Source organism: Hippichthys cyanospilos, chromosome 7 (genome assembly GCF_059441005.1).
Source record: "Hippichthys cyanospilos isolate Australia breed blue-spotted pipefish chromosome 7, RoL_Hcya_1.0, whole genome shotgun sequence".
NCBI classification, from domain to species: Eukaryota; Metazoa; Chordata; class Actinopteri; order Syngnathiformes; family Syngnathidae; genus Hippichthys; species Hippichthys cyanospilos.
In genome coordinates this window covers 8,303,312-8,358,471 of record NC_142375.1, presented here as the reverse complement: position 1 = coordinate 8,358,471, position 55,160 = coordinate 8,303,312, and the positions used below count along the sequence as shown (strand labels likewise).

Below are 55,160 nucleotides of genomic sequence, written 5' to 3'. Positions count from 1 at the left end.
CAAGTAGGAGTCTGACCAGATCTCTTTTTTTTTGGATTTGATTTCCAGTTTTACTGCTCATATGTGTGTGCATACCATTTGAATGAGAAAAAAACAAACTATTTTAAATCCACTGCAGTCTTGCTTCTCGTCAGGTGAGGTCACTATAAGTGAATTGTCCGGTATTTCACCCTGTTCGGATAAACTACGGAAAGTCGGTTGGTGCTTCACAAAAGCCTCACTGTCCGTCACTAGTGCAATGAAAAACAAATTTGCAATCCATATCCATTACAACCGTAAAGGATTCTACCTTTCGTATAGCACGTTTGACCGTAATAGTCAACGTAAATCATAAAGTGTTCGCTGTATAAGTGCAGTTGAGTTTTATTGGTCACTCGGGGCGGCGTTCCTTTAAAATAAACAGCGCCGTATATAAAAAGCCTGGCCAATTTATTCTGCAGGGGGGCGTTTTGCACCCCGGCCTCCGTGACCATAAAAAGCGCCACGAATTCAACTCGGCACCATGGACAGCGCTGTGAATGTCACGTGACCCTCTTCAGCCAATCGGCATCCGTAGCTCCGAGACGTGAATAAGGCGACTCAAAGCTGAACAACATTACAGTAGTTTAGCAAATGCTATTTCGGGGTTATCATAACATTCAATTTAGGCAATAGAGCCCAGCGTAATCTGTACACCTTCCTTGTTTTGCATGTTACTTTATGCATTGTACAAGTAAGAGTACCCTGAGAGTAGCCTATCCTTGTTTTGGCATGTCATAGTCAAAAGACTTCAAACTTTTCTTCTATCGAAAACTATCAAGGCTGGAATGTTTTTATGGATTCAGGCATCAAGAGGTCACAGGACTATAGTCTTTTCTTCCTCAAAGCCTCAAAGACTCACAGGACTCAAACCTTATTCTGCCTTTGGTATCACTGGCATAAGTCTATGGCCTCACTTTGAACTTTAGTGTTTTGGTCACGGGCCGGAATTTCAGCCACCTTATCACTTCACATTAGTTCTACTAATGGATAATTCTTTCTTTTTTTTTTTTTTTACCTGGACTAGAGCATGCTTGTGCATCAGAAAACTCACTCGTGACTGTTTGTTTACTCCAGGGGTTTGTTTCTCTGCTACAAATTTGATGTTTTTGCCACACAGACAACAAAAGTCTGCTGAAGACATGACAGCAACTCCACAGAATGTGTAACACACCTGACAGAGATCAAATCAGCAAGGCCACATTAGGTGTGAATGGTATATTTTTTCCCCTTGATATTTATTTATAAGGGCCTTAAAACCAACAAACTAAAGTATGTAGGTACTAATGACCACGAGTTGGCCCTCCATCCTGTCCCACGTGAGCTTATTTTTACCACCGTCTTTTATAGTGTAGCTACTAGTACAGTATATATATATATATATATATATATATATATATATATATATATATATATATATATATATATATATATATATATATATATATATATATATATATATATATATATATATATATAAAACCCTAACCCTATAACTTTGTTTAACAATTTCAACTTTTTAACATTAAATGAACATACACATGTAAAAAACATGTTAGCATAGCACAGTGTAATACCAGAAATGTAAGAGACAAGTCTGCATAGTGTGCATAGAAGAATAAGAGATATCTTTAAAATAATAATGATATAATAAATTCTTTAATAATAATAACAATATAAATACTAATAGAAAGCAAAACTATATAAAAAAAAACTGGGGGTAGGAGTTATTAAGGTTGGGGTCATGTATTAACTTACACATTTTTACTGCATTTTTTTTCTTCCTACAGTTCAAGGATGAAAAATAATTACATAATTCTTTTTGAAAAACAGTGAATTATGTCTGGACTTGGATGTATATAATGTAATTATTAATATATATAATGCATGCCCGAGTTAATTTAATGCACGTCCTTTCTAATCAACAGGTTTAGAGTGAAGTGACTATACTGCTCTTTTATAACATTAAAACGTACCAAAGCGTACTAAGAGCTGGCCCATCACCACCTCCATTGAGGATCTGGTTTCAGGCTATTTCTGGTCCAATGGCGTCTCTTGTTGGCCTGGCGCATTTCCGTTGTAAGAATCACAATTTACACGCTGCCATATTTGGAGTTGTTTTTCACTTGGTGTGTGTTTCTGTTTTTGTAAATGTTCTGAGATGAATAATTTTGCAAAATTATTAATCATGAGATGTTTTTTCGTTCGTTTGTTTGTTTCCTTCAGTTTTGTTCATTTTCTGACATTTGCAGCGCGTTTACCCCAGTCGGCCACCGTAGTCATCCAATGAAGTTCCAATAGTCTGAGGAGTACAGTACTTTTGGTGGGGAGGAGTGCACTAGTGATGGGATTTTCGGCTCTTTAAGGTGATCCGGTTCATTTGGACCGGCTCAGTGAAAAGAGACGGCTCTTTTTGGCTCTCAAACGGCTCTTTTAACTTTAGTTTTTCTTTCAAATATTTATGACCTAACCTTTCTCTCCCCGTCTCCCTCAGGTCTCATCGTTCACTTCAAAGAGCCGGCTCTTTGTACCGGCCAGTTCACGACCGGCACATCACTAGATTTCACCGGCTTCATTAGCCAACGATTATTGCTATGTTGTTATTATTATATGATTCTTGTTGCTCTCTCGTTCAGATGACGAATGAGCTTTCAAGACAGTTTGGTAGACCTTGCTGAGTATGTGGAAGCACGGTCTGCAGAAAAGGATTATATGCAATGTTAAACGGAGGAGTTTATTGACGATGTATTTCTGCACTTTAAGCAGGCTAATGTTGGATTGGATATGCATTAGTCCACGACATTTATTTTACTTTTGTCAAATTGCAATACATTAAATTGTTTTTGGATGACATTATAGTACATTTTGTCTTCGTTCAGGTTTTTTTTAATCTACATAATGGTATTGCATATTCAGTAATGTTTAATCATTTTGACTATTAGTGCTGTATTCTGAGTGCTTAACGTTAAAATGAGTTTGTGAAAGGAAATTAGTCCCGTATGCAGGGCAATAATTCTGGGTTTATCCTGACTGGCGTAATGGCTGCATAGTAACCTATTTCCAGAGCCTTTTTCCGTGTGTGTTTAAGGGAGTAGCATCGAAAAGATGCAGGATAGAGGCCCTCGGGGACTAGAGTTTGACACCTGTGCTTTATCGTGTCTTTTTACATAACGCTTTTCTGAGTTACATTCATACAAACCCACACACAGTCACGTAACTATGCTGCCGGTCTTTAAAAAAAAAAAAAGAAAAAAAGAGAAAAAAAGCCTAATGTTGGGTATAGATTCACAGTAAGGAGCAACTTTTTTTTTCTCCCAAACCTCGTCAATTACAGGCCACATCAATCAAGCTTTCTCGGAGGATGCTGTAACTGGTCCTTCTTTATTGAACAAATGTTCGTTAGAATATCAGGCTCTTCAAGTGCTTTCGAACAAATGAATACCTGAAAAAATAGATCATTTAGATGTAAACTTCATTTGTCAACATTGAAGTAAGGAAACAATCTTTTTTCAGTGTTGAGGACAACACAAAGGGATGGGAGCCTTAACAAGAAAAACACACTTCTTGAGGTACTCAGGAAAGGAACATCCCTCAGTTTTTTTTTTTTTTGAGCAACCGTATGAAAAAAAAAGATATGCTGCTTGCCTCCATAACATTCAGGGACATGGACAAAGGTCAGTTCATGCATGGGCTCAAAAAGAACAGCAACAATCCATATGGTTGGACAAAAGTGCTTTATTAATATTATTATTTTTTAATGCAAGTGAAACTTAACTATTAAAAACTGTAAAAATAGAGCATTTGTTTCTTGAAACAGATAAAAATAAATAATTGCCGTAATTGTGACAGTAAACAAGCTTAACAGTGCCACTAAAACCCATTAAATAACGAGGGAAAAACAGGGATGGCCCCACATCAGGAGTGTCAATAGCTTGACAGGAATTGATATTACTCCCAGTTATGCTCATTCAGCATTTAGTTTGCTGTTCCAATTATAGTTATAAATGACACCCCCCCCCCCCCCACACACACACACACACACCTCACCAACCAACTCTACTCAACAAACCAACCACCCACTCCCTATTTATCTGTCATTCCAACCTTTAGCCCCAGTGAAAAAGAGGGATTTGATCAGTAATCTGTAGTAGTCTACATTAGTCTGCCATAAAATTATTACGTTTGTCAACGATTATCTTTTCATTACTTAATTTCAATAAAAATGATCCTCATTATGAATGATAGTGAGTTCATTAATTTAGTTTTGTTTTATTTTTATCCCATAATTCCTTTAAATTATTTGCTCTTAGAAACTGTCGTAGTAGATTTCTTTGTACAACTCAATTATTATTTTCTAATAAAGTGTTTATCAAAAAGGAGAAGCAAACAACGCAATGCATGTTTATTTTTGGGGGGACAGAGTATATTTGTATTTGAAATGCCTAACATATGTACTCGGTGTTAAAATCCAAATACTGTCTGTCAATATATTAAAGGTGCATATATATATATATATATATATATATATATATATATATATATATATATATATATATATATATATATATATATACATATATATATATATATATATATATATATATATATATATATATATATATATATATATAAATACACTCACAGTTCAATACTTAGATTGGCATAATGAACATTGAAGTCTTAAGTATTTATTCAGATCTATTTTTAGACATTGCAACTTATACTACAAACAATACTACAGGCAAATATTCAAAACAAAATTTTAAAAAGTAAATGAATACTCATACTAAAGTGGCTTAGCAATGAGTAAATAACCAAAATGAGGTAATCCGAGGAGAAAAAAGTTTGTGAGCAGCAAGTTCATTTTGCTTGCTTGTGTTTTCTTGTGTTTTTGACAAAACCAATCTGCATGGAGCGTTTGACCTAAGTATTTGAGCACAGTCGTTCCTCTCCATGTTAATTTATCTATTTCGCATAATCCCCTTGCATGTCTCAACAGCCATACGACATACGTCACAGAGCAACACTTGCATAGGGTTCTGTTCCACTTGTTACAGAATGAAAGGATGGGCACAATCAATGTTGTAAGGTATAGCAAGAAGAATTACAATAGCATTAACAGTGTGCAGTCCCCATTCATTTTAACAATGACAACTTGGTCAGCGAGACATCATCCTCACAAACTCTGTGGGAAAAAAAAAGAACATATTCTGATTAAAGGTTAGTGCGCCTTTAATGTAAACTCAAACTGATTTTTAAGATGAATATTTAGAAGGACATGTATTAAGTCCATTTCCTGACCATACAAATACTATTTTCACCTGAACATTACAGGGAATCCAGGAAATCATGGGATTTATGAGAAAGAGTTGTGTAAGGATATTCATGCCATTACGCACAAATAGAATTATTCATCATAAATTGCCTTGATTTAAGAAAAACAAAACAAAACAAATCTTTTATCACGGCATTATGGGAAAAATTACATTCAGCTCCAACACAGCTCCACCACAGACTTCACTAGTAGACTTCACTCTTAATATTGAAGTCTGCGTTTGAACGTGTTTGTATATTTTCCCCCCATCAATGTTTACTTCACATTGAGATCATCACAATTCCATAGAAAAATCATTCGAATGTGTTGTTGAGCAATTCTGCATTGGCCATGATAATTATGTGTCACTTGTTGAGAGTACAAAAAGACAGTATTAGAAGCAAGAAAGGAAGAAAAAATGAAATTCTAAAAAGGTCGCAAGAATGGTGTGAATTATCCCTACAAAAAACGTTTTTTTTTTTAAATCTGCCCCACCTATATCTACCTAGAGCATGCAACAATCCTAATTATGACACCGCTAACACCATCACAGTACCATATCACTTATTTCACATATGGTATTTCTATTTTATTACAATTTTATTTAGGACACATGCATTATGCCATTTTGAATTGGTTCAAATACTTTTAAACAGGAAACAATAAATAGCTTTTTTGAACACGGCTAATTTACAAATGAACACTCATTTTCTCAAGGAAGGATCCAATACGTTTTTAAGCAATTATATCTTATAGTTTGGGCATCCATACACTCACCCTCAAAGTCCACCTCTCCGTCCCCATTGAGGTCGACGTCACGCAGGATCTCATCGATCTCGCGATGGTTCAGCTGTTCTCCCATTAATTTCTTCATGGCTTCTCTTAGCTCCCCGAGACTGATCTGACCATCTCCATCAGAGTCAAACTGGAAAAATGTGAGGTAAAAAAAGAAAAATACAAAGGAGTCCATGTATATATTATTATTATTATTATTATTATTATTATTATTATTATTATGCTTGCCTCTTTAAAGGCATCCCTCAGCTCTTTGACTCCGATCATGTCTGCCGTCTCAGCAAGCATTTTTGGACCCATCAACTCCACAAAGTCTTCAAAGTCTACTCTGCCGCCACCTAAAGGCCACAAACACAAAACGTAAGAGAAACTACAGGACAGATATCTTGTTAAGTCTTTAACAGTTAACCCATAAAAAAATTGCCCAGTCTGCGAGGGTACAACTACTTGATTATACAACTTTCTTAAAATAATTATTTAACACCGCTACCTAGTTTTACCTTGACACATAGAGGCAAACCAATTGGATCCTATACATTTGGGAAAAAGACGAAACAGTTATGCAATATTTTCATGTAATCCGCAATATTTCTAACCATGAAAAATTAACAAGATACAAAAAAAAAAGGAAAAAAAGTAGGAAATCAAGGTGCTCAAACTTTTCAGTAACTTAAACCTTTCAGTAACAAAATGTAACTTTTCTTCCAGTCTTTTATGACTATGCTCACTTTACACAATTAAGTGGTATCTTGATCGCTCGCAAATGATAACATTACAGCCATCAGTGGTCTTGTATAAAATGGCCTATGGACTATCTATCACATTTAATCAATCAGATCAATGTAAAGGCAAATATTTTATCCCCCTATATAACTCCTGTAGGGGGGATAAGGACGTGGGTGGTTGTTGAATCTGAGTTTCAGTTTTTCAATGAACAGTTTGTTTTGGACTTACAGATCTGCTGACTGAGTTCTATCAGTTCCATTTCTGTTGGCATATATCCCATTGTCCTCATGCACTCGCCAAGGTCCTTACAGCTGATAAAGCCATCTTTGTCCTTGTCAAACTCTCTGAAAGCCTCGCGCAGCTCTGTAAGAAGATTTTTTGTGCTTTCAGTGCTTACAGTGGTGCTAATAAGTATTTGTGCCACTCTTAAATGTGATGGTAGATAGGTGCAAATGCACTGCAACCAGCAGAATGCTATAAACACAGGAATATTTTATGGAACTGGTTATTTCACAGATGTGATATGGTAAGAAGAATGAACATAGGCTTGAGCTTCCCCTTCAATTTTTAGGAATCTCTTTAAAGTGTACCCTTATTTTTCGTGGTTAATGGGGACCGAAACCCGTCCTAAAAAAATGAAATGTGAAGTAGGACACCCCTCCCCTGCAAGTATTTCTATTTTACATATTTGAGACAAAGATTACTGCATTACACACATTTTAAAAACTTATACAGTCACTGTACCGTTATCCCTTCCCATTTTCCTCCCTTGGCCGCAGTCGGGGAGCATGGAGGGTCGGAGTTGCCCTCGGAAAAACTGCCCTCAGACGTTGAACTAGAATGGAGCCTGTAGCTGACCAAACATGATAACAGGGAAGTAGCATTTACACTCAAAATTGCAATTTATTACAACAGCCTTTGTAACATCTTCCCAGTGCTCTTTCATCCTCATCCTATTTGCCGTGAAAGAGATGCCGTGCGTAGTCACTCACGTGTGAGATTCACTCTGGGATACCCACTGGAGGTACTAGAGTCAACAGTCAACAGGTTGGACAAGACTAGCAAGGCAATCAGTCAATTAGCTCTCAGGCACCGCTTTAAGATGATTGGCTCCCCGGCGTGACATCGATCAGATTGGAACTGTTTTCATGTTTGGTCAGCTATGGGCTCCATTCTAAGTCGACATTGGAGGAGTGCCCGTGACATGTGCGATTATAGTCGACTTGTCTGTTTGGCATGCAAGAAACGTTCAAAGCGCGACACTTTCATTTCTTTTTCTCGTTTTAGGTTTGAAACCATGTTTTTTGTGATTTCATCATGACCTGAAAGAGCGGAGTCGCGCCAGACCATCTCACTACCACCACGATTTGCAGATAATCATCTTGATTCCCTCGAGTCCTAAAGCTTTAGGGGTGATTTGGAAAGCCTTTCCAGATTTACAGATGTCAAATATAATATTTCAAGGGGACAATTATGCAAAGAAAAATAACTTGAGAAGGGGGTAAATGCTTTTTCATGGCACTATAGGAACCCAATTGCCACTGCGCCAATAGCATGCACCTGTAATTGCATATTTATATCTTAAAAATCATTACAGTTGAGCTGACATACACTGTATGTCATACAGTGATTAGCATTTGAACCTGAAAACAATCCCAGGGAAAAGGCAAATCTACCCATCTTTTACACATTTGTATTTTCTATAAAATTATTTATTATTAAAATGACCATAATACTGTCACAGTTAGATATCTTAACATAAAAATCACATATCATTTCAGCGCTTATTGAGAGACACACATTTCATAAAAACTGTCAAGGAGAGGGCAAAGTTAGAAAAGCTTTCCTTGTACCAATCAATTGATGAGATCAGACTGAATGACAGGGTAAGGGAAAAGATGCAATAATTTTTACCAGAGCAATCATACCTTCCATTTCTTCAGGCCGGAGGTCTCTGTCCTGCCGGGTGTAGATTGAGATGAAAAGAGCATGAAAAGAAGAGGAGAGCCAAGAGGGCAAAATAGCAGTTAGACTATCTACACATTATATGGAAGATACTGACAACAAACAACACACTGTATCCCCTTTGGTATAAAAAAACAATAAATAAATAAAAAAGGGTTAGTAATCTTTCATGTGTCTACTGTACTCGTCAGAAAAATATGTGCTGTCGCGTTTTTGATACACACAAGCAAACGTTTGCATTTCTGCGTACATACACAAATGTACCATGACCTGGGTGAACTTGCAACAACTCTAATTAGAAACTAATATTAGAGACCATATGAGGCAGAAAGCACAACATATAAGATAACAACAAATACACAGCGGAAATCATCATTCCGTTTTCAACATTTTACACTTAATTAACAAAACACAATTGAAATATTGTTTGAAAACAACACACCAGGGGACTGACACACATTGGGTTGCAGATTATTCTGCATGCGCTATTTAGGTTCATTCAGGTAAATAGTCAATGTGAGTTGCAGAGGATATACTGTATTTCTTCCTAATAGTCAACTATTAGGTTAAAGAGTCATCATGATCAAAACCCCAATGAGGGTGTTCCTGTCAATCTGTCTGCCAAATGAAATAATGTTAAATAAAACATATTTAACAATGGCACTCCTCTTTGATACCTGTTTAACATGTGCAGGAAGGTCTGTGTTTATGTTTGGAAGTTTCCTTTTAAAGATGTACTATAGGTTCTCAATAGGGTTGAGATCAGGGGACAATGCCGGGTGCACAATTATGTTTTTGTTTTTCTCCTTTCATGCCCATTGCAGCTAAAGTCTCAGTTTTTGTTCTTTAAGCAGAATGCATTGGCATAAGAACTATTTTAATTTGGAATTTGTTTTACACTTGTACCGTGCCAGAAATCCCATCTATTTTGCAAAGGTCATTCTGACACCCTCTGTCACTGACTGTCAAATTCTGGAATTTTCAATATTACCATGTATAAGACGCACCAACAATTTGTAAAAACTATGGCAAAACAAAATTAATATCTTTTGTAAGCTCTTTATAGTTTCTTGTGTTCATCGGCGTAAACTGACTATTTGTTCCGTGTTGTTAAGTGTGTTTCAGATTTCCCACGTTGTGAGTGCTCAGTGAATGCCTTGCCAGCTTTGGCTTTTGCTTTTCCTTTTCCTCGCAACGCGGTTTCAGTTCATTTTACCATAAATAACTGAAGTTGAGCAGCATCTGTGTTTCACCAAGTTTATGATTGTGGGTATATGCCGAAAGACCGCAATTAATTATCGAGGCAAATAGATTATCTTTCCTCGTTTTTAAACTGGTGCACTCTTAATTGAATCAGTTGGAAACCGCCCATGTAAAATTTAATGATAACTAGACCTAGGATTATATTTAAAACATACTGTTGGTCATTAAGAAGAGATCCATTTGCAAGTTTTTGAAATGTACCAGTATATAATGAATTACTTTTTAATGAAAAATGGTCTGAATCTTACAGAGTGTCCCTTTAGATCTGCCTGCTTCATTTATTTTAAATAATGCCTTAGCAAACTCTGCTAACACGAGCTGTTAGCTGTTACAGGCACTTGCTAACAGCCAACTGACATTCCCCTCCTTTAGCTCGTCCCATTACGATAACTATCGTAAGTAAGAATACGGCTGGTTTAAAAATGTACATCTGTGCGTCAAAACCCGGCTTATGTGGCTAACATAACACTCTTCCTCGAATGGTGTCGAGCCATTTAGAGGGAAATTTAGAGAATTTAGAGGGAAAAGAGGCAGTTGGATATTACTGAGAGGTGCGCATCGGTGGAGGTTAGAAGTGGGTATATGCAATGCTTACCCTAAACAAAGTGGGTATACGACGTATACTCTGCACGACACCACTGCCTGTGACTGCAAACAATGTATAGTTTTAGTATTTAAATTAGAGAGGGCAGTCAAGCGCAAATTGTGCTCAGTCTGCTTCTCAAGAAGAAGCAAAAGCAGCAAAAGAAGAAGACTAAGAGGAAGTTATTGACATTGTAGCTAACAGAGTTAGCTCCACTTTCAGGGTTTACTCACAAAGTATTGTTGAAGCATCCTTTGTAGCTTTAATGACACTATTACTATATATGTGAAATGCACACGGGAACTGAAAGGTAGTTATTGTTTGTTGATAGTGTAATTGCTAGCGCCCTAATGCTAATTGCGATTGCTACCAAATTTTGTTGGTGTGTAAGAATTCAAATGTGTAGAAGATAAACAATGCGTATTTATATCCACTCACTTCAACTCATGTTCAACCTGAGTAATAATGAAAAAAAAAAAACAACTAAAAAGAAATAAAATGACATATTTTTTTGGGAGGTGGGGTGATTCCCAAGTTATTCGATGTAAAATCAATAATCCGTTTTAAAAAAGATTTGATATTGACAACTCTCTTATTATGACATATTCAACTAAATGAATAATTCAGTTTTTTATCATCGAAAAAAATTGCACAAACATTTGTAACAGTGTTGAGGTAACACAAAGACACATCTGGGCACGGTATGTTTTGCAGCATCATCTGCAGGAATAATACAGGGTTGGATTAGAGGTTGCTGAGGGGCCAACACAAGGAGATTACGGCCTAAAATTGCATTACAAATCACGAAAGCTTATCGGGTTTTCATTTTTCCACCCAAAACCAATTTTGCCAGTTGCAACGGGCATCAAGTCACCTGCAAACACTGTACATATTCACATGTAAGATTCTTGATTGGAATTGTAATGAATTGTAACAGATATGAATATTGACAAAAAGTCGACATATTTTGGCCTGTTTCGACGATTTTAGTTCTTCTACACTTTGTTTTCTGCACTACAAATCTTGGTTATTCCAAACATTAAACGAAACAAGGCCACTTTGGAAAGACAATACATATGGTATTACAGGCTGTCCTGCAAAGTCATGGAGCATGAATACTTATAATTTTCACTTATCTTTGTTCGATTAATTATATTACAGGACAACTTTACATTTTCTGCCGCAACATTTTCAAAATAAAACTACACTTACACAATTCTCTTTAACATTTTTGTTGCTCAAGATGTTACTCAAAAATAAAGATGAAATAATGCATGGACTGCTGCAAAGCAGAACAATTGTAATGCCATTCTCGTGCAAGACCCCAAAATTTGAAGTACCGATAAACTAAAAGAAAAGTAAGAATAAAGACTGACTTTCAAACAAAAAATGCTCTCACTATGTAAGTCAATTGTACGTTAATTACCGGTTCTTTAATGCTTAAGTAGTACGTTCCCATCAAATACTTAAGAGACTTTTACTCAAATCTTATCGTACCTCGTGACTTTAACTTCTATTAAAGCTAATTTCTATTAAAATACTTTGACCCAAGTAATGCTTTGATGACCTCATTGCAGCATTAAGACATCTGGTAAAAACAAACAACCAAAAAAAATGTTGGTGACGTATTCTAAAGGAAATCATCTTCCCTTGTTTCTTTTCCCTCATTAAAAAGCAACAAATTATTGCAAGGACAAACTTTGCGATATTTCAATAGATTAATTCATTTCTCATTGATTCAAACATTAATCTAGAGTTGGGATGTTTCCCCCCTAGATCTTTCTGATGGGCAATTTCTGATTTTTGCTTATTTTTTGTTCCCTTTTTTGCTTGCAAATTTGTGGGAATGGTTAGAGGAATACTTCCCTATTCCAACATTGTTTTGCACAAGGTTCATAGGTTCAAAATTGACTATAAATTAATTTTTTATCACTTTGGTCAGACTGCATGGTCACAAATCTACAACTGCTTCAATTAGTTTTGAGAGAGACAGAGGGATTAAAGTCTTGCATGAACTTTTGGTATTCCCATCCACATCATCCCGAATATCAAAATAAAATTGGTGGTTCAAATGCTTACTTTGTTTATGCTTGTGTGCTTGCATATGTGTGCGCGAATATTAGCATCCTCCCACATTTAAAACCATACACGTTTTCTTTATTCAAGTCTCTAAATTGCTTTTGGGTGTGAGTGAGAATTTTTGTTTCAATGATGTAACCTGGTACATGCTCACCTGCGACCCCGCTGAGGATAAATGGTGAATAATATAGATTAGCTAAGGATCATATGAAAAGTAACATCACCTATCTGTATCGGACTCTGAAAAATCAGTTCATGCATTTATATTCACTGGTGTAGATTACTGAGCCTTTTTTCTGGTTTAACAAATTAAGCACGTAAAAAACCTTAACTTATTCAAATTGCTGCGTCTAGATTTTTGTAGAAAACAACCAGGTAAGAGAACATTACACCAGTTTTAAAGTCTCTTAAAAGGCTTTACATGTTGTTTGTAAATGCACTGCCCCGCCTTTTGTTTCCAACATGCTCAGTTACTACTGTATACATTAAAAGGACAACTTTGATCCGCATAAATATTTCCTCAGTATACCACATACAGTATTCATTCCAAATCAGCTGAAAGGGCTTTAGTTCTTATGGCATTATAGAACCGTTTGGCTTTGAAACTCCGCTCATCTCCAACAATATCTTCTTTCAAATGTAGTCTTAAAACATATATGTTTTCACTAGCTTTTAATTAGCTTTGCTTAGTTGTTTGTTTTAAATGTGCAATTTTAATGCAGCACCCATCTTTATCCTACTTTTTACTTTTCAGCAGAACCATTAATACTGTCCCACTATTTGGAAATTGTCTCCACAGTAATTGTGAACCTGCCACAAGTAACATAATGTGAAATCATTTACATGGTAAAATATTGCCAAGCTATTGTATTTAAGTCCAGTCGTAAAATGTCTCCTCTACGTTCAAGGTTATCCCATATCCCTACGGACTTTAACTCAGTAAATCAGCCATAATCTGTGACTACTTTCTCTCTTAATGCCCCTTTTCAATTAGTGCTTCTCGCCCGTTATGGATCTCAATATATTACAATTGCATGTCATAAATCTGAAAGAGAAGATCATTTTCATGTCTCCAGAATAGTGAATGTTTCTATCTTTCTTCTGAGTGTGCATGCAGCAGTCATACATACGAGCTGGCTCTGTGCGAAGCCCTGTTTGAGGAAGACGCACGCAGGCCCCACTATGTTGTGCAACATGTTGCAGTTCTTAACCAGAGCGCAGAGTGGCTCATCAAACTCCGGCTCGCTCCCTCTTTCCTCATCTTCTTCTGTGTCCACTTCCACAGCATCTCTCAGGCTCCCCAGCATGGCTGTAGCCAGTGGGGACCCACTTTGCTCTACAGGAGACTCCCCCTTAGAAAAGGGGATTCAAATAAAATGATCAATGGCAGCAGCGACACAAATTCATTCCTACTTTACTCACTTAACTCATTTAAATGATTAAATTAATTTAACTCCACAGTGTAATGTAATTTCTAGTGTCTAATATGTAACGCTCGCACGTGCTTGACATTTATTTTTGAATAAAACGTAAACGCATTTGAGATTGCTCGATCGATAACCCTGACGGCTTTTATCATTTCCTAGCGAACAGTCACAAACATCCTTACCTTACTCTTTGTACTGTTTTTTCTAGATGTCTTGTTGATATTTCCCATTACCAGACTTTCTTTCCCCGGTTTGCCCTCTCAACACTGCTCCTGTGTCCCACTTCTGCTCGTTCTCACATTAAAGTCCGAAATCCAATCACGTTTGACATCCTGCGCATATCAAGAAAACTTTCTTCTTGCGTAAACAAGGTACCATCCAAATGCCTAGTGGTCCAGATAGAGCCAATGTGTCCACATGGTGCAGCGTCCTATCCTAAACTCCAATAGGGCATTGGAGCCTGCTAAAAGAGTTTTAAGACATGGAGGGTAATTTTATGAACAGTTGCTGAAGCATAATAGGTCAAGTGTTGCACAGCCTGGTCATATCCGGGCTGAAACAACCGCAATCTCTGATTGCATGACTTGAATATTCTCTCTCTCTCTCTCTCTCTCTCTCTCTCTCTCTCTCTCTCTCTCTCTCTCTCTCTCTCTCTCTCTCTCTCTCTCTCTCTCTCTTTCTCTCTCTCTCTCTCTCTCTCTCTCTCTCTCTTTCTCTCTCTCTCTCGCTCACACACACACACACACACACACACATACACACACACACATCCACACACACTCCCTCGCTATCTCTAACACTCTCTATCACCCTGGTCGAGAGCAAGCAATCGTTTGAATTTGGACCAACTTAATCTAATCCATCCCACCTACTTTTCTCTCTCTGCCCCCCGAACATCATGTTTATGGTCTCAAAATGACTAGCCTGGCACAACTCCACATGAGCGCATGGAAGGGGGAGGTGTATGGGCAGAATTACGGATGGGGAGTTGGCTGTGTGTTTAATCCCTGGCATTTCAGATTAGAGGAACGGGTTATGTTGGACATGAGCGTAAAGGCTTGAATTGAGTTCCTCTCATAAGCAAGGGACATGCAATTGTAAGACTCAGACATTTACTTTAGTAAATTTGTACTGTTAAAGATTGTTTCAAAACAAGTCATATGTATGGGATAGGTATTCCCATGTGTATATAATTATGTTATTAAGTATGTCATAAATATAGGGCACTTCCTTGCTCAGTGACAAAAAATGAATAGCAATTCTCTCATCTTAAAGCAAGACATAGAGACCATTCAAAATCTGCAGATGATTCATTGACTATATTTGCCATTAAGGCCTTCTCAGCTGGCCTAAACACACTCAGAAAAACACATATAGTCATAATTTTTTTTTATTCTTCCTGGCCTGTTCTCCATTTGACAAATTATATTCAGTTTTTTGCAGTGCTTCCAGTGCTATACCTGTATATTATGCTAATACATTTCATTAAGAATGATGTCTGAGTATAAGTAAATTGTGTAACAATAATAATATGTAACGCATGATTGGATTGTCATGGTTCGGCATGATGGTGCGCCTAAGGCAGTGAAGCGGGAAGCGAGATGAACTCCAAAAAAGGTATTTAAAAAAAAAAAAGAGGACCAAATCTTAGTGCTGTGAGGCAACTTGGGCATGAACTCCGACCAGTTGCAAAACGACAATGTGACAAAGACAATGACTCGACACGATCTGAATGCAAACTCTGACTTAAATAGACTAGAGACTTGACAAGGAAACGTGAACCGGCTGGGGAGGAACAAAAGGCAGAGGAAGTTGATTGGATGACAAGGAGGGCAGGTACACAGTCAGGTGAAAACAATTCATGGTAGTGAGGATCGACGCAAGGGAAACCAAATGAGAGCGAGACACAAGAACTAAAAAAAAACCCACAACTTGAAAATACCCAAATCCCCCAAAAAAGAAAATCCAACCTGAAACCACAACAGAAAATGACATGGATGGCTTTGTTGTTGGCTTTGTCGTTAAATCATTTAAAGCCACTGCAAGGTTAAAATAAATGTCTTATACGAGAGGGCAAAAAAGGGTGTGGTTGACACTTCTGCCAAATTTCCATTCTAAAAATACAATGGATCATTATGTATATCGAGTCTGCCTTCAGAATCTTGCAAAATGTATGTCCATCTTGTGCTCTTATTGTCTATATTCAACCGGTCATTTTCTGCTGCCACATTAATCTCTGTTGTTGCTAACAACATCAAATCAATATTTTCCCCTGACTATTCTCCTCCAATGTTCTCGCAGTGTTCGTGGGGAATTTGGCCCGGAAAAAAACACCACTTTCGGGCTAAAAATGCATTGTAATGTATTACATTACTCTCATTTGTAACAATATTACACTACCACGTTAAAGCAAAAAGTAATGCATTACAGCAATTACATTACTCTCAACACAGTGGTTGCCGGAAAATTGCAGGGCGCACCGAGACAACCAACCACTCACAGTCACAATTTGGAGTGTCCAATGTACCTACCATGCATGTTTTTGAAACGTGGGAGGAGACCTTGAGACCCTGGTGAACAAGGGACAACATGCTAACTCCACACAGGAAGGCCAGGCCATGCTGGAATTGAAACCGGGACCTCTGAACTGTAAGGCAGACGTGCTAAGCAGTCTTCCTCCATGCCACTGCTTTCGGTACAATTCAACTTAATTAAAATTATAAAGACTTATAATATATCCTTATATATTATAAGGATATATATCATATGATAGATATGTCATCATATCATAAGATACGTCATCATATATATTATAAGTATATATATCATAAGGATAACTACAAATGCACGTTTAGAATTTACCACAATGTAAAAATGATTTGAGCATTGCAAGGTGTTTGCATGTAGTTGGATACAGTGCAAAGCTGCAACAAATCAATAGTACCAAGCAAAGCAATTTTGTAGGCCAATAAAAATAAAACGGAATATTTTTTATTTTTTACATCATGGGAGAACTGGTAGTAAAATGGTCTATTGCCTTTAAGGGCAAGTGCAGAGTCAACAAACCGCACCAGAGATTATTAGCGAGAGCCAAGACGTGCAGAGAGAACGGCTTTCACATATGCTGCATTATCGAAACGTCGCCAACAGATTGCAGCAGAGTTTATCTTTTTGGCCTTTCGAGAGCTAAAGCTGCACTCAAACTGCAATACGTAATGGCCAACAGTAGAGGTCCTTCACAGAAAGATGCAGCACAAAACAGCATGCTGACGGAAGATTAAATCCTTTTATTTTTTTCCAACACCTAAACTGTATTTGACTTCCAACCACGGGTCCTCAAACCGCACTGATTTTCCTGCTCTTGACCTTGAAACTGGATGCACATTGTACAATTCAAATTTTGTTGTAAAAGGAGACAGCATGACTTATCCACAATGTCTCAGTTATATAATAGTATGTGTCTTATAGCTCACTGATCCATCTGGACCACCATCAGATTAACAAGCCTCATCCCTGTAGTGGGCTTCCCCCGCATTGTACATTTTCACACAAAGTCACATGATGATTCGTAGTAAAGAGAGCAGTGACCCCCGTGTACAGTAATATTCATGCAAACTATATATTTTGAAAAGCAATAGTGTCTAATCAAAATAACGGACAGAAATAAATGACATATTTCAAACACTATTGGTGGTTTTAAGGAATGTCAGTGACAAAATTCCAGATATTTGTACATAAGTATTCCCTCGACAGCTGCAAGCACAGAAGTTGGGTCGGAAAATCCAGTGTTGGGGCAGTAAAAAACAAGATGGATGAGTCCAAAATTTGGGAATTTGGACTTCTGAAATTTGATGTGAGCCATGTGATCCTAAAAAAGGTAGTGGTGTGCTGACCTATATACTAACTTTTAAACACTAATATAGGCGCAGAATACTCCAAAATGTGTCATAAACTGCATGAGCATTTTGTTTAAAATCCAGCTACCATTACCTTAACTCCTTATCCTCACGAAGGTTGTGGACATGCTGGAGTCCATCCCAGCAGTCTTCGGACAGGGTACACCCTAAACCCTGAGTATGGTTTGGGGGCCTCAGTATAGCATCTCTGTTTTTTGTAGATTATGTTTTTGTTGTTGTTGTCGCTTCTTTATCTAGCCGTGATTTTTAATGATCACTGAAGTGAATCACATTCGAGTGGGAAGCAATTAGGATGAGGATCAATAGTCCATATACAATGGTCCTCAGTTGAAAAAAAAAAGGAAGTGTATGCTTCCCAGATGAGGGATGAGATCTCGTCTAGTGTGAAGAAGTTCAAGTAACCTGGGATGGTCACTCCTGGAGAATGGGGGATCAACTGGCGGCTTGATATTTTATTTTCTTTCATGCGGACAGTGTTTAATTCAAAAGATTTAGCGGTCGATGCATAACTGAAAAACACATATAAAAATGTCTCTGTGGATTTTTTTTTTTTTTTTTTTTTTACGAGCCACCAGGGGCCAATTTCCTGGTAAACAAAAGGAGACCGAAGAAGAGACGATTGAAGTATTGATTTTGTATTTGAACTGCCATTATACTTGCCAGTAGGGATCACTCCCCGCTAGTAAACACAATCAGGTGTGTAACTGTTGTGTTGGTGCAATATTCTAACAATCTGAGTGTGTGGGTATTTTGTTGAAAGCATGTTTTGCTGTTGTGGCTTATTATCCGGTGTGGCTTGTGGTCCAAAAATACGGTATACTAAAAATATAATAGTCAATAGAGGAGTTCCATTTTGCCTGCATGAGTGCATCATTAAACCACCTCAATATCACAATCAGAGGTTTAGGGGATGATGAAATAAATAAGTATATTTCAAAGAATATTCAACAGGTGGTTAGAGGGAAGTACGTCTGTACTGGCAAACAAAAAAGTTTGGTTTCGTAACGGTCTGGGACATCCACTGGATGAGTTATTTTCTACGTTGATAGGATAACACATATACATGACAAATAGCACAGGCTAGAACTGTGTGTTCTTGATCTTTATCCCATGGGAGAGGACACAACTGTTGCCACAGTAAAAGCCACTTCAGTAAAGCTGTAAACTACTTTCATAAGATGGACATGATGTTAGAATAAAGTTCTCATCATTAAAATGCATTTACTGTATCTCATAATTTACTGTGAATTACAGATTATGTCATAAATAACAGAGAAAAAAATCCATCAAAATAAGTATATTTAAAGATGATTGATTATCAGATGTTATCATCGCAAATGATTTTCACTTGCCTGGATTGACTGTCGGCATCAGTGTGTTGTAAATGCTTTATAATCATTTCAGATGGGAGGGGATCTAGCTCCATGAGGTACAGTATAGAAAATAAATGGACAAACGGATGTGCAAATATTTAATAAATATTCTTGTGGTGGAAATTAGTGGTTCACACAAATACATTTAATGCAGATGAAAGTGGCTAAATTCACAGGCATTGCTCAATTTAATCACCAGGCTATCCCCAGTGACTGACTGGTCATCAGTGATGGTGTAATCTTCTAGAGGTCAGATAGGATCTGACCCCCCATCGAATCTGTTAGCGAATCGATTATCTTGTTTTCTATTCCATCGAACAATTAAATAATTGACCCCCCACACCTCACAAAAAATTGCCGTTTTTTTTAAATGGAGAAGATCCCTAATTTTTTACTTCCTCAGTTTTTGGGATCTCTTTTGCTTTAGCCATGTTTGCAACACGGCATGTGCCTGCAAGAAAGGTTCATGTAAACACCTGGCAAAAATTGGTTACGGAGGACCGCCGCAACACTGCTTGTGGCTGCAAAAAAGATGCACGTAGAAAACAGTGACACAAACTGGTTCCAGCAGAGCTTCGAGGTGCATATTTTTAGTTGGTCTACTGTATTTTAATAGTCGACTTACCCGAATTGGTTGAATTTTCTTTCACACCTTTAATACGCAGCATCGAAAATGGTTGTCCATAAAGTATTTATGAAAAGGATGGCAATAAGAACAATTCTCTCAAAATACTGTACATTTTGACTGAGAGTACTTACTATAGTACTATAGTGTTGCTTTTGTAACCTTTATGGAAGCAAAGAAATTGACATATGAAATTGTTACCTGATTTTTTTACACCAAATATTGAAATCTACAACAGCCTCATTAAAATATCCAAAACAGTACTGACAAAATCTGTCAATCTGTCATTGATGGATTCTGGCTTTGCTTACAAATGACAAATGACTGGAAACTTGATGATCTGAGGACCATTTGAAGCAGGTTTTCAACCCTCACCGAAATCATCACAAACCAGGTCAGTAGTGACAGACCTTTGCAGTCCTTCAGTGACAGACCTCCATTTCAGTGATGACAGATGGCAAACATACATCAACGACGGCAGACTGATAGGCCGGCTGCTGACAAATGACGGGCCAGTGAAATCTACCGACTTGCCTACCACTGCCGATACCCTTGAAAATAAATTTTTTTATCGATAACCTAAAACAATAGTGACGAGGAGTAATTTTGTGATGATGAAAGCACGAAAATAACATTGACTTAACGAGCGACTGACAATGAACGTATTGGTTCAACTTGAAATAATGACAAATGGTTGTTCAGGTCGCTGGGAAATGACCTACATGGCAAAATTTACTCAAGCACCCATCTCTGCAGTCTGCAGCACCTTTTGCTCAGAGTCAGCCAGGATAAGTTGACCCTCACAACAAAGTGGGATGGACTGGATTGGAGGCCAAATTAACACACTGAATTATATCTGCCAAATCCATCCGTCCAGACTGCGCTTCATGCCTCAAGTTCCTTATGTCTCAATGAGAAATAAAGAGTGGTGGGAAAGATGAGTGAGAAGACGAGACAAACAGATGCACAATCTGTCTGTCTTGTCTTCTCACTCATTGCAGCTCAACTTTAATCCCTGTCAAATCCCAATCAATCTCTTCTGTCTTTCTTTCTAAATGACATCCATCAGCCTCTGGCCCTCATCCTAGAGCCCCCGCCACCTATATCATCTGCTACATTTGTTGTTGAGGATTTAGTTTACCAATTAGAACATGTGGATGCTGCAAAAACAATTACAAAGCATTATTTATTTTTACCTGGTGAGTAGTCTTTACTTTCTAGGCTAGAATTTCAAGAAAGTATTTGAAATGAACATGGGCTTTTGCATCAAAGACCGATGACGCTATTTATTGAAATACCAGTAAAAAAAAAATACACATGTTTCTTTATCAGCCCCCTTTCCAGATAATAATAAACTGGGTTGTCTTTTTTAAATAGGGTTACAAAACCTTGTTGTTGCAGCAGTGTATACCAAAGCAAAATTTACCTAGATGGATAACGTTTCCCTTTGTGGCAACTGCCAACATGTTCCGCAAAACATGGCACACTTAATATATTTTGGGGTAGGATGCTGATCGACTGACTTTCCAGTGATAATCTATAAAATCAAATGGGCTACAGTATTCCATTGTTTAACTGGCACCAAAGTAATCCGTAAATCCCAGCGAGGTTTTTTCGGTTTCCCCCACCCTGAATTTAATGGAAATAGTGGGCCAGTCATTCCAGTCATTTGTCCTTTGAGAGCAAAACAAGAATCTGTCAGTGACTGACACATTTTTGTATGAATATCTTAATAAGGCTGTTGCAGATTTCTTATTGTTTATTCAGTCAATCTTTAATATATCAAAGAAAATGACTTGTTTTTGTTATATATATATATATATATATATATATATATATATATATATATATATATATATATATATATATATATATATATATATATATATATATATATATATATATATATATATATATATATACAGTACATGTATACACAGGTGCACACATTTTTTTTTCATGGGTTCTACTCACATGAGACATATTCTTTGGTACTCATCCTTTCCGTCATTAAAAAGTACGGTATTTTCCGGACTATAAGCCACAGAAGCAAAAATTGAGGAAAAAAAACCATCCTTTCCCACGGATAAGCCACAGTGGACTATAAGCCGCAGGTCATAACATCGATATTTATGCGAAAAGGTGGTATATGAAAGTTTTATTTAATTTTTTTTTTATATATGTTTTTTGATTGTCTACCAGCTACAACATCCTCTCTTTAACAGCCTCTCTTTAACAGACTGAACATGCCTGTATGCTTAGTCCCAACATTCAAATCAAATTTACATGTCACAAACTTTTATACAAGATATTGTTCAATTTAGACCTATTTTTTAATATTTTTAATAGTATATTTAAAAACAATTTGATTCACATCTTTTGAGTTCTATTTCCTCATAAACTGACACACACATTTGCTTGACCGGTGGAAAAAAACTGCAGCTAAGCCACACGGGACTATAAGCCGCAGGGCTCAAATCATGAGGAAAAAGTTGCGGCTTATAGTCCGAAAAATATGGTAATTGAAAACAAAATGGAAAAAGAACGTGATCTACATCTGGATTTACAAAGATAAAGCACTTCACACAGACAAGATTGTCTTCTTCTTTGCTGATTGATTGGATGAACCAAAAAAAACGACCTCTCTGTGCCATTGTCATTGAGATGAAAAGAGCTTTCCTTCTGTTAATTGGCACAGGAACATCGACAAATATACATTACTGTTTGAATCACGAGTCCACCAATTCACTTGAAAATTACAATGAATCCTGTATCTACTCACCCATTGTAAATGAAGCATGCAATGAAGTTTTATCCGTACAAAGCTTTTCACAAAAGGCGCTTGGTTAGTTTCCAGAAGTTTAGAAAACGTTTAATTTTACTTTTTTAATCACCATGTTGAGAGTCCCTTGACCTTCCGGGGAACATGGCCCAACACGGCACAGTGGGGCTGACATGCATTATGTGGAATCCGCGGGGCAGTATGTGGAATCCACTGCGTTGTTCCTACATTTTGTTTCACCACTTAGCAAGAGGGTGATTACCAATTGCTTCTGGATTAGCTAGTTTGTTAACACTACATTCACATGCTCCTTTCATACTTGTCAAATAAAGGATGACTCAAAAGGTTTTTCGGTTTTGCCTGCTAGTCGATGTAGTTAAGTTGAACCTTGCATCACGTGGCAACGGATAAAAACGAGTGATAAAATCTACAGTTAAGGCAAGCTTACTCAGTTGTTTCCAAAAGTTGGTCTGTCGGCAAAACTGGCATTCGTTAGTAACGGACCGACAGACCTCTGCTCTGGGTGTGTTCAGAAATACACTCTTCTGCAATCAGGTCCATTCTGATACTCAAAGCATTTTTCAAAAGTGCTGAATGGTTCTTTATCATACGGCAAAAAAGAGAGGTGCCCTTTGTATAGAAAATGGCATGTAGTCAGGATTTGCTTTGTCTTGACACGAAAGATGTTCTTGCCCACTTCTCCAGCAGCATAGAAGTGGAAGTAAAATAAGAACGTCATTTGGCTTCAAGGCGAAGCAAGCCCACGGGGGAATGAATACAGTATTAAGGAAAGTATTGTATTTTTTTCCTCTTGGGTCCTGGGGTTTTTTCTAAATTGAATAACTCCAAACAAAATATTGCCCAGTTAAGGATCCTACCTGTCCAAATACAGAGTCAACAATGGGCCGCAGCTTCCTCCTGTCTCCCTCTTGCAGCCAAAGGTCTTTACGGTCTCCCACAGGGGATGACAGGCTTAAGGTTTTGGCTTTTGGCTTCGGAGGCCTCTTTATACTAGCTGAACTCCAACGCCTCAGAGACTCAATCTTCTTTTTAATGGAACCCTGGACAGAACGCAACGCAGCACTCAATTATAAGAAAAGAGAGAAAGCGCAGCAGAAAGCATGTATGACACACAGACACATAGAACTCCAACAAGGAGCGTGTTTAAGCAAGGTAGGCCTCAAAAGAGAAAAGCAGACTAACATATAGATGAATAATAGCTGGGCGCAAGTCATCAGCAAGTCCAAAAACATGACAGCTGTACATCCACCGACCTTCTTCTGTAACTTTTCTCCTGGTACCTCCATGTTCTTCATGTCCGTCATCTTTTCTGCCAAACTTGCATGCACAGAGATGTCTATTGTTTCCTTTCGTCCTCTTTATCTGTTTGTAAAGCATCTGACACCGGTTGATAATCTGAGGCGCATCTCTTACTGTGGTTGCTCCTCCTTCCCTCATCCCTGCCTCCCTTTCATCCCTGCTGCTCTATGCATCATATTTTCATCCGCCTGGCAGTGTTCCTTGCATTTCTCATTTATTATATCCGCGGTATGCTTCCACAAAAACAATATACAGTATTATTTGCTTTCATGCCAATATATAAGCAGACATTTGAAAAAAAATACAATTGTATTAAAACGCACACTCTTTGGAGAAGAATGTCAGGGGAATTGCAAACATCTTCCTCAAAGCCAAACATAAGTTCATTTTCTCACTCTCTCTCCCTAACTGGATGATGGTGTGAATTTTTGTTGTGCACCCTATGAGGGGCCGCTAACTTAAGTGTGTAGTGTGCAACTCCCCCCAAAAGTCAAATGGGACAAGACAAGTTGTGCAGAAAAAATGATTAAACAAACAACCCCAAAAAATTATATATATATATATACCTAAATGCAATAAGTCTTATAAAACCACACGTTCAAAATGATTGTTGCTGCCTCTTTTTTGTAATATGTGCTGAAATTCATTTGACAGGATTAAAACAAAATATTTGTAAGCAGTAGTACAAAGCAGTGATAGCCAGAAATACAAACCACGATTACATGTATGAATGGACGAGCATCAGTCTCAACAAGCTGCTCTACTTGTATTGATTTTACATGTTGAATTCAAGTTAAAGAGAGAGTATAGATTATAACATTAGTGCCTGAAGGCAAGAAAATCACAAACATTGCAACACAGCTTTAATGCTCCAGGCAACATCTCTAAACTATAAGTCCTGTATTAGTGCATTATATCCTTTCTTCCACCTTTGAACTCTTCTCCTGGTTCTTCACATCTTCCTGTTAGGAACAGTACTTTATCACATGTATTTTGACATATTGAGTGAGACATTCAATATGATCCATTTAAATATTTGATTTTATTATGTTTAAACACACATTATCTGAGTACATCTTTCTTCAAGTGACACACGATTGCTGTACATGCTCAAAGTGGTCTAAAAAAGGAAACAATGGAATAGAAATGTCCCAACTGCTGAGAGATTATCTGTTGAATGGCTGAGCTCAAAAGGGAGCTGTGTATGTAGGGCTGACTCTTACGTTCTAATCCTGTTCTGTTTTTATATTCATGATCTTCTCTTTTTAATATTCTATCCAAATTACAGCTACCTCCATTGTAATCCTACATTGGTTTGACCCATATTACACCCACGACGTGTGTCTGGCCAAGTGCGGCGGAACCAGACAATTTGGACGGTAGTTGTGAGCAAATCAATAAAAATTAGTGTCTGATATGTGCAAATCCAATCTTCCAGAAAGGTGGTCAAATGTTCAGCAGCGCAGATTTATAATGATCCTGGATTATGGGACCTGAAAAGCATAATCCTACTTCAGCATGTTTCATGTTAATGGATAGGATGACTGCCCTCTAGCGATGAACAATTTAAGCAAAAACAAACAAACAAATAAACCCCCCCTTACACACACCGGTTTATTTACTGTATATTAGGCATCATTTCTGTCATTCCAGACCTCTGATGAAGAACCAGCCATCCATTCTTTTTGTATAGCCACTTATCCTCACCGGTGTCGCTGGCTTGCTGGTGCCTATCCCAGCTGCCTTTGGGCAGTAGCCGGGGGACACCCTGAACTGGTTGCCAGACAACTGCAGGGCACGCAGAGATGAACAACCATTCACGCACCCAATCGCACCTAAGGACAATTTACTGCATCCAATACAGTACACCTGCCATGAATGTTTTTGGAGTGTGGGAGTAGGCTGGAATGCTCGGAGAACCCATTGTTTTGCAAGATTACTTGCCAAATGCAAGCGTGTATGTACTTCCAGTCTTTATTAGTAATTCACAGAAATTCTGCTAATTTTTACCATTAAATCTAAAAATTCATGGGATGTTCTTTTTCATATGATGTCACAATATTTCATAAAACCCACTTCTAGTGAAACGAGAATGAAGAATTCCAACCACAAAGCTTCAACACTGTTTAATTTCCATGCTTATTGAGTGTTGTGATTAAAAACATTGAGCGACGGTTCCTTTTCCTAATGTCTCTTTCATGTTATTGAAATATTTTTTTGTGATAGGATAAAAGATGCATTTCAGAACATTTTGGAAAAATTCATGTTTCATCCAAGCACCAAGTACACAATTAGAAGAAAAAAATAGTAAAATAATAAAATCAAATCGAGCAGAGCAACATCAGTCAAAATGCCAACTGGCTTTATGTTTTAATACTCACACTGTACACATGTCAATGACTTATGCTGTACAGACAGAACAGATGTGAAGTGGGGATAACACTTATGAACCAAAATGACTAAACCATATATGAAGTTGCAAGTGAGTTCTACCTCAGTGTCTTAATGCTTTGTGGACATTCCTGACCCGATTAATTCACTGCAGAAGCAAAGATTGGCGAGGGATCAGGCAAAGTGTGAGGAGATTTTGGAATCTTCGGTGAGGCCGGTGTGGCAAAGCAGGCGCCTTGACTGCTTCTTGGCCTCACGTGACCTCGTATACTACATGCTGAAGTTGCTCGTTTTCCTCCCCCCTCCTCTACGAGTCCATCAAATACAGCTCCCAGGCTTTGTCTTATTCTCACGCAAAAGTGTGGGCAGCTAAAGGCGTACAGAATGGGATTCAACACTGGATTTAAGAACGCAATCGTTGTGGCGAGATGCAATCCTACCTCTACGACTTTGAGGTTTTCTCTATAGTACAGGGCTGACACCTCAATCATGCAGAAGATGTGATAGGGAGCCCAGCATAGGGCAAATACCGCGATGACAAAGGTCACCATCTTGGTGAAACTTTGAGACAGCTGGTTGTGATTGTTGAGACTAAATGAGGTCGTTGGAGACAAGGATATAGGTGTCAGGGACAATGATCGACCCAATGAAGACTTTCGGGAGATATTACTGGAATTTTTAGGTCTTGATGCCTCAGTTTTCCTTGAGCCAATCAATGCCTCACTTAACTTCATGTTCTGCTGCATCCTCCTCCGGCTCCTGTTCCTCAGACTGAGACCGATTTTGATGTAGCTTCCTGCAATTACCATCAGGGGACCCAGGAACGCCAGCAACATCTTTGAGACTGCTGTGGCTGTTTGTCTCACTTCGCAGTCCCTCTCAAGTGTGGCTCCCGATGTTTGATACAAGGCAAAATTATGGTAGCACAGTTTCCTTTTATCCACGGTCTCAGTCACCGAGCGAAACAGGAAGTAAGGAAAGGTATTAACGGCTGCCCATAGCCAAGCCAGCAAACACACCTTCCATGCTCGTGCCACCGATCGGTGATTCTGGCACCACACAGGTTTAATCACCAGAATGCAGCGGTCCAGTGAAATGGCTGCCAGCAGGAAGGCGGACACAAACATGTTCAAGAAAAAGATGGACGCTTGTATTTTGCAGAGGATGTTTCCAAGCTCCCAACTGTGGGATGATCCAAGGTAGAGGGTGAAGAGAGGAAGTGTCAGAGTGGCCAGGAAGTCAGACATGGCTAGGTTGAGCACCCAGACCGACGCCACGGTACGACGCTGCAGACGGAAACCCACCACCCAAAGGATCAGGGCGTTCTCCAAAATCCCTAGACAGGAGACCAGGCCATGGAAGCCAACGACTATCCAGTTGCTCTTGCTGTGGTTGTTGAGGGTATGCTCTTGCATGAGTTGCAGCAGGGGGCAAAACTCTTGTTGCCCCGAGCCATTCGAGGTGAAGGTTGTGTTTGACATGAGTACTCTGAAAGAAAGTAGACATACAGACCAGAGTTAATGCCTAAAAACCAAGATGGCCATGTTTTTACCAGTAGTGGGAATATCACAGTAAATAGTCGCACAACACGGTGAAAGCCAATACGCTGACACAATACACAAAAAATACACAATACACCCAAAAAATATCTAGATGTAGTCTAATTGAATATACGTATACTACATGTCTAGCGTGCCTTTTAGTACATTTTGGAATGGAGCATAGACACAATTAAGATTTGTCTGGGAAAATATTTTTCAGAAAAAAAATTGATTATCGCAATTAATGTTACATATATACAGATTTCGGTTTGTCAAGGGTATGGATGTTGTTGTTGTTTTGTCTACTTCCGTGTGAGCAGTATGGATTTGTGTGTGTTTGAATGCTTGTTTGTCTCTGAGGGCCATATTGTCTGGCCTTCATAAAGGGAGGGGTAGTGCACAGTTGCTCGCTTATCAGGCTGTGACGATTATCACATTAGTTTAAATCTGTCATTTGTTCACCTTCATGCCATTTATTCGCTCTGGGTTGAGCAAACTCAAAAATGTAGACATATCCTGCCACATCTGTTCCGTGGCATATTCTCATGTCGATTTGACCACTTTTCCTCTTCATACACACTTCAGAGGCCGTAGTACTGTAAGTCAACCTTTACAGGAATGTGAAACAAGCCTTAGGTTTTTTTTTTTTTTTTTAAAGGAAAACCACATACCTTCAGAGGCGGGTGAGTTTTTGAAGAGAAACAAATACAAGGCTCCCAACAGCTAAATTATCTGTGACGGTGTAATGTTGAGGTATATAGCTAATATGTTTGCTCCACCAGCTACTAGTGTCTTTGTTGATAGATTGCACAGCTCGAACAATGTATATCAATTAATGAGTATCAAGTATCAGACAAGGAACCTCGGACCCGGAACCCTTGCGACCAGGAACTCTAGACTGTTTGATGTGAAAGGGGCTATAGTAAATCCAGAGTCTCCTGAGTTCTTCCCTCTGGGATGTGACCGGAACTCCTAACCATGAGGCGTCCAGGAGGCATCCTCACCAGATGCCTGAACTACCTCAACTGACTCCTCTTAACACGGAGAAGCAGCGTGGATGACCGAGCTTCATAGCAAGGAATGTAGTTCAACCGGTAAATTGAGAGCTCCGTCTTTTGGGCTTAGCTCCTTCTATACTACGACAGACCATTATAATCCAACTTTCACTGGAAATGAATTTCACCTACTTCTGGCAATGCCGACAAAAATCTGAGAGGGTTGGCCATATGGTAACTGTCAGCAATGTTCCCTCTAATTTTCAATGTGTCTGAGCATTCACACAAACTCCCTGAGCACCAAGGTGAGCAACTTCAGCACACAGTGAGTCGCCATGTGCAAATCTGATGTCGCTCCAAAAGTGACCTTTATCACACAACTCACATTTTCTCATTAATCAGCAAAGGAAGGAGGGGGCTCTGAATATATCCAGTGGTCTAGCTGCGGCGCTGGAATGATGACGCAAGGCAGCTCCGAACTCAAATAATTCATGTGAACAGCACAAGCTGATAATGTCCAACAACTTTGAAACATGTGTGTGAACCGGTAATGTGCTTCTGGGTACTTCTCCCGTCATTTATGAGGGGATAGCTGAGGTGACAACTACAAGTGTCATCCAGCACCAATACGGCAGAACGATGCATCTATGATTGTTTTATTGCAATATGTTGCCGAACAAATCACAACTGCTTTTGTTTGTTTTCAACAAGTTTGTTATTATTATTATTTTTTAAAACTTGAACAATAAGTGTTTTGGACATGACAGTGTAATGTACTGTATATTGTACTTGTCACCATGGTAATAAAGAAGCCACAGTTTATGAAAAAGAAAAAAAAATCTCACTCACTTTCACCGCATGTTCTTCTATTTGCATATTCGCCGATAGCCATTCCATCTTTGCACTGAAGCCTTACCCTCTTTCTTACTTCCTTATACAATGAAAAATCCCCCTGTTGCACAATATGATTTCTTTTTTTCTGCAATTGTGTTGCACAGAATTTCACTATGGCGAAAACAAGCCTGCAGGAAAAGTCTAGCTTGGTTTATACTTGATGCGGCAGCTTCGGCAGTTTTGCAGCGCTTAATACTTTGCCCCGCAGTCAGACGATATTGTCCCATACTATAGGTGGCAGTAAATGGACTCTACAGCATACAAACAACACTACTCCATAACAGAGGTATGGAATCCTAGTTGAAACGATTTAAACAGACTTTTCACCTCTCCCCAACGTGATGCTCGCCAGGAGTTGTTTATGGTATTTAGATTACGGTAGGCCTATTCCTTTTCGGACTAATCATAAAAGCGTTTGTACCTGCAAATTTCTAAAAGCAATAGTTGCTCCGCCGCGTTGTCCCCAAGTAAAAACATTTCGGAAGATACATGTTGCAGAACATTTGGTCCGTGTGGACTCAGCGCGGAGGAGCATGGTTGCCGAAATAACATCATTTTGACGCGGTGCATTCGTGCGAAGGTTAAACCAAGCCTACGCTTGAAGACAGGATAAAGTAATAAAGATGATAGACGGGTTTTTATTTTAAATGTTTTGTTTTTAACTTCAGTCAGATTGTAGATTGCACATCACGTTTATTTATGTTTACGTCCCAGGCAAGAAAAGTCCCCTTTTCTGAAAAATTTCTTGCTGCAAATATGATTTCATTGTAGAGGAGTTTTACTGTATGTTGTTTCAGATCATTGTCTTTTAATGTCCATCTGTGTATTAAATTTAAATTAGAAGGCCTATGTCTGAATATTTACATTGGTAAAACTCAAAAAGTCTTAAGGAAAACATGTAACAAGCAGATGTCATATAACCCATCCCACTAGTGGCTAATAATGTATACAATAATGGATAATAATATGAACTCCAGGTTGGCATTGACTGAAAACGATTCCAAGCAATCAACTTGCAGAAGATGTGTCATGATGATGGTTTATTTCCTCCTTTATGACCCCGTCACAACTTTTCTGTGCCACTGACAAAACCAAATAAATTCGAGCTCCTATACATTTCTGTGGTTTATCATTTTGCAAAACAAACTATATGAAACCTCCTTTATGACCCCGTCACAACTTTTCTGCGCTACTGACAAAACCAATTAAATTCAAGCTCCTATACATTTCTGTGGTCCTTCATTTTGCAAAACAAATGATATGAAAGCTGAACAGCTCCACCTGAATCCATTCTTCATCATCTTGCTATGTGGCGTTGTATGAAGGCAAAATCATGTTTAACCCATTCCTAAATACTTCTAGTTGTAATTTTATGTGTTGTACTGCAGTCTATAAAGTTCACGAAGTACAGTGACACAACAAAAAATGGACTGTTCTCAAGTTACACAACTTTTTGTTGACTCAGCAAAAACAAAACCATACAAAGTAAAAAAAAAAAAGAACAAAAGATATCAGGGGCATGTTTCCATTCAGATTCAAAGGTGGCAAAGCCTGTTTCTGTGTTGACAAACCACATACCAGACTTGGTATGTGATTACTCTGATGAGTTGAACAGTGCACTTTTGAAATGCTGAACAACATGAAACCGGTAATTCATTTTAACCTGGCAGTTTATTTTTTTGTCTTACCCTATCATTTATTTTTATTTTTTTACTGGGTTGTCAAAGGCAAAGATACTGTAATAATGGAAATCAAGTCATGGATAAAAGTGATTCTACTACTCTCGTGCATGGTACCATGACTTTGAAATTCAACTACCAAACAGGTTTTGCTTTGGGGTCACAGAAATAATGATTCATTAGTGTAATAGATGAAACCACAATGGAAGGTAAAATAATTTACTTGCCTGGCAAATTATTTAGCTTTGTGTTTTCGCAATAATGAAATGCCAAATGCAGAGAAGCATCTTCATAAGCTGTAAAGAAAAAACATCAATTGTTGACAAATGTTCCAGGAACAATGTTATATAGTTAATTAATGAAAATTAGTCAAAGTAACAGGATGCCTATCCAACTATCGTACTTACAGTGGGCTTGGTATGAAGATGCACTTCAACTGATGTTGAAAATCGGCATAACAATCACAGATTTAGGGTCTGCCTTGAAATCAGACACAACATGGCTTTAATTATTATATGGTAAGGACAGTTTTGTTAAATTCTTGTCATACTACAGGGGGTGCTCGGGTTACGACGGTCTCGACTTAAGATGTTTCGAGGTTACGAACGAGCGCAGTAGACAATTGGCCTTCACTCCGGAAGTGAAATTAATGGAAGTGAAATTAGATATTATTAAGCGTTCTAAAAACGGTAAAACGACAACGAACAAGTTGTTGCACGCAAGAGGGAACATTCGAGTGTTATTTTCCGTTTTGGGGTTTTGATGTAATAAAAGTGACGGTTGAGATCGACCTTGCCTCCCCGTTGCCATTCTGGCAGGCCACGGGCAAGTCAGCAAGGCTTATAAACAGAATGACTTCGCTCAGAGCCGGGGATAAAATGGCCGCTGCGCTTCTTCCGTTTGGAGCCCTTCAAAACAAGAGTTCTCGACAACATAAAATGCGATGCAAGAACAAAGTTAGTCCGATGAAACGGGGGCAAAGAGGGGCAGAACATTATTACAGTACTTTACAGTACAGTACGTATAGAGTAATGTATTTATTTTATTTATTATTTATTTTTCTTTTCTTTATTTTTGTTATTATTTGAATGGTGTTCCAACCTCCAGTGAAATTCGGGTTATACCGCATCTTCGGAAGTCAAGGACCCCCAGTATTGGATTATGCAGAGACAAATATATTATAGCTTTAATTATTACGTGTTACAAACACTTTAGATCATAGGTCTGAAACTCCAGTCCTTGAGAACTGCAAACCTGCATGCTTTCGATGCTGCACTCATAAATACACCTGATTCAAATTATTAGGTCATCAGCAAGCTCTGCAGGAGCTGAAAAATGATACTAATTGTTTAAATCAGGTGTGTTAAAGAGAACAGCATCAAAAACATACATGTTTGCGGCCCTCAAGGACTGAATTAAGTTAGAGATCTATGCTTTATCAAGGATGTCAAACTCATTCTTATCGAGGGCCACGTTGCAGTTACAGTTTCTGTCAGAGGGCCGGGATGACTGTAATAAAATACATTTTGGGTTTATTTGTCACACTTCCAACTAGTTTTAAAATCAGAGAGAGGGTGAGGGAAAAAAAGCACTTGCTTTTTCCCCCAAACAATTTCAAATTGACTTACAAATGTGATATTTTGACCGGAAACTTGAATTGGAATGGGCGTTTCGCGGGCCGCGTGAAATGATGTGGCGGGCCGGATCTGCCCCCGGGCCTTGCGTTTGACACCTGTGCTTTAGATCATCCTAAACCAGTTGCTTTGTTGCATGGATATTTTTGCCTTAATAAATGTATTAAACTAAACCAAGCAAGGTTCTAGTGAAAATATACTTTAAAAAAAATTAATTCTTCATATTATGGATTTAACAACACAAAATATGTATCTTATACAGTAGATGTATTCAAATATTGTGTTAGAGAATCTGGGTCTAATTTCATGCCCAGCATAATCCAGGTAAGAGTTGTAACTCAAATCAGAGCAACTGTATACATTTTTGTGTTTTTGCAGTCTCATGCAAACAGGTGCGATGAGGTGCATTTGGGAAAAAAGGTGTTTTGTGCCGTTATGGATGTGAATGCACTTGACTTGATTCATCGCAAATTGAAGTACTTGCATTTATATTTTACACAATGCGCACGAAATGCACTGATCATCCTTGACATGAAGGATAAGAAAACTGATTTACATTTCAAGGTCAAGGTCAAGGCGGCATCAACACAATGCCAGACTGGACTAAGCACATACACATTGTTGTGGTTACATCCACAGTACCCACTCGTCAACTATTAATTTGCAGTAAATTTTGATGTTGAGATTCGCACCTAGCCTTCTGTTGGTACAAAAATCAGGATATGCCTGTTTTTACGCTTCAGCGCATTTGCACTATGAACATAGAGCCCTAAATGTTTCTGGATTAAAGTCTGAAATACATCGTATTTGTTTTATTTTTGCTCATTTTGCTCATCATATTCTTCAGAAATTGAATACAATCATTAAATACCTTTATATGGAAATTCAAATAACATTTGGAGATGGAGGTGACTAAACAGCTCAATACAATTTATGAGTCTAAACACATTTAGTTTATATGATGCTTACCTAGACTTTACTCATGAGTAAGGTGTCCATTTGGTCCCGTTCTTGTTCCTGTCGTCTGTCTCAACCGTCAAAAGTGCATTTGTCATCCAGTTCTGTCACTTAACCTCAGACGCACACAAATGAACCTTGCTAGCTCCTCCCTAAATGTTAATGGGAAGGAAGGTTTTGAAGTAAGGCAGGGCGTTAACAAGAGAAACTGTTTGGCTCATATCATTTTTTTAAATTGATTTGTTAGTGTACTTGGAAATGAATGTTTACTTGGAACTACAGGAATTTTACTCAGGGAATCAAAATATGATTCTTGCAGTTTGCTATTGACCGCCTGGAGGAGGTCTGTAACATTTCTGAAGGACTGACAGTTTGCCGTTGTACCACCGAATGACCCATTTTTTTTTCAAATGACGGACTACATTCGACAACAGTAGATTTTGTCTATTAATTGAATTTGTCGGTGTAATCGCCACTTCAATGGGAAAACTGATGGATATTACCGTATGTTCCGCACTATGAGATGCACCAAATTATAAAGCGCACCTTCTATGAATGGCCTATTGTAAAAAAAAAAAAAAAAAAAAAATCACTTTCATACATAGGGCGCACCACATTATAAGGCGCATAGAATAGAAGCTACAGTAGTGGCTGGGCTTGCATTATGTATTTGCTAGATGGAGCTGCACTAAAGGGAATGGCAGCAAAAATCAGTCAAACTTTATTAATACAAAATGATGATTTGTGGACAGTACTATCTGATGACTGGTAAACATTAACTCTTGATTGCAGCAAAATGGTGGTGTTGGATTTTGTTTTGTTTATTTAAAAACAGTTTCTGGATTTATTTGATAAAATTGTGCTGTCTTTCACAAAAACTCACGGTTTTCGTTCCTTGTCCCCATATAAATTGCTTAAAAATTGGATACAATATTGCATATAAAAATGTCAAATAGGGTATTATAAAGAGAAAATGTAAAAAAAAGAATACATTTATAACTGAAATGCAGAGGTAAAAATTGAAGAATTGACATGGCAATTATGTTTGTTTTTTTTTTTTTTTGTCCCCCAAAAATGAAAACTCACAGTGTATGCACTGTATAAGGCCCCGGATTATAAGGCCTAAAATCAGTTTATCTTTGTTAAGGCTTTTAAGACACACAAGCCACACAATGAAAATGATTGCTTTGATGATCCAACAGTTTTGTTTTTGCATTCAACAGAATTCATAAGTGGATGGCACGGTGGAAGTATAGTTCTCATATGTGCCTGTGCCCCCGTAGGTTTTCTCTGGGTTCTAAGTTTTCCTCCCACAATCCCAAAATATGCATGATAGGCATATTGGACACTCTAAAATTGCCCTTAGGTGTGTTTGTGAGTGTGAAGGATCATTTGTCTCTTTGTGCCCTTCTATTTGCTGGCGACCAGTTCACACTGTACCCCACTTACTGTCTAAAGACAGCTGGGATAGGCACCAGGAAGCTTGCGACCCTAGTGAAGACAAGCGGTCCAGAAAATGGATGGCTGGGTCTATGGACGGTATAGAAAAGCAACACCTCCACTGTCCAAAGTCACTCCAAATCTGAATTGCATGTGCGGGGGTAGGACCAATCACAGTGATCATTTCATCTTCAACATTAACAGTGTTCATATTAGATTTAATTTTCATCCACCTAATACAACATAAAATGGACATGTCTAGTCACACCTGCGATTCGCTGGATATCACGTGATTTCTCGCTTTATGTGCGGTAGGTCTAACTGACATTGTAAGCAGTTATGTTGCCTGCATGTTTCATGAACTTTAAAACTTTATTTGGGGAAAATGTTAAAGAACTACAAGTGTCAAAACAAAAACATCATAAAAAAATAACTTCAAAACTTCACTTAAAAACGAGGCCTCAGCCCACAGCCTTTAGTCAGAGCGTTGTTGAAATGCGTTAAGAGCGTTAAGAGTGATTTTCCAAACACTCCTTAGGCGTTAACAACATTTTTAGACACAAACCTTACAGACAGCATAAATGTCAATGTTCAGCCCAGTCAAGTGCCCCTTTTGGCTCCACCTTCTGTCCATATAACATACTTTTCATGGTGGTGGTGCAACATAAACTTCTAAGTCATTGAAGCTATCAGAGGTGACATGACAAGGTACAGTCATATTTATTTTCTTTGTTTCAATTTGAAAAGCAAGCGATTCATAAGTATACAAATACATTTGATGAAATAATAATAAAGACTGTAGAGATACTTTTTTTTTTTTTCAGAAGTTATACTTTGTATACACTGAAAAAAAGTTCCTTTACATCCTTTGGATTTACTTTTGGAGATCTGCATTGGTGGCATGGAAAATGTTAAATATGTCATTTTAACACGTTTTAATCATTTGGAAATGAAATTTGTCACCTTTTTACGTGACACTCGGAATAAATAAATAATCAGTTAGCTTTCTTTATTCAGTGTGAATGATTTTTACAATCTAAATGTACAAGTATTGTACAAATTGGGCTTTTGTTTAAACAAACAACCAATTAAAGAAATACAAACTCGGAAACTGCAGCCATCTGGTTGGGGGTGGCATTTGAGAGCAATGAGTTGTGTACAATGGTTCTTGACCTGTGAACTCTTTCATTTTTTGACACAATTCATTTTTTATTTCCTCTCCAGAGGGATCATGGCATCAGGGTTGGGTTCTCCGCTTCTTGTCTTGCTCCTATCTGGGGCCACTGTGGCCTTTGTCCCCATCGGGGGTGGAGTATCCACTCATATCAGCATTACAGGAACAGCCCTGCTGCAAAAAGTGACTGAAACATGTCGAGCCGTCGCTGAGGCTTCTGGTCATGAGTTCAAACCGACGGTAGGAAAGAAGGGGTTTTTTGCACGGAACGCAAAAAGTCACACACATCCGAAGTGTTTCATTTGCTGGTCTGCTCTGGAGCTTAAGAAAAAGCATTGTGTTGGCATATACCCAGGGTATAGTTTGATTGAATTTTATTGCATTAACACAGACTATTCGCCAAATAATTTTGTATCAGGTCATGAACCATTTGGGACCATCGGCAGGGGCGGAATTCTCAGTTTAGCGATTCCATCTATTGATATAAAACGCAAACTCCAAAATTTACCGAAAAAAAATGTGACGCAAAATATGTCAAGCCTCATATTCAGACACATACAAACCCCCAAACGTATTCAAATTGTGAAGCCAATTCTTTTATGTTTGGTTTAAACTAAACATATGGGTCTGGTATCAAAAGATGAACATTAGCATTTGAATCAGAGAAACAACTTGAAGATAGCATTGCTGTATGTGCATCAAAGTAATGGAACAGAACAGAGTGAATAAGACTAAATATCTAATCAAAAATCCTTTCATTTCAATTCACACAAAAAACCTAGGCCCTATTGGGTTTACGTCTGGAGATAAATTATAACCAACTTCTTGCTGCTGAATGCCAACGGACCATTATGAGACCAGTAGAGCTGACGCAGGGATAGTAAAAAATAAATTCATTTTAAAACACAAATGAATGCATCTAAAAAGATGAATGAAATGGTGGCATCAACAAAACCCTTCTATAAAATGTGAGTCTTAAGCAGTTACCCAAAGTCCAAGATGTCAGAATAATGTTTGTTGACCACTTTAAATTTTAAATTGAATTTTAAAAATATAAATATTAAAAGGTAAATCTTGAAGATCTATCAGCATCTAGTGGAGAACTTAGAGTATGGAATGATTTTGAAGGACGCACACTACGCGTGATAGAATTACTGATTAGACTACTATTATATGAACAATAATGTATGACAATATTTTTTTGTTCATTATTGTAGGGTTTTTTTTTTTTTTTGCTCTCTTGGTGTTATTAAATCATGGTCCCTCTAAATGAAATTAATTACATTATTCTGGTATTCCTCTAACGACAAAAATCCGTCAGTTTTCATGTAAGTATTTTGAAATGATAACTGAAAACGGAAAGAGGAAATTACACTCAGATTGTCACTGCCCTTCATTTATTTTTCGAGTCTGTGAGAGACAGCCAATTACCTTTGATGTAGGGCTCTTCTCCTGGGGAACTGGTCCAGGCCTGTCTTGGCCCAACAGCTACTGGTGCTGTGTCAGGAGTGAAGTTCCACTCTGCTTTACAAGAAGTTTACAGCCAAAATGGACTTGTAGATCGGAATTTTGCACACAGGTGGGTTTGAGTCGATGGAACTAATCATTAGTACAGTGATCCATTTATATGATGAATCTTGTTCTGCTTTGAAACCCATTAACTTGAGGTCAACATGCTTTCAGTGCCCCGCATCATTTCAATTCTGAGACCTTTTCGGAGGGACGTAGTCTCATTACACAGGGTATGGCATCCATTAAGGCTAATATTCGCACTGAAAACTTCAAGGCTGCCAGGGAAACAATGGGTCGAATACTTCATACATTACAGGTAAGGGGAGCGGAGTACCAACATTAATTTATGTGTGCGTTTTACAGATAATTGAGAAGATGCAGTCACAATTTGGGAAAGCTATAGAAAAATGAAAACTATAAAATAAAGTTTCACACTTAAATGTAACAACTTTTTTTTTTTCTTTTTTATGTACCGACAGGACTTCTATAGTCATAGTAACTGGGTAGAGTTGGGCTATAAAGAACCATATGTCGCTCTCATACGCCCTGACCTTTCTTTGGAAAACCTGGCAGGTATGTGTTTGTATGAGTGCTTGTGTGTATATGTGTGCTTGTGTGTGCTCGTGTTTTTTACTACCGCTGTCATAATTACTTCAAAATGACTTTACGAAACACTGGGTTGGGTAGGAGGTCATAATGACTACATTATGTAAATAAGTTGGGTAATATTTCTTCCTGGAGGAGAGAAGAAAATAATCTTATGCCTTATGTTGAGCAATGATTTAAATTAATATGCAAGATTGCTTGTTACAGAATTAACAAAAGTATATTATCTGATACTCTCCTGACCCGGCAGATATTGATACCGCCACCTGCAGTGACTGTGCCACAGGAACGTGCCCGAACCCAATCCTTCAAAACATCCTGAAGGAAAAGAAACTAACTTCTGGCTACATGGGCATCTTTTCTGCTGACAAGCCTCAAGGTATCATCATCAAACACACATTTTTAATCCCAAACCAAAATTAACGAAAACTGTACGACGTGCCTTCTTTGCATTAGAATCTTCCAAGGAGTGGAAATAAAAATGAAAGTGGAAACAATAACCTAAGAATATTTTTGTACCAATACTGGAATGTACAAATGTAGAAAGAATGGAAACATGTAACTTTTTTAAATGTAAAGGCAAGGATATTCTACTGATAGTACAGCAACGGTTATTCCAATACAATGACGCTTGCTATTTTGGAAACGTGGAGGAAGAGACCCTTGCCTCAAATGCCATCTTGAATAGAAAAGACCATCAACAGTATTGTGGCTCATTTCTTTTCTCTTATTTCAGTAAGGCATCGTCAGCAAAGTAAATGCAGATCCCTGAACTATTGAACAAGAAGTGCACACAAAAGGCGCAACAAAAGGCTCTTGCATAAAATGCCAGGACAAAGTAACAAATGGGGTTTGCACACGCAAGGGGATGTTAACTAACCAAAGGCCCCTTGCAAAAATGCAAGGAAAACAAAACCAAGACTAGCGAAAAACAAGCCACACCTAAGTAAAGCGAATATTACCGGTGATGACTTTTGGCTCTTTAAAGGGAACTTCTAATTCATGAACCCATCCATCCATCACACAGTGATGAACAACCTAATGCAACTTAAGGGCAGAACCGTTCACTAAAATGAGACTTTCAAAAGACTGGCTCTTTTTATATACGGTATATATATATATATATATATATATATATATATATATATATATATATATATATATATATATATATATATATATATATATATACCAACGTTTTATACTTAAAATCAATGCCATTTTATAGCCACTCATGTTGACAGGGCATCTTTGGCAGCTGCATTGCTCCACCTCTCGCAGTCCCTTCCTTTTCTCTGCACTTGGTCCCTGTGTGACTTTTTTTGCGCTTGCTTCTTTGATTTAAAAAAAAAAAACAAAAAACATGCAACTGTCTGGCACGAATATGCTTCAATGGCACGCTCAGCAGAAGTCACATTCTGCAGAGGTGAGTGGTGGGCGGAGAGTGAACGGTGAGGAGGTGGGGTGAACTCAAGGCCTATCGTTCACAGTGAAGAGCCGTACAAAAGACCAGGCTCATTCGCGAACGTCACATCAGTGATGTGACATCACTAATCAAAACAATAAAGCAGGTAAGAAAAACATAAGCATGCAACAACAGAGAGCAAGTGAATAACCCGGCAACAGCCACGGATGCCCTTTTAAAGGCGGTTGATTGCAATTGTCAGCAGACTTGTGCCAAAGGGCACCACCCACTCAATCTGACACAGAGACTTGACAGTCGGTATGACTTCCTAAGTCCTCATTCCTCAGTTTACATGCTGGTACTTCCTATGACTTTTCAAGCTACCAAACATGCCTTATTTGCCAAAATGAGATCAAAAGGGGCCCAGAAAACAAGAATCCTTGTTATTCTTTTGGGATGCTTAGCATACTACCTTGAAGGAAACAATAGAAAGATTTAAGATTCACTAAACATACACACAATTGCTGTCAAGTGCGCTTCCTTGTAAATGTTGGCGCCTCAGTTACAGGTACCGATTGAGCAATACAGTGACTGTATCGGTCATGCGATCCAGCACAATTGACTCTATCGTTCATATTTTAATGAACTCTTTCATTGCCAAGTGTTCTCTGAGAAGGTAACTCCTAGAGTGCCAGCCAATTTCAAGCATTTTGACACATTTTTCAAGGCAGACAGAATATATGGTAAATGGACTTTCACTTATATAGCGCTTTTCTACCTTGGGTACTTAAAGCGCTTTACACTAACTAGTCATCAACCTACTGACGATGCAGCATCAGGAGCAATTGCGGGTTCAGTGTCTTGCTCAAGGACACTTTGACATGGTCTTGATGGTCGGGGGATTGAACCCACAGCCACTCAGCTGGGAGACGGACGACCACTCTACCACCGAGCCATGCCGCCCTAAGAATATTCTATTGTCTGACTATGTAGACATTGATAGTACCCTATGAAAGATTGGATTCTATCCTTTACATAAAAAAAGAAATTAAGATTCTACCATATTCCGTTCCTGTGTAATCACTGTTTGAAAATAGGTTATTTGAGTGACACCAAGCTATTTTGGACAAAAGAAGAAAATTAGCTTTTTCGTGAAGATGTTTTCTGCACAACAGTGACTGACACAAAAAGTTCTTTCGGTAGCATCTGAAACATCTCAAACATCTCTTTCCCTTTGATAAACATGAACAAAAACAGTGAAAGTGTGGTTTTGATGGAAAAATACTATTTGCGTACTGTACATAACTACTTTACAACAGTCATCAATTCTCCTAATATCAATATTAATATAATATTAAGAGGAGCGCTGGCCATGAGTGTCATCTATCCATTCATTGGAAACAAACAAGTGGATAAGAGTTCTTCTCACAGGCACACAACCTAAGTAGTTTACATTATAAAAATTCTCGTCCATAGCACTGAAAGAGTTAAAGTGCACATGGACACGGCTTTCGCTCCAAGAGCTTGATGCATGCACTGATGTGCTACCAGGTCCATCATTAATACGAACGTAAATCTTTGACACCGATTGAGCTGACAAGATGAGCCGCTTGACATTTAAGTCATTATCATATATTTTTCCTTATCTGATCAATCCCAGTCAGGAAACAGCAGCATATATGAACACCAAAAAACACTTTGCATCATGGAGCAATTCCACTTCATTCTTGTCCTTTACTTGTGGCAGGTAAATGCAGCCATGGAGGTGAAGCTGATCTCACGAGCGCAACAGTTCCTCGAGGAGGAATCAGCAAGGATGAGCGCCGTTCTGACAATGTGGCATTGCACAATGCTGCTGTAAATGCTGCCACTGCCGCCACTCTCCAGCTGCTGGAGGATATCCGCTTGACTGTGGGGAACAATGACTTCTTAAGGTGAAAGGATCAGAATAACAAAATGACAGTCTCTTCTTTTGAGATATGTGGGATTGTCTGTTCTTGTGTGTCCGACGCGAAAATGTTATGACATTTTTCTTTAGTTTTTTTTGTGGTTCCTTTGTTCGTCTTACAGGTTGTATTTCTTTATCATAGGTTGATGGGGATCGCCCGTTCTTCTGTGGTGTGTTTTGTCATTGATAATACTGCCAGCATGTCAGATGACATTGATGAAGCCAGAAAAGCTGTCTTCAAAATCATTGACAGCAAAAAAGGAACACAAGATGAGCCATCAGAGTACATTTTGGTTACTTTCAATGATCCACGTAAGATTTTATTCATTATTATTATTTATTATTTTTTCAAGGCGATATCCACCTTATTGCCTGACATTTTAAAACCAGCTTAATGATAATGTCATCACAAATATGTTTTACACGTTTAAAAGTTACATAAGACTAAAAAATTTGTATCAATTACACATTGTGCTTTCTATGTAGATTTTGGACCTTTATTCAGGACATCAGACCCTAACAAAATGAAAACAGTCATTTCGAAGATAAAAGCCACAGGCGGTGGTGACCTACCCGAGATGTGTTTGTCAGGACTTCAGGTAATTAAGAGGAATAATGAGTTTCAGCATTGAGTTGGCATTGTTAAAAATAGTGCTAAATTGCATTGCAGTATGGGGCCTGTGATATTTTAGCATAAATGAACCAGTCCGTTTTCTATTGTTTTTGTTGTGTTTTTTTCTCACCAGTTGGCTCTCACGGGTTCTCCTGCCTCCTCCTACATCTATGTTTTCACAGACGCTACAGCAAAAGACATCCACCTTAAGAGCACCATTGTGGCCCTCATCAGAAGCACCAAGTCAACGGTTTGTACCTCATGAACATTTCCTGTTCAAAGACCTCAGCTATTTTTTAATGGTCTACAGTATTCTTGATCTTGGCAGGTGTCATTTTACCTCACCACAAATAAGAGAAGACGCCGCCGTTCGGTTAAGGCTGCTTCATTTAATGACTATAAGGATCTGGCTCTGGCTTCAGGAGGCCAGGCCATACAGGTGCCTAAGAGTCAGTTGTCTCACGCCACAAATGTGATCCTTGATACCTCCACTTCAGCTTTGGTGAGACAATATTAAGACTTACTAAAAATTAATGAGGGTTCCATTGCAGACAACCAGTCAGTCAAAAATAATCCTCTGCATACCTCAGGTGACAGTTTTTCAGAGTGCAAGGAGTCCCGGGAAGCCGGAGACATTCTCTTTTATGTTGGATGAATCCCTACAAAATATCACCGTCTACATCACGGGAGAATCCTTAGCTTTTACACTGACCGACCCTGCAGGTATTAACTGGAGTGGCGACTGCTTCGTGGGCCAAGCCAAATAAGTCCCTTGAGTTATTTTCTGCCTTTCAAATATGCTTGGAGATTACATTATTTCACAAGCTGTAGACTAATAGTACATTCTTGCACACTCCAGGTGTGAGCCAAAGTAATACTGAGACCACTGGTGTGCTGGCAATAATACAGACTGTGGGCAACCTGAGGAGAATTCTTCTTAATTCAGACAGTCAACCAGGGTCCTGGAAAATCAACATCAAGTCTAACCAACCATACACAATTAAAGTCACAGGTCAGTAACATTAAATTAACGTACTTTTAGGACTATGAAGTACAGTCTCAATAAACACGTTAGTTTTCAGAGGTTTCCCTACACAGGGTGTGCTGTGTTATTAGGTGCACCAAGTTATAAGGCTAGTTACTGCACAGTAAAAACACACCAGTACACCGAGGTAGTCCAACTTTATTCGACTTCAGTTTGAGATCCATAGACAAGCTGCACCTGATTAAAAGCACCATTTCAATTTTTGAGAATTTGAGAATTTTAAAGTAAAGATTTTGACACATTTCAGATATGTCGACATTCCTAAAAACCTACCTGGTAGGTATATTGGACATCCTGATTTGCCCTGAGGTGTGTTTGTGAATGTAATAGATTGTTTATCTCTCAAACCTTGACTCTTGTTGGGACAAGCAACCAAGAAAATGGATGGATGGTTGTGATATTTATGCCTTTTTTTTTATATTAACACCCATTAACATGGTACCAAATGGATTTTAAAATATGCTACAAATTGTTCGCCAATCAAGAAATGAAGTCATTGACGCAACATGGACGGATGTCCCTCACGTACGGGTTCAAACCCAAAAGTGCGGCCAATAATCTGACACAGATTGTGTTATTCACAGATTATTGAATTTAAAAAAATGTTTTTCCAAGGCCTTTTCATTGCGATTTTACCAAGGTAACCATTGGAATTGTATCACATATTTTATATTTATACGTATTCCTCAAAAAAGCTTTTAGAGTAAGGTGAGCAGATTTTGAAAAGTAAAAACTGGACAGGACAAGTTCCCTGAAAATGAAATATGCAACAAATTCCCACCAGAAATGGTTGATAGTAAATTCAATCACTGGTCAATCTGGTGACCGGAAGATGTGTTGAAACTAGTGCTAAACGCAATCTCGAATGACGTTCAAAAATGCTAAATCGGTAAACTTTGTTTGACTAATCATGGTGTTGTACCAGTGCAATCCAATTTGTATCTCCTGCCCCTGCATGTTGAGTTCACGTGAGGCTCCCCTGATTTTGGTTTGTCGAATAAATAAGAAAATGTTTCCACGTACCGCCTTGCAGTGTGCTCACACACTAGTCATTGTTTTCCAGTGCATTGAATGACTTCGGTAGACATTTGAAATGTCCTACTGTGTTTCTTTTGCTTCTGCATGTAGTTAACAATCCTTGAATATGAGCACTTTTTGTGGGGTAAAACCTTGTTCATAAAAGAGAAAATCAAATGGCACAAACATCTCTCTTTGTCCCAAAACCTGCATTTCCTGTGATTTGTCGACACGGTAGCAGGAAGTAGTTCTATTTCCGTAATGACGTGTGGAAAAACAAAACAAAACAAAAAAAACAGTTTAAATTCCTCTTTAATTGGATTATTAATTATTGTACACATAGCTATGACAACTATGTGATTAACATAGCTCAAACAGTTGGCTTGATGGACTTAAAAAAAAAAAGTGAAGAACAGAAAAGGAAAAAAAAAACAGAACATTGAGACGCCCCCGACGTAAAATCGTGACAAAACAATGGGGCTTGGGCAATCTGTTGAGAATCGGGATGCATGGCTCAAAATTGGGACTGACCAAGTTCAAACGGGAAATCTGGTTTGCCTGATTTTAGGCTAACACAGTCTTTCTTTAGGTTTGCCCTACAGGTCCAATAAAAATGGTACATATACAGTACTTATCTATGATCTATATACGTTATTCAGTACATACTCACACGTGTGTGTGCAGGTGCGCACACACACGCACGCGAGCACACACACACGCACACACACATATTGTGTATAGGCAATTTAAAGACAAATAACTGTTAAGGTGTGTGTGTGTGTGTATGTCACGTGAGGCACGAAAGACGCTGACTCAGTGCCGGTCTTCATGAAAGGCTCATAAAGATGAACACATACATTTGAGTTTGATTGGATTTTATAGTATCTTTCCAAATACTCAACTGAGTTTCTTAAAACATATGAAGACATTTCGAAACAGAAATCTATTTTGGTGCGTGTAGCAAAACTTACTGTGGGGCCTGTTGTTGTGTTTCAGGTCAAAGTACGATTACATTTATCTATGACTTTGTGGAGAGCTTTAAAGGACCTCACCCAGGTTATGCAGTGCTCAGCGGGCTTCCACAAGCTGGTACAGTACCCACAATAAATCATATCTGCTATGATAAACTTCTCAAAATCTTATTACCATATTTGATAGCCAAAAAAGCATAATATACCACGTTGAAATCAATTTTCAGTTTAATGAATACTTTTTACACAAGTGCAGTAAAAGCAGACAGAAGGCAAGGAAAGGCAAGGTTTCTTCACATCAATTTTTAATTAACCTTGCCAAGTGTCACATGACATGCAGTCAAAGTAGTGACCAAATAATCAAGATTTTTTATTTAAAATAAAAGCAGCGGCAAAAATAAGTTCATGTTATGACCTACATTTAATTGAAAATCACTGTGTAACTTAATCAGCGGTAAGTTATTCAAATTACGGTTGAATGAATTTGAATTTACCCACCATAAGTCCTTCTTTTCTACCAGGCCAGCCAGCCAAGTTGATTCTCTCCATAATGGGAAGAAAAGGGCCATCGTCCATCACAGTTGAAAAAGTTGGCCTGGTTGTATCTAAAACTGGAGTTGAAAGCAATGGTACAGCAAGTGACATGGGCAACGGAGACATCCTGGTGACTGTTGATGCAGTGCCTGCAGGGGAGTTTGTTGTCATCTTGAAAGGAACTGACAAAGTGTCAAATAGTGCATTTCAGAGGCAATCCACCACTCAGTTGTCTGTCTCCAAAGTAAACATCCAGGTGAGTACCTCTTTGATATGTCACAATACGTGTGGACTGACTAACATATATATTTTTTGAAAATGTATGTTCACAAAATGTGACCGACGAGATTTTGTCTCAACATCAGAGAAATGTAACTTAAAACTCTGTAGTGCAAAGTGAAGACGATATACCAAGATTATTCAAACAGACCATTGGCTCTCTAGGTCCAAACTCATTTGAGATTAACTGACAAAAAGTAGAAAGGTTTTCTGTGCTCAATAGAGTACACATTTTTAATTGTTTTTTGGAGAAATCACAGATGTTGTGTTCCCCAGGCCAGAGACTATATTCAGTGTTATCTGCAGAAAGTTCAAAAGTCAGCATTTATTATGGTCTAGGCATGTTTTAAAGCCCCTGAAATGGGTAACGTGCACATCTGTGAAGTTATCATTCCCAATAGCCTGACTTAATAGTCAAGTGTTAGCATTAGATTGGTCAGCCAGCAGTCTCCCATTGAATATCTGTGGCATATTATGAAGTACAAAATATGACATTTATTGGAAATCAAATATGTAAATCAACCAAACGTCTTGTACATTTTAAATGCTATTAGTTGAATTCAATTCTATGGTTTAGGTGGCCAGAGCCTCTTATTTTGAAAAGGTTATCTTCTCCAATTGAAGAAATCAGAGGGTCATTTTCAACACCTTAAGTAACACTACTGATGTGCAACCACCTGCTCGACCTGTAGCCTCTGCACAAGCGATGATAAACAAACATGATGAAACGCCGATACAAAAGCACAGGACCGCACTTTTGTACCGAGAACAAAACAATGGTGTGGTGAAAGATGTGAATATACTTGAATGTCATTTATGAGTGGCACAAACGCTGAGTCATAATGATGTCCATTCATCGCTGTTCAAGGTCGAAGTGATCATAAACCGTGTACTATATACAGGATTAAATGTCCTTGCATATAAACAGGCTATTTGAATGTATCAAATACTAGAAATTTGACATTACCCTTTACTTTGATGGCATATACAAGAACTTTTAAGTGTGTGTAAGATTTGAGCTTTTGGTATCGATTGACACCAAATAAATACCAGTGGCAGTATCGTTGATACATATAGCAAGTACAGTACTTTATGGTTCATGAAGTATTAGGGTATTTTAACCCTTGTCCAGTAGTTTGACAATATTTGGGTCATATTCCTCCCCCTGGTGATGTCAAAACTAAGTGGTTGTGCCATGTTGATTTTTTTTTTTCTTTTCTCACTTTAACATAAAATGTATTTGATGTAAAGATTAAAGGATTGGACAAAAACTGCACAAGGTTCAGTTGTCCTATTTTAATTTTTTTTAAACGTTCTTGTTGAGTTCTTAACCGTGTCAAAATATTATTGAAGTTCTATAATTAGCGTGAATAAAACAACACAAAACAAATAAAGGAATATGGAGAAGCTTACATGGAGATTGGACTCAAAGTACTGCAGGATAACACTAAAACCTGAAAGTGGAACTAAAAATCTGAATAAAGGAAATAAGTGTAGCTATAGCAAGGAATGCCAGCAGGTGTGCCCCATGCACATGCACGAAAAAGAGATTGCCTGAAAAACCAAAGCAAATAAATAAATAAGTTAGTGCCGATCAACAATAATAGTATCAATACTATTGATAGTTGGATTGATCGGCATAGGCCCACTTTTTTAAAAAATGGGATGGAACACAATGAACGCATGCCGCTCCGGTTTTGGGGAATGTGTTGCAGGCGTCAAACTTAAAATGAGTGTATATCTTTGTCAACAAGAAAAACAAGAACGTGTATAAGTCTGAATGTTAAGTACAGTATCTTGTCTTTGTCACGTTTGATTGAATGCAAGTTGAGGAGCACATGTAAATAAAATCTGTTTTTGTATATATTTTAGACAAACCATTAGAGTTTGTGGTAGACAATAAACAAATACTGTTCAGTATTGCTAAAGTGTTTGACCTCTGAATTTCAGGCAACGGTGGACAGGAGTGTGGAGCCGGGGGAAGTCTTCAAACTTGCTTTCAGTGTGATGACCCAGGGCCCAGCTGGTAAATTTACCTTTAGTGGAAAAAATGACAGAGGCTTTCCAATGTCATATCCACCGAGGTGAGTTTGTGGATGATGTTAGAATCAGAAAAGCAATCCTATTTATTGGACATGTGTGTAAAACGCAAAAGGAATTGGCTTCCGGTGCTCGGGAGCTATACCAGTTTTGCAGTGATAAATATCAACAGCAAACCCCAAGACATGCCACCTGCATAGAAAACTTTGTATACTGTAAGGGTACAATTTCTGCAGTAGTTGTAAATAGTGACAGCTTTGCAAACACTGCAGAGAGTCATCAAGCAAATATAAAGCGTCCAGTAGTGTGGTAATTACTATTCAATGAAGGTGGTGCAGAGAATGCGGGTAATTGTAGCATCAAATAAAATAAACAGTAAGTGCAGTATTCGTAACTAGTGCCATCAAGAGATTAAAAAAAAAGAGAAATTAAGTCATTAAGAGCTTTAATTGCTGTTGTTACTGCGATTGAAGCTGACCGCATGGCAGAAATGAACGGATGAATGTTTGCTATGGAAATTTTGTCATACTGACTTAACCAGCTGTGCAACACACAAGTATGAAGTAGCTCAAAGTAGTGAGGGAACCTTATATATATACTGTACATTAGGTCAGTGATTCTCTAATGGGGGGTACTAATGGGGGTACTTGAAGGAATTTCAGGGGGTACTTGAGATTTTAAATAAAACAAAACATGCAAAAATCCTTTAACAATAATTATTGAATTAATGATTTTTATGTTCAGTGAGTTATTCAATTTCATTTTTGTGAACACATCTCTACCATGATCCCAAAAGAGGACACTTTAACTTGAATATTTTTCTGTGGACAAATATTTATTAATAATTACTGTAGGTTAATGATTTGTTTTTGTGAACAGATCTCTACTATAACCAAAAAAACAGGGCGTTTTATGTTTAATAATTTTCTGAGGACAAATATTTATTCATAATGTTTTTTTTAAACAGGTCTGACACTTTATATTGATTATTTTGTGGAAAAATTCTTAAAACTAAGATATTTCTTTCTTACAACAGATTTCTTCCAAGATCCAAAAGAGGAACTTTAGGTTGATTCCTTTTTTTTGGACCAATGCAAATTAAGTTTGAAAGGATCTAAAATAAATAAATAAATAAATAAATAAATAAATAAATAAATAAATACATACATAAATCAGGCCCTGATGGCATAATTTAGGCCTTTTTTTAAAAACCCCAAAATGCTTTGCGCTGGTTAAGGGGTACTTGACTCAAAATATATTTCACAGGGGGTACATCAATGAAAAAAGGTTGAGAACCACTGCCTTAGGTTATTTGTTTTTTAATAAGGAGTAAGTGCAAAGACAAACCCGAAGGTAAATGTTTGCTTTCCAAACTGTAAAATTCCCAATATGTACCTTGTTTGAGGGGTATCTTTAAGGGGCACCTGGCAATGACAAACCATTTGACCTTTAAAGGAGAACATGTAGCAACTTTAAAAATGACAGTGTAGATCCCGTAACCCAAAAAAAGTAGGCATTCAAAATGATTCAGATTTCAAAATGATTCATGATTTTATACTTATACCATTTTATACTTATAAGGTGAAAATTGGTTAACATATTGAAGAAAATACCAACAACAGGGGTGGCCAAGTCTGGTCCTCGAGAGCCACAATGCGGCCTGTTTTCAATGTTTCCCTTCATCCAACACACTTGATTCAAATGATCAGGGTTGTTATTAGGATTTTGCAGAGCATGCTGATTAGCTAGTCATTTGAATCAAGTATGTTGGTTGAAGAGAAACATTGAAAACCTGGCTGGATTATGGCTCTCGAGGACCGGACTGCACTACAAGAATTGGCCTAAATCTCATTTTGTTGTTAATATTGTTTTTAGGTGACATTTTTTATGTTTTCTTGACAGTCTTACCCTGACAACCGGAATATATACCGATGGAATTCTGACCATTACGCCTCATTCTGACACGCCATCAGGAACTGATGTCACTGTGACTTTAGAAGCCAAATCATCTAATGGTGTTGATTCCAATTACGCTGTTGTGAGATTGTCTGTCGTTACTAAGGTAATGAAACAATTTTTTTCATCCAAAATATGTTATTACTTGTTGAGTAATTACATACATTTAAACTATTATCTATGCATTGCATTAAGTATCAAATACACAATGGTACGTTTTCCATTTCTCCTGTCCTCAGATTACAGACTTTGTTCAGCCTGTGTGTGAGGTGGTCAGCGTCTTGGCGGCGGACTGTCCCCGTGATATGTCTCAATGTGCTCTTTTCGAGTGGGAGCTGTCTGCCAACCTTACAGATGGGAATGGAACGGGGGTCGAGAGCATTTCCCTCCGCCAGGGGGATGGGACTCTATCATACACATCCCTGAGTGCCCCTAGCATACAAGCAAACTACAACGCCTCCTGCTGCTCTCAAATTGTTGAGTTTGTAGCCATTGATGAAGTTGGCAATGTTGGCAAGTGTTATCATTCTATTGAACGATCTGCTGGCCACACTGCTTTAAGTGCGTCAATGTCTTTATGGTTATCCCTTTTGATAACTGCTTGGACTGTAAGAACCTGAAGCACATGCATCTGGTTTCTCCAACTGTATTTGAATACTCGGACAAAAAGGCTGGACTGCTTAATACGCTTTTAAATTGATGAATACTGCAATAATATTTTAGATTGATAATGTGCATACCTAGTTTGACAGCAGGTATATGTTTTAAATAACCTTGTGTATGCTGGTCATAACAAAAAAGCATATATTGCCAGGGGTGCTCATAATTTTTTTCGCAAGTTACTCACATGAGTACCCGGACGTAGTGTTTGGTACGCACCCCTTCCTTCATTAAAAAGTCTGTCTCAATGTCATTGTTTGTGTCGCTCCCACATTAAGCGCACTATCTGTGTGCGCAGCGTTGTTGCATTATTCAAACCGCTGTCCTAAAAAAGTTTCATAATTCCATCAGTTATGGTTTGCACGGTTCACTTGGGACCCGGTTTAATTAGTGCAAGGAAGTCAGAGGTAAATTCTACATCACTGTAAAGTGACAGCATAATAATCTCATTCACACCCTCACAAGAATGAATTGCAGCCCCTTTAGCCAGTCCAAGCCGCTGCAGTAAACAAACAAATATCCTCAGGATAGGAAGACATGGGACGTGCATGCTTATCTTTATGACAGGCTGGGGAGAAAACTATATCCGTGGATTCAACATACTGCGCATGTTAACGATTGAGACTGGTTCCACATCTGCGTATCTGCTGAGCTGCGCAACGTCATGGCTGAAACGTTGCGCGGCGGTCCACCAACTTTACGCAGGACTTGTAAAATCTGCTCTGCCGCCGTGCACCATGGTCAATTCCACGGTTCAGAAAGCACCAGGCGGGAAAAAGAAACGTGATCTACATCCGAATTTACTAAGAAAAAGAGCACTGCACATGGGCAAGATTGTCTTTTACTTTGCGGATTGAATGGATGAACCAAAAGCGATTGGTTTTCCTTTTCTGTGCCATTGTCATCAAGACAAAATGAACTATGTTCATCCTGTTGTCATTATAATGTGTACAACTGTTTGAGTTTTGCTGAAGGTCCATTACAGTCCATCAGTGCCATTCACATTTTATAGTTTCACTAATATCAGTAGTCAATCAGCTCCCCTCATATTAGTAGTGAACCAGTGAGATACGGAAAATTGAAAAAGGAAAGGAAAAAAAATCTGAAAATTTTGCACCATCAAAGTTCAGGAATAAAAGCACCCCTCAATACATTAAATTGTGCCAGAATTGTGTCAACAAACATCACCGTATGAGCTTTTTCAGGAGGGGCCAATTCTTTCCTTTTCACGTATCTATTCATTATCCAGCACACCAATCATGCTGGAGTGTATGTACTTTGAGTTGCTGTTTGTCCGACCATATTTATGCTCCTTTTTTAAAAATTGCAGTGTCGTGCGCATTCGGAAATTAATTCTGATGCTCGTGCATTACTGTGGTAGTGTTCCCCCTTGGTCAAACATGTAACATGAAAAAAAAAAAAAAACTTTATGGAGCTTTTAACCATGTTCTAATGTGGATTTGTCACCCTAAACACTCCGAAAGAGGTCTTTTTTTTTCACTGATGGATTTTCAAGCATTCCTTGCTTATTCTGCGCTCTCGCACCAGCCCCGCCCGTGCAGATGAAAATGGCCTGAAGTGCGCTGATGATGTCAGAAGCAAGACAAGGGCCATTTGTACCTCCTCTACACCTACCCGCACCGCCTCTTTGAGAGAATATACACACCAACTTTATTCACATCTTTCAGTTTCGTTTTGGATCTGAACTTGAGGTGGAAAGATTTCGCACCAAATCGGCCAAGTAAACAATATTTCTTTTATTAGTGACATTGTTTTATTGGAGAAAATGGTGAAGTGACCAAAATGTGCGTTTGAAAACACACAGCTAGGCAATCAATGTTAGTGGTAAATAACTCACTCAGAATTATTATTATGACTACTAGGTTCCCATGAAGACTCAATTGATAAGAGCAAACAAGGCGTTTTATTTCCTAGTTAGAAATATTTGTAGCATAAACTCATATTCAATCAGAAATTGAAGCTACAAAGTGCCAAATATCATTTAGATGCACATATTACCCCATGGAAAGAATAACATATCATGTTATAGGGTCTTTAAATACCGAATGCGACTAAACCAATCAGCGGCTATTCTTGATCAGTTGACCAGTTTCCAGTTGTTCCGTTGGATGTACCGTGTCCGCAGTCAAAACACCGTACAGATACACACTAATTTTATAAACGACACAGTTTAGCAACGCGTCAAATTGCAATACAAAGTGGAATTGTACACAGTTACCATGTAAACAAATATGCTGTATGTCATATTGAAAGTCACACCTATCGTCACGCTTGAATGACTTAACAATGTTATACATTTGAATAGTAACTTAAATCCAACATTTTGCTTTTTTTTTTAAATGGAAATTGTATTTATTTCAAAATGTCCATTTCATTGTGTCAAGTTTGGGTTTTCATATAATTTAAGAGACATCGTTCTTGCCAGTAAGTTATTATTTGTTTTTTGTCACATCACGCAACTACACAAAAGGTCTCTGGGTCATCACTGCATACAAACAGTGTCTGGCCAACCCTGCCTGTTAGGCGCCATCTTGCAGCCCAGCCCGTATGACGCACCCCACGCAACAGTACACTCCTGCTTACCAAGTCCTAAATAATCAGAATTTCGTCAAGAAAATTAATGTAGATATTGACTGAAAGACACTCTTGCCGCTGGTTTTCTTATTTTGTCGATCACAACAATATTTTTGAAACAATAAGGCAAATCCCAGGGCGCTTTATTCTGTCTAAATTTTCACTGTCTTCATTTTAAATTGCACTATAACTTCGTCACTTCACCTTTTAACCAGAAATCTAATCGCCAATGAATTACTGCCAAACTGGTTGCCTGTTTTCATAAGTTTGCTTGTTGTCCTCGTTTGGTTTGCATTAGTTGCACACCTGTACAGGTGCACAGTAAAGGATTTTTTTTCCCTGAAGTTTGTTTTTTTGTCAAGACACGGAGGAATCGCCATGGCGGGTTTAGTCTGTTTGATCAGCAGCAGGCATAAAATTAAGCATCATACGAGAGAACTACGTGCAGGTCCGTCCAATAAACTCCTACTGTATGCCTCATCTATTGATTTTTAATCATCGTTTCCTATTGACAACAATGAATACGAGATAATCGGCTTGCGTGGCAGGGACAATAGTTGCCATTTAATGTCCAACCATCCTAGAGACGCACTTTTATGCTCATAATTTCTGTCTCTTGGGGTCACGGAGAAATTGAATCTGTAGTTTCACCCCTTTGCCACTTCGAGCGTGACACATATCACCCATGCATGTGATCATTTATTCAGTATTTCTTTCTTTTTTTTAACTATGATCATATGATGAAAGACTCGCGGAAAGCATTTGAATTCCGCACCAGCGACCGTGAGCGGTGGGCAGACTGCTGGATTGCAAGGAAGTTCGGTGAAAATAATGTGACCGCTTTAAGCCAATTAACGCTGCAAGAAGTGCAAGAATTTACGATTTTGTATACGGGTCTCCCTCAGGCTTAATGCTTGTCGTCATCTGCTGGTCAATATGAGATACGCTGTCTCAGACCGAAAAAAACAGCAAAAACAAAGTTTGACACAGAGGTGTTGTTTTGTGGGAAGGAGTTAAAAGATGCCAGATGTTTTTCTTTAGAACCTTTCAAAACTTTATTTGTATTGCCCCCCCCCCCCCCCCGCCC

The 55,160-nt window shown here is 38.2% G+C and overlaps 3 protein-coding genes across 7 annotated transcripts; 1 reads left to right on the top strand and 2 right to left on the bottom strand.

Moving 5' to 3' along the window:
* Positions 1-4,592: 4,592 nt before the first annotated feature.
* On the bottom strand, positions 4,593-24,286 carry LOC148420882 (calcium-binding protein 2-like). Of its 3 annotated transcripts, XM_088419327.1 has the most exons (8): positions 24,142-24,286; positions 23,746-23,928; positions 13,874-14,095; positions 8,782-8,812; positions 7,082-7,216; positions 6,356-6,465; positions 6,110-6,257; positions 4,593-5,203 (listed from the first exon to the last, which is right to left on the bottom strand). In XM_088419327.1, exons 1-8 carry the CDS (start codon positions 24,190-24,192, stop codon positions 5,178-5,180), a joined length of 906 nt encoding a protein of 301 aa, XP_088275453.1. In that variant the 5' UTR covers positions 24,193-24,286; the 3' UTR covers positions 4,593-5,177. The 3 variants fall into 3 exon arrangements, with proteins under 3 accessions (XP_088275453.1, XP_088275451.1, XP_088275450.1); XM_088419325.1 differs by lacking the exon at positions 13,874-14,095; XM_088419324.1 differs by lacking the exons at positions 23,746-23,928; positions 24,142-24,286 and adding an exon at positions 14,353-14,736.
* Positions 24,287-26,297: 2,011 nt separating this feature from the next.
* LOC148420881 (prostaglandin D2 receptor 2) lies at positions 26,298-34,422 on the bottom strand. Of its 3 annotated transcripts, none has more exons than XM_088418557.1 (4): positions 34,291-34,422; positions 32,095-32,167; positions 31,915-31,983; positions 26,298-28,066 (listed from the first exon to the last, which is right to left on the bottom strand). In XM_088418557.1, the coding sequence occupies exon 4, from the start codon at positions 28,057-28,059 to the stop codon at positions 26,719-26,721; it is 1,341 nt and encodes a 446-aa protein (XP_088274683.1). In that variant the 5' UTR covers positions 28,060-28,066; positions 31,915-31,983; positions 32,095-32,167; positions 34,291-34,422; the 3' UTR covers positions 26,298-26,718. The 3 variants fall into 3 exon arrangements, with proteins under 3 accessions (XP_088274683.1, XP_088274684.1, XP_088274685.1); XM_088418558.1 differs by having other exon boundaries at positions 32,095-32,163; positions 34,291-34,398; XM_088418559.1 differs by lacking the exons at positions 31,915-31,983; positions 32,095-32,167 and having other exon boundaries at positions 34,291-34,414.
* A 2,518-nt stretch (positions 34,423-36,940) lies between these two features.
* vwa11 (von Willebrand factor A domain containing 11) lies at positions 36,941-51,438 on the top strand. Its single transcript, XM_088419168.1, has 17 exons — positions 36,941-37,132; positions 38,335-38,471; positions 38,576-38,720; positions 38,884-38,977; positions 39,261-39,389; positions 42,163-42,349; positions 42,506-42,675; positions 42,850-42,962; positions 43,110-43,226; positions 43,305-43,478; positions 43,567-43,699; positions 43,836-43,988; positions 46,035-46,127; positions 46,531-46,799; positions 48,773-48,906; positions 50,765-50,924; positions 51,058-51,438. Exons 1-17 carry the CDS (start codon positions 36,950-36,952, stop codon positions 51,436-51,438), a joined length of 2,772 nt encoding a protein of 923 aa, XP_088275294.1. The 5' UTR covers positions 36,941-36,949.
* Positions 51,439-55,160: the final 3,722 nt, after the last annotated feature.

What these genes read in the sequence shown, in the direction of transcription:
- LOC148420881 (XM_088418557.1), bottom strand. Translation starts at nt 28,059, where the DNA reads ATGTCAAACACAACCTTCACCTCGAATGGCTCGGGGCAACAAGAGTTT.
- LOC148420882 (XM_088419327.1), bottom strand. Translation starts at nt 24,192, where the DNA reads ATGACGGACATGAAGAACATGGAGGTACCAGGAGAAAAGTTACAGAAG. An exon ending in CCGGCCTGAAGAAATGGAAG is followed by an intron (nt 7,217 to 8,781) that starts GTATGATTGCTC and finishes ATCTTCTTACAG; the next exon opens with AGCTGCGCGAGGCTTTCAGA. An exon ending in TGAGGGATGCCTTTAAAGAG is followed by an intron (nt 6,258 to 6,355) that starts GCAAGCATAATA and finishes ACATTTTTCCAG; the next exon opens with TTTGACTCTGATGGAGATGG.
- vwa11 (XM_088419168.1), top strand. Translation starts at nt 36,950, where the DNA reads ATGGCATCAGGGTTGGGTTCTCCGCTTCTTGTCTTGCTCCTATCTGGG. An exon ending in TTCTTTGGAAAACCTGGCAG is followed by an intron (nt 38,978 to 39,260) that starts GTATGTGTTTGT and finishes CTGACCCGGCAG; the next exon opens with ATATTGATACCGCCACCTGC. An exon ending in TTCTGCTGACAAGCCTCAAG is followed by an intron (nt 39,390 to 42,162) that starts GTATCATCATCA and finishes TACTTGTGGCAG; the next exon opens with GTAAATGCAGCCATGGAGGT.